The sequence below is a fragment of the Phytophthora cinnamomi genome (genome assembly GCF_018691715.1).
Source record: "Phytophthora cinnamomi strain GKB4 chromosome Unknown Contig2, whole genome shotgun sequence".
NCBI lineage: Eukaryota > Oomycota > Peronosporomycetes > Peronosporales > Peronosporaceae > Phytophthora > Phytophthora cinnamomi.
Window position 1 is genome coordinate 811,771 of NW_027150935.1, and position 60,948 is coordinate 872,718.

Below are 60,948 nucleotides of genomic sequence, written 5' to 3' on the forward strand. Positions count from 1 at the left end.
TTTTCATCTGTTCGTAGAGGCGACCGAGAACCTTGTTAGCCGCCGGCGTGTCACCGTTGAGTGGCGGCCGGTTGCCGGAGGTTTACTCGGTCACTTGAGTCGTCAGGACCGATGACCCTGAGTAGTCGGCGGCGTCCTCAAAGTCTTCCAAGTCGTCATACGCTGACCCTGGGCCATCCACATCATCCAGTTCGTCCGCGAGATTGCGCGTCACGGAGCGTGCGTCATCGCCAAGCTCCACCGCGATCTTTCGCGACAACGAACGCGTGCTGCGTCCCGCGGACAGCACTGCATCTTCCGGAGTCTCGTGTGTCACCACCGCTGGCGCGGGCGCCTTCTCCTCCAGGTAATCGTCGTAGTCTTCATCCATTTCTTCGTCCTTGGCGTCGGATCCAGTCATCGATTCGTCGAAGCTGACGATCCGCTCAGCAATCGTGTCGAAGTGCGGCGTGATCAGGGCCACCGTCGAGTCATCGCCACGCGTTCCGCCTGTCTTCATTGTGACACGAAGCGGCTCCAGAAAATGTGCCCAAGTCTCTGCTCAGTGACCCGGCCAGCGACAGGTCCGTAAGACATGCGACGGAAGAGCACAAGAGAAGAGCGAAGACACAAGCGAGAAAGAAGGCTCAAGCAAGTCCAGACAGAGAGCCGAAGAAGATTGCTCAAGATCGTCCAGACTCCCGCCATAGTGAAGTCAAGTCAAACTCCAGACTCATTGGTCTCCGGACCCCGGACGCAGGATTCCAGACACCAGGCTCCGGACGAAGATCTTCGATGGGCGACCGGTCGCGCCCTGTCCCAGCCTGATTTGTACCCAGAAAGGCCTTCCAAGTTTCAAGTATACTCCGAACAAGATGTTAACGACCGACCAAGACGACGGACCATGATATGTTATGCACCGACCAGATTCCTGCCTTATCCATGACCTGCTCGACATGCGACGTGATTACGCCACGCCCCGACTATAGTGAAACCAAGATAAAAGAGCTGATTCCAGAGAGAACAGTGGATACAGAAGCCTAAGAAAAGATAATCAGAGAGTTCAATTTGCCAAGAAGGGCGCAAGTGCTTCCCCGTCCCCAGGGACGAGGTGTGCTGTCAAGTAAGCGAGAGGAACAAGCCTCGACCGGAGGGATTAACCCTGCCGGCGGCCCTAAGCTACGAGACCTGCGTTTGGACGCGTCGTGACCGCGAATACCACCGTGGAACTCTCCCAAAGGCTAAGACCAAGTTAGGCGGTGATCGGGCGACGCGCGCTCCGAGGTGACCTGTCCTGTTTCATATTCCAGTTGTTGGTCCTTCGTTCGGAGGCCCCATTTCATATTAACTGCATTTCTAGGAGGTTGTGTGTAGTCACCCCTACATCCGATTGATTGACTACTGTGTGATAGGATTGTATATTGTCTGACCGGAGGTTGCTCTCCTTTTGGGAGTTGAACGTTTGGAAAGTCTTCCGCCTGGAGCTAATTATCTCCTTGCGGGAGCTGGTGCGCGTGAGTGAAGGGTGCTTTCGGACTCGACCGGTGGTCCGGAAGAAACTCCAGTAGACCGGTGTACGGGCCCACCGCTCAAGGGCCCCCCAAAGAATAAGTAGCTGTATATTTGTATATTTGCATATTAACCCTCTGATTTTGAAGGTTTGGCTGGAAGGATCTGCTTGTGATCTCAACCCCAGTCGTGGAGACCTACGTTTGAAGTAACGTAAGCGCTCTACACCCAAGACCTTATCATTGTGAAGACAACTCATCAGGTGAAGTTCGTTCTATCGAAGATAAACGACATCTACAGGGATTCACAAGGTCACACGCCACCTCCGTTTGGAGCTCCTAGTGCTGCTATCGGAGTCTGACCCCATTGGGAAAATCCGTATGGAGGAGTAATTCTCCGGACGGGCGGCCCCGTAGCATCCTTCTATACACCTGGGCGGCAAAAGGCGCTCACCCGCCTCGCCACAGCTGGTGCGCGTGCCCGGATTTGGTAGTCCGTGGAATTTCACCGAGTTGTTTTTATATTATATTGATTGAGATCTAGGGTGTTGACTGCTAACGATCTTCTAACCGTGGTTGATATGGCTGGAAGTGGAAGCAAGAAGAAGGAAGGGCGACGGCAGTCGGCGGAGTCTGAACCAAGCCGGCAGTCGCGCCGAGTCGCGAACTTGGGAGTCGAGCCGCATCGACCTCTGGAGGACGTCGAACGTGACGCCCGGAAGGCCAACGCGGCAAAACGCAAGGCTGCCAATGAAGGGAAGGAAGCGTCGGCTCCAAGCGAGACGGCTTCTGGACCCGCGGTTCCAGACGCGCACCAAGTGTCCAAGGACGGCGACCAGGAGACGGCTCTGGAAGATGCTGACACTTCCATGTCGGCGGACTCGAAGCTGGGTCCGGACGACGAGGACAAGTCCGCTCCGGACATGTCCGCCATGGCGTCTGCGGGAGGCGCCGATGTGGTTGAACCCCCGGTGGGTGGTCGAGTTTCGGACTCCCCCCAACCGGAACATGAGGTCGAGGCTTCGGACGTCGACGACGAAGTCCAATACGTTGGGACGAAGGAGCCTTTGGAGAGTCCGGCTGACGACGTCGAAGTTGTCGAAGTTGACTCCGAGCTGGACGACGAAGTGCAGCTGGTGAAGGTCGAACCGGCGGTCAAGAAGGAAGCCTACCTGTCTACGGTTCAGGAAGACCAAGTCCTCGAGGATACGGAAGTGTTTTCGCCGAAATCCTCCGCAACGGCTTCTGCCCGAACGCTGAATCAAGTCCGACCGACACCGGTGTCTCCATCGGAAGTTCAAATGAAAGCGTATGTGGCTGACCAAGTGCGACGATGGGAGAGGGACGTCTCTGAAAGAAGTGTTCCTCCGAACATCAAGTATGAATGGCCTCAAGTTCATTTGGATTCTACGGCTTACATGTCTGCTATCCTGACTACCTCTGAGTACTTACGGAAGCGGGCGTCGATGACCGTGGAGGCGGACGCTTGGATCGCCGAGATGGAGCTGACACGTCGGACGTTTGGGGCCACCCGAGACTGGACGGCTGCGACGATTCCGGTCGGACTCTTCTCCCCACGCGAGTGTGTTGCGGTCCTTCAGACGCAACTGTTCGAGTCCGGCTTCAGTTTTCTGAACTTGGTTCCTGGCTGGTTCCGGACACGAGCTAACAAGGCGCACCCGGACTTGGTCCGCCACGTCGTCGAAGAGATGATCCTGCTGCTGTCCATCGAGATGGCCGAGCTGAAGCAGCTGATGACCAAGGCATCCGAAGTCCAAGCGCAGACGACTCACCCCGAACGACCGCGTCCAGACTTGGCTGTGCCGGAGCTTGACGCGGAGATGACCGACGTCGAAGTCGAGTTGCTGGGACGCGGCTACATCCAGATGCTCAAGGTGTCTGGACTTCAGGCCCCGCGAAGTCCAAGGAGCCCCGCGGTGAGTGAGCGTGGACCCAAGCACGTCCAACGTGTGCCGGCGCTTACACCTCCGTCGTCCATCCCGACGCCTGAGTCCCCGCAGTTTGTGTCGTCGTCCGCTTTCCGAAGTCTGGAAGGCGCTCGACCTGGCAGTGTGGCGTCCAGTCTGGATGCCTCGGTCAAGTTGGAATCTCGAGCATCGTCAAGCCTCTTCGGGACGTCAGGTGGCTCGGACGAGTCGCTTGCTAGTGCCACGTCAGGATCGCGAACCTCGAGGGACAGCTCGTCCGGGTCTTCGGGACTGAGCTGAGGTCAGGACGCTGGATCGCACATGCCGGCCGTTCCGATGGCGATGACTGCCCAGATGCTTGGTGGTGTGGCTCCGGTCGAATCCGCGATGGCCATGTACGTCACCCAGGAAGCTCTCCCTCTTAACCCGGTGCGCGTGGATCAGGACGATGTCGTTATGTCGGAGTCCGAACGATCGCACGCCCGGGGACGGGGGTCGAAGGCATTCCGGCGTCGCTCCAAGCGTCGAAGTCCGTCGCCATCCGAAAGTTCCAGCAGCGACGATGATAGCCGCCGCCGCAGGTCCAGCCGACGCTCCCAGTCTGAACGTTCGTACCGCTCGGGACGATCACATGATTCAGCCAGTTCTGGAAGCACGCAAGTCGCCTTGAACGCCATGTTCCAGGTGCAGGAGGCGGTCGCCCGGATGAAGAGGCACCAGGACTCCGCGCTCGAGAAGCTGAACACCAAGCTGGACTTGCAAGTCGCTCGGAGGTTCGGACCCCCGGCTCGGGACCCACCTGCGAAGGTGGAGTCCACCCAGAGCCCGGCCGACGACACTTGGACACGCCGCGAGGCGGAGACCCGGGAAGCCGCTCGACTGGAAGACGCGCGTCTGGAACGTGAGCGAGCGAGCGCACTCCTGGCACAGAATCGTGCCCAGACGGAGGCATGTCAGGCCGAAGAAGCGCAGCGCGTGGCGGCCATGATGGAGTCATTGCAGCGCGAGCTAGAAGACATGCGCGCGGGGCGGGCCCAGGAGCGAGAGGCGGCCAAGAATGTCCAGAAGTTTCTGACTGGACAGTTGCGCGACCTTCGTGCAACATCCGCCCAGACGCCTCCGCGACCATTCGCATTCAGACCTGATTCGGCAACTCGGGACCCTCATGTGACAACGCAAAATCCAGTGGTGACCAGTCGTCAGGTCAGGCATCCAGAATCCAGTGGCGTAATCAGTGATGACGTAATCAGGGGAGATGTCACACGGACCTCGACGAACCTCGACGAATTCCTGGCGGCCCAGCTTCGGGCGACCCGCCAAGACCGACGCTGCACCGCCGCGCGTCAAGACCGAGAGCGCCCCCGACGCCTCCGCACGTGGACGCGCCGACGCGCGCCCTGAACGGAAGGCGCAGGCGGAGGGCGTCCCGCAGCGCAAGGCGCAAGCTGACTCGGCGAGACGGGCGAAGTCTGCGAGTGGCAAGTCGACAGAGCGAGGGGGAAGGGACGCCTCGTCCCGTGGAGAGAAATCGAAGAAACCCCCAAGCACCGTGGTGATCCGGATAGTTCCGATTCTGGCTCAAGCTCCGACGGGAGTTCTTCGGACTCCGACAGCTCCAATAGCTCGTCGTTTGAAGATGTCGCCCCGAACACACCGACTGTTGCAGGACCTGGAGGGACGCTGTTCACGTTCCGGCCGTATGTGAATGCCAACAGCCTGGAGGACTTCGACGAGAAGGCGTCGCCAGCGGTCCGGACAAGGTGGCTGGAGAGATTCCAAAGCATTGCGGCTCAGGGCGGATAGACGGACAAAGTTAAGATATACGAGATGAAGCTCAAGTTGTCCGCCGCCGTCCGGAACTGGCGCGCGAACCTTCGTCCGAAGGTGAGGCGAAAGTGGAAGAAGTTCCTGAAGGAGTTCCGTAAGATGTATTGCAAAGCAAAGACCTCAGACTCCAAACGCTACTACACGATGGTTCAGAGGAAGTCCGAAAGCCCGCTAGAGTTTTACTATCGCCTGAACAAGGTGGCAGATAAGGCGGGTATTGACTTCGACTCGTCGTCCAAGCAGCTGGAACGTCATCTGAAGGTATTCACGAAGAAGTTCTTGGACTTACGCCTTCGATCGACGTTGCAAGGCAACGCATCCGTAGACTACGTGACTTGGAGTACGTCCTAAAGCAGCATGAAGAGATGACCCAAGGCGACGACTACGATGCTCCTCAGGCCAAGCGGGATTTCCGGGCGGACAATGCTCCGCACGGACGGTTCCAGTCGAAGCGTGCCGGCCGCGCGTATGTGGTTCAGGACGAAGATGTTTCGGATGAAGATGAAGATGATCGGGAAGTGCGTTTCCAAGATGCGGTGAAGGAAGTTCCCGCCACTCCGTCGACGGCAAGTTCGGCTATTGGAAGTGCGCCAACCGGAGGTGATTCCAGGCGAGACGAAGATCGCGTGCAAGATATTTCAAGCACTGTCTTCCGGATTATGGAGAACTCAGGTTGGAGACCTCCTTCGGGCGGAGATTTCCGAACACCACCTCGGTCTCCTCGTTTCGACACTTCGAACCGCACCAAGTTCTGTGAGCGCTGCAATGACTTTGGACACTCTACGGAGAGCTACTGGACCGACCTCAAGTGTGATCGCTGCGGCCGGAAAGGGCATCCCGCCCGCCTGTGCAGAGTTCGACCCTGCCTATTCTGCAAGAAGTTTCATGAAGACCAATGTGAAGAGTGGAAGAAGTTCCAAGCTGTGAAGACTCTCGCTCGTCAAGGTACACTGGACCTTCCGTCCGCTATCCGGAATCAACTACTGGATGGGGACGTCGATTCTGGGGAACAACAGTTAAACTAACAAGCCCGCTGGATGGGGATCCAGAACGCGTCGGGCTCAAGACTACCCCGGAATTGTGTGTCCTAGTGTATATTGGACCAGAGTTGAGGAGCAAGCACCAAGATAACCATCAATGCATGACTGTCAATTCAGAGGAAAACGACAAGTACCTATCCGATTAACAGCGTTTGGAGCGGTCTCGGTTGGAAGAAGGTCGTCTGGGGGATAATAATTCGGACGACCCTCCCGAATTCCGACTGGGGCCCGGCCAAAGGTACGGATGGTGGAAAGAGCACAACCCTGAGGACACCAAGAAAGTGGCGATGGTGCACGGTGCTGTGAACAATTATCGAACGGATATCCTCCTGGACTCCGGAGCATCTGTTAGCATGGTGAGTTTGGACCTTGCGCGTAGGCTCAAACTCCGACTTAAGTTTTGCAAACAGCTCCGGGTGTCTGGACTGGGTGGTGTCCCGACGATTATCACGGCTACTACCGAGGTGAGGATTACCTTGGGACCTCGCGTGGTCTACATTATGGAACTATGGGTCGCGAACATTGGCGAAGGTGTGGATGTGCTTCTCGGTATGAACTTCATGTGCTCGGCTGGGGTTCGATTGTGCGCTCAGGAAGGGTTGGTCAAGCTGCCGGACGAAGAGACGGTACTGCTAGCTGGTCGGCCTGCGGACCACATGGGACGTGGTCTGGACTTGGCCATCACTTCCGAAAGGGAGTCTGTACTTGGCCCCGGGTGAGTCGGCCGTCGTTCGAATTGACTACGGTCAGAGCAATCCGCAACGCGAAGTCGTTTGGGCTGGTCGAGGTGACCGCTGGTGTACGCAGATTATCTATGCTGCGAAGTCCTGGCCAGTTGCTGTGAAGGTGGTCAATATTTCGGACAAGACAGTCTGGATCGACTCTCGAACGGCAGCGGCCCGGTTGAGGAGTTTGGAATTTTCCCGACGCCTGGAAGGTTTGTCCGTCCAGGATTACGGAGGTATCGAGAATGGCAAGTGATGATTTATGAAAGTACCAACTCGAGGGAGCTCAGAGAGCGTGAGGAACGGCTCGCTCGAGCGCATCAGAGTTCCGAACCGCCGTGTGTCCAGACTCCCGATTACCCATGGCCCACGAAGTTACTCACTCGGTCACCAGCTGATTCGGCGAAGGTGCACATGGTGCGCCTGCAGCCTAAACCCGGCGTGAAGGCGGAAGGGCGTTGCCCGGATCAGACTCCTCGCCTTTCGGAAACCGAGAGATCCGGAGCGTCCGAAAGAGAATACACGGTTCCTGAGGCTGCTCTAGGTGATGTAACCGGACCAGGCGAGAACGTTGGGAATGCGAGCTCGGTGTCTAAAGTTGCGAGGGGCCAGCTGGTAACGATCGAAGATCCTGATAGGAACCCGGATGAGGACTCTGGTTCGGACTCGGACGAGTTTTATGACGCGATCAGTTTTGACGATAAGTGTCTGACCAATTGTGTTCCAGAGGTCCCCGTCGAAGTCGAGTCGAAGGTTGAACGGAGTCCTGAACGATCGTCTATTCCGGTCCGAAGGCTCGAAGTGGAGTACGAACGGTGCATGCAGATGAGTGCGGAAGAGCTGAACTTGGAACCAGCCGTGTACATACACGAATGTAGTGAGTTACTGGGTCAGCTGCGCGACGAACTGGCCATGCTTCCGGAACTCCAAGAGCTGAGTCCAAGGTGTGATATCGAGAAGGCCGATGTTGGAGAATCTGGACGGACTACTTCGGCCGAGGAGGAGCAACTTCGAACGCACCTGAGGTATCACCACAAGATATTCTTGGGAGACGGGAATGCTGCCCCCGCGCCGGCTCGTGGAGTGTGGTGTGATCTAGATGTCGGTGATGCTAAACCAGTTGCTCAGCGTCCGAGGTCAATCGCCCCACACTTAGCGATCAAGGTCTACGAGTTGCTGAAGAAGCTTTTGGAGACAGGGCTGATAGAACACTCCGAATCGCCGTGGGCTTCCCCAATCGTCATCGTCCTGAAGAAGAACGGCGTGGACATCCGGATGTGTATCGACTACCGAGTGGTGAATGGATTCATTCAACTGTCCAATTATCCTCTGCCTTTGATCGACGATCTATTGATTGGCTTTGAGTGTGCAATGTGGTTTATGAGTCTGGACATGGCGAGTGGATTCTGGGCCATCCGGATGACTGAGCGTGCGAAGCTGATCTCGGCCTTCGTCTGTCCGTTCGGGCACTTCCAGTGGGTTCGGATGCCGTTTGGACTCAAGAATGCCCCTCTCGTCTACCAGGCAGTGATTAATAACTGCCTGTGGTGTTTCGTGAGATTGTCCCTGGAAGAAGAATTGGAGGTGGACCAAGATGTTCTGGACTTCCTGAGCTTGGACCCGTCCAGGAGTGACTCCGAAGGCCACGTGTTGGCATTGACGGATACAGCGACGGTGTTCCAGAGGAGCATCCCTTCTCCAGACAGCATGGGTCCGGTTTTGGGACGGAGCTCGTACATTGATGACATCGCACATGGCGCGCCCACCTGGGACAAGCTTTGTGAGGATTTGAATGCTCTTCTATTCCGCTTGAGCTACTGGAATATTTCTGTGAGTCTCCTTTTGGACGACGTGACAGTCAACGATGCGGAGTATCATGGATTCCTGAAAGGAGTCCAGATGGCACTCGACCGTCAGGTCGAAGACTTGGTGGTTGTGGGAGATTCTCGGATCGTGATTCAACAAGTCCAAGGTCTCATCAACTGTCACCAGCCGAACCTCCAGAAACACTTGGCTGAGTGTGAAGTTCTGAAGGACAAGTTCCGGACGTTGCGACTGGTCCATGTTAAGCGCGAGTACAACCAAGCTGCCGACTACCTGACATCGAAGACGCTGGCGCTCGGAGGGTCCTGGACTGTTTAGGATTCCGAAGAGCGGACACACCTGGAAAGAGTGTCGAAGATTGCAGAGAAGCTGGTGAAGCCAAAGGTGGTCCATCTGGACGGAGACCCACCTCCGCGTCCTGAGACTTCGGCCCGGATGGATATTGACGCAGTGGCTGCAGATTCACAGTCCGCGCCGCTCTCTCGTGCGGCAAGAGTTTTCGCCGTTGGCAAGGTCGAAGGCCAGGGACGCTGTACATCCGGATCCGGGAGTTGAGGGCATTGCTCCTCCTGGTGATGGGGAACCTCAGCAACCCATGGGTCCCCTCGAGTATCAGGCCGAACGGTGGAGACGTATCAGGAAGCACCAGGACCAAGATGCCTACTTGTCCGAAATCAAGTCGTTCCTGAAAGGGGATATCGACAGATTCTCGCCGAGAAGGCTCCGCAAGATTGCCAAGGTGGCGGACTTGTTTGCGTTAGATGCTCGGGATGTGGTATACCGTCTGGCCCGATCGACTCGAGACCGCCCTCGCGACTTTGTAGATAAGCCGAGACTGGTGATCCCGGAATCCCTGCGACCAGACATGCTGCACAACGCACACGAGGATTTCCAAGGGGGTCACCAAGGCATCACCCGGACGTACGAGATACTTCGTTCGGAATTCTACTGGCCAGGGATGTACGCTGATGTTGAGCGCTGTGTCAAGGAGTGTGTCGACTGTGCGAGTGGCAAGGGACGACCGCCCAACGAAGGACCGTCGCCCGGAAATATTGAGCCCAGACGTCCGTTCGGAGTTGTCTCGATGGACGTTGTCACTCACATGCCGGAGTCCGAACGTGGAAACACCTTTTTGCTGTTGTTCCAGGATGCGTTTTCCGGGTTCGGGATGTGCAAGCCCATGCGGTCGACTACTGCTCAAGACGTCGCAGAGGTCTACGAAGAATGTGTATTCCGGAGGTGCGGAGCGAGCTCCATGGTCCGACATGATCAGGCCCCCCGCTTCATGAGTGAGGTCTTCACACGGTTCAGCGAACTTCTGGGAAGCAAGCAGCGAACCACTCTTGCTTATCGTCCGCAAGCTAATGGTCAACAGGAGCGGTCCGTCCAGACTGTCGTCCGAAGTATCCGAGCGTACATTGCTGAGGCGGACCAAAGTGACTGGGACGACCACGCGGAGAGGTTCATGTTCGCTCTGAACACGTCGTTCGATGCCACGCGTCTGGATACACCCTTCTACCTAGTGCATGGTTGGGACGCTCAAGGGACGCTGTCTGCGATGTTGGGTCCGAAACCCTCTAGCGTTCCGGAGCGGACTGCCTATGAGTGGCGTCGGAAGCTTCAGCGGCAATATAGCTATGCGCAAGCATGTGCCGAGGATCTGCATAAGAAGGCGAAACGCCAGCGTTCTGAGACCCAGACGCAAAGGTGGAGAGAGCTGTCCGCACGACTGAAGTCTAGGTTCGAGAAGGGAGATTCGGTCTGTCTATACATTCCGAAAGTCCAGCCGGGTCTCAGCCGTAAACTTGCCCACATGTGGCATGGCCCCTTCCGGATTGAGGGGATGCACGACGACTTCCGAGTCAAGCTCAAGATTGATGACGCTGGTTACCGGGTTAATCCCTGGGTACATGTCAGTCGACTTAAGCCACGTGTCCTCTTCCCGAAGCGTCCAGTCGGAGAGGTCGAAGTGTCCGGAGACGATGATTTCGACGCGGCCTTACTTCCGGAGGACAGCTGGGAGCCAGACTCAGAGCGTGACGAGTATGAAGTGGAGAATATTCTGGACCTGAGGTGGTCCAAGCGGACACGAACGTCTAGACGCACTCGAGAGTACCTCGTTAAGTGGAAAGGGTACGACGACCCCGAATGGTTGCCCGTGTCTCAGCTCAGTTGGGGGGCATTGCTGTACGCGCTCAATCAAGGTGCACGTGCACGAGCCCGGTTCCAGACGATGCAGGCTGGGGACGATCATCCCAGAGCCTAGTACATGTCTGAACTGGATCGACTGCGTGGATGTGTCCCTCGACGGAATGTGCTTTGAATCGATAGATTTGCGATGTGAGTTCAGATATGATATTTCGGAGTTTCAAGTGGAGAACGAGTGGAGAGTTTTGGAAAGATGAAGCTTGGAGTTTGAGAGTTTGAAGTTTCAGGACTAAGATGACAAAAGGAGAAGAATGAGGAAAAGGAGAAGATGTATTCAAGATGAATTACGCAGAATGAGTGCGGACGCTACACCTGCGACTTGGTCCGGAGATTAATCTTCGATTGAGTCACGCTGTCCGGCTGGAATCAGAGTACGGCGAACATCTTCCGGCAGATGGGCGATGCGCTCATCGTCCGAAGAGCAGAACCCCCACTCCGTACGAGCCGGCTCGCGAGCATCCAGAAGCTCCATCTGTTCCTTCAGAGTGTAGCGGACGCCGGTTCCAGGCTTGGTGTGGTCCCGACTACCCGGACGGTGGTGTCTGGAGCCTCCCCTGGCGCGATGTCAAACGCCGCAGGCTGACTAGGCGTGGCGCCCTGCCCGGACGAAAACTGATGCTGCGCTTGGAGAACCTTCGCTTGCTCTGTGTCGAGCGTTTGAAGGCTCTTGAGGACCGCGGCACCTGACCCTTGTGGCTGATTCGCCGGGCTCGAGGCTCTTCTGCTGGGTGGAGGCGTGGGCGTCTTGTTCTTGGACCCGGAGGCCGGAGTCCCCCCTTTCGGGGCGGGCGGCTGCCACTCCGTCTCCTCCTCCTCCTCTTCCTCCGCCTCGCTCTCATCGCTTGAGCTACGAGAAGCGCTCGGACGAGGTCCATCGCCTACGCCTGGTGTGGCGGAGCCAGCCCCGGCCGGGGCGTTGCTCGCGGCGCTCGCTGCAGACGCGACCACCATTGTCTTGTTTGGCGGATGGGAAATTGCGATTTTGCTGCGTTTCGACGAAAGAAGTTTCCGATTGATGTTTTGCGACCCGATTGGCTGACGCGACATGGGACAAAGAAGGGAGGCCACTTCCGCGAGCTGGGCTACCTTGCCGCCATCCGGACCACTCCGACGTTTGGACATTTTCGTCCGCCTTGCTACGCGTGGTCTCATCGCAACCTATCAGTTCGGGAGTAAATTCCTCTATGAGAGATTGGGATGAGAGGGACGGTTGACACGAAGCGGCTCCAGAACATGTGCCCAAGTCTCTGCTCAGTGACCCGGCCAGCGACATGCCCGTAAGACACGCGACGGAAGAGCACAAGAGAAGAGCGAAGACACAAGCGAGAAAGAAGGCTCAAGCAAGTCCAGACAGAGAGCCGAAGAAGATTGCTCAAGATCGTCCAGACTCCCGCCATAGTGAAGTCAAGTCAAACTCCAGACTCATTGGTCTCCGGACCCCGGACGCAGGATTCCAGACTCCCGCCATAGTGAAGTCAAGTCAAACTCCAGACTCATTGGTCTCCGGACCCCGGACGCAGGATTCCAGACACCAGGCTCCGGACGAAGATCTTCGATGGGCGACCGGTCGCGCCCTGTCCCAGCCTGATTTGTACCCAGAAAGACCTTCCAAGTTTCAAGTATACTCCGAACAAGATGTTAACGACCGACCAAGACGACGGACCATGATATGTTATGCACCGACCAGATTCCTGCCTTATCCATGACCTGCTCGACATGCGACGTGATTACGCCACGCCCCGACTATAGTGAAACCAAGATAAAAGAGCTGATTCCAGAGAGAACAGTGGATACAGAAGCCTAAGAAAAGATAATCAGAGAGTTCAATTTGCCAAGAAGGGCGCAAGTGCTTCCCCGTCCCCAGGGACGAGGTGTGCTGTCAAGTAAGCGAGAGGAACAAGCCTCGACCGGAGGGATTAACCCTGCCGGCGGCCCTAAGCTACGAGACCTGCGTTTGGACGCGTCGTGACCGCGAATACCACCGTGGAACTCTCCCAAAGGCTAAGACCAAGTTAGGCGGTGATCGGGCGACGCGCGCTCCGAGGTGACCTGTCCTGTTTCATATTCCAGTTGTTGGTCCTTCGTTCGGAGGCCCCATTTCATATTAACTGCATTTCTAGGAGGTTGTGTGTAGTCACCCCTACATCCGATTGATTGACTACTGTGTGATAGGATTGTATATTGTCTGACCGGAGGTTGCTCTCCTTTTGGGAGTTGAACGTTTGGAAAGTCTTCCGCCTGGAGCTAATTATCTCCTTGCGGGAGCTGGTGCGCGTGAGTGAAGGGTGCTTTCGGACTCGACCGGTGGTCCGGAAGAAACTCCAGTAGACCGGTGTACGGGCCCACCGCTCAAGGGCCCCCCAAAGAATAAGTAGCTGTATATTTGTATATTTGCATATTAACCCTCTGATTTTGAAGGTTTGGCTGGAAGGATCTGCTTGTGATCTCAACCCCAGTCGTGGAGACCTACGTTTGAAGTAACGTAAGCGCTCTACACCCAAGACCTTATCATTGTGAAGACAACTCATCAGGTGAAGTTCGTTCTATCGAAGATAAACGACATCTACAGGGATTCACAAGGTCACACGCCACCTCCGTTTGGAGCTCCTAGTGCTGTTATCGGAGTCTGACCCCATTGGGAAAATCCGTAAGGAGGAGTAATTCTCCGGACGGGCGGCCCCGTGGCATCGTGCTATACACCTGGGCGGCAGAAGGCGCTCACCCGCCTCGCCACAATTGGAGTTGCTGGTACCGCTCAACGTGATCATTTCGCCATTTTCTTCTTTCTTCGTATTTTTTCTTCTTTTTCTTGTTCTTCTTCTTCTTCTTCTTTGTTGCTCGTAAAGTGGATCGACCTGCAGTAACACGAAACACAGAAGGTCACACCAATCCTGGGTCGCGGCACCAGTTGTCGTGTAGGAACACGCGCTAAATTATATAAGGCACACTTTCCCCACCACCAACACCCACCGAGTCACCGAAGACTCAATGGGCTTGTTAGGGTTAGAATCTGAAGGCCCAGGAACTTTCCCTTGCACCGGGTTGGTGTTTCCTCTGCGCACCGAGCTTCCGCTAGTCGACCGACGGAAGACTTAGCGTCACTAGCCACGAGCAAAGGCTAGCACGCTCTCACACACAAAATATACCTCGCAGGACCTCAGAGGGAAGGGTCCCGGCCTTTTACGGCATGATACGAGGGTGCCGGAGCTATACTCCGGCGGGAAGAAATAAATGGAGTGCGCTCTCGCTCCTCCAGTTCCTGGCGACGACCCGTCGCTACCAATACACCGGCCACTAACTCTTGGCCCTGCCAGGGATGAACACACGCTACACTAGCAGATGTGCCCACCGACAGTCATAATCCTACCTACCAGGTTTACCTTGAGCTGCAGGTCGTTCACCGCAGGCACCGGTGTCGCCCTTGCGTGGGAGGAAAAGCTGTTCTGTTATTGTTGCCCGAAGGCTTATCTTATCTTCCCTATCGATCAATACAAATATCAAGTATAAACGCGTCCGTTTTTGGACCGCCAGTTGTAACTCACGACTCTTCGGCGCTTTCCCTGCGACGTGGCGGCGTTACCGACGACTCAAACGGCCGCTGAAACGCCACCGACGACTCGGGACAGGCGCCGATGACTCATAAGTTCGGATCTTGCCAGTAGGTTCGCCCCGCACTTAGCGAGCTGCAACCGCCCGCTCTTGACTTGGGACCGTCAACGAGTCATCGTCACCGACCATTTTAGGCCAATCAGGGACCAGGGCGTTTGGTCCAATGACTGGCGATGGGTTGTGACTTGCCAGTTGGTGACGGCGCCTCGAGTCTTCTTCGCCCCTCGTCCCGCCTGTGGGTTTTGGCTTCGGCTTCATTTCCCGATACCACACCTGGCTAAAGCCGTGGCGGTGGACTCGTGCAACGCTGAGCACGGCGCGTCACCAGCGACACACGAGCCCGCCTCCGAGCAACTTCGAGGTGCCCGTGACCCCGGGAAAGGGCACGCTGCCCTTCAGCGACGAAGGCGAGTCAATGGATCCCGTCGTCAACGCAGTGAATGCTGACGCCACGGGCAAGGCTCAAGCCGCGGGTAAGGAACCGGACGACGACGTGGACATGGAAGAGCAGCCAGGCATGGACAGCAATCAAGAGATTGCTGAGACGACGAAGTCCTTCGCCGGCATGCTGACTGAGCTCGAGAAAAAGGTGCGAAGTTTGCATCCATTTCTGTTAGATGACGAAATGTATCTAACCACAAATTCTTGGGTACTTGACTCAGGGTGCGGGCACGGCCTAACCAGCGAGACAGCGCGGTCTGTGCGGAAGGAGCCCAACACCCAATACATGTTTACATTTGGACAGGGCTCTAAGCATTCAAATACACATATTGGTACAATAAAGTTGTATTTGCATGGTCGACTCTGGCACATGTAGAACAACAAGCACATCCAATCACGAGACGTGTTGTTCGATGCGACCAATGTAGTCACCATGGTCCGGCGAGCGTTCCGGCAGACTGATGAGGCCCTCACAATTGAATCTGCCGCGCGAGAGTTACTCGCAGCAGAGGGAGCCAATGCACTTGCGACCAAGTCTACGGGAGCAGTGGGAGCTGAAGAACCTGTGGAAGGGTCTACTGGTGCAGTGGGAGCTGAAGAACCTGCGCAGGCCAGTAACCCAGCAGTGGGAGCTAAGAAACGCCGACGTGCGGGACTCGTGGATACGCCACCAAGGCGCGAGCCCCGCCCACGTCGAAAGGCGAAGAAACCGAAGAGATACTCGGACTATCAGTGCTTCCAATCAATGTTAGAGCACAACGTTGCGCAAGACATTCTAGAGCACAGAGTGCCTACACCACGATCGCTCAAAGACGCGTTGAGTGGGCGTTATAGAGAGTAGTTGAAACAGCCTCTGGAAATTGAGTACGACTCCTTGGTCGAGAATGGGACGTGAAAACTCGTACGACTGCCACCTGGGCGTAAGGCGTTGCCATGGCATTGGGTACTAGTTGTAAAGTATAACGCTGACGGGACTGTCGAGCGGTTCAAAGCACGCCTCGTAGCAGAAGGCAACCACCAGGGGTTTGGGGTAGACTGTGACGCACCAGTGGCACGATTCGAGTCACTGCGCCTAGTGCTGGCGATTGGAACGATATTGGACTATCATATCCATCAGACGGATGTCCATACAGCGTTTCTGAACGGCACGATGGACGGAGAGCAAAAGATCTATATGAGGCAATCTCACGGATTTGCGAAGCGAGGCCATGAGTGTGGTGTAGGAAACATCAGTTTTGTTGAGCACCCAAGTGGAATAGTGTACCAAATCCGCCTAAAAGCGTAATTGACGGTACTACTCGGCTGGTTGGGTACACTGTACCAGATAGCCGAGTTCATTCACCAGGCTAGCGCGATCCAGGAGGCCCGCTAGGTTGGCTACGTGGACGATAGAGTACCAAGAGCCAAGGCCTAACCCGCGGCGACCGGAGGAAGTGCACGGAGTCCACAGCCGAGTCCAGGAAGGAGCTCAGCCAAGACCAAGGCAGGTTTCGGCTGCCGGACTCGGCTAGGGTGGTGTAGGAACGCGTGATTTCGTGGAACAAGATACCAAGACAGCCAAGAAAGTAGCACCGACGGTACTACTCGGCTGGATGGGTACACTATGTCAGTCCGCCAATCTCGCCGAGCTCGCAGGCTTCACGGGCGCATTGCGGTCGACTGACGAGGAATCAAGAGCACCGGAGACCAAGGACGGGTGGCGCCACGCAAGGGAAAGAGGCACGTACGGCGGCCGAGTGCGGGGAGCGCTGGGAGACGCTCAGCCGAGTTCAAGGCAGTCTCCAGGCCCTGAGCTCGGCTGAACAGTGCCACCGGCCGCCCAGACGACGCGGGGCATGGTCAGAAGCCGCACAAGAGGACCAAGCGTGAGCTCGGCGAGCCCAGCAGCGCTCACCCGAGTCGGCGAAACCTCCACGTCGAGCTCACCGGGTTATCCAGACAAGTTATCCGGCTCCGCCGAGTTCGAGGCGTTGTAGTGAGGTTGAAGGGTCGGCCGAGATCCGAAACCACTCCATTTTACTTGATATTTGTATAGGACCTTAGGAATAGTGGAGGCGCCCTTTCAGGGCGCCCAAAAGACTTAAGAACAAACAGAGCAGAATTTGCTAGGCCCACAACACGTGCACACTTTCCGTTAAGTCCCTGCACGGGGTCGGATTATGCCTGCCGTTGGTACCCGAGAGGCATAGCTTGTGGGGCACTCGACCGGCAGCGCCAAGAGATTAGGTCGGCCCGCGATTGGGCGTTGGGTGCTCGCCAAGTGCGAAGGAAAGGTCTCGCTAACTCAGCGAGCCGGTACGCTGGACCGCCCGGGTGCCGTTACTCTTCAAGTCGGGTTACTTCTGCCCCGGCGGCCTGTAAAAGCGCTAGCGCGCCGCCGTCCATCCTTTGGTGGAGGGCACAGGCGTTTGTGAACGGAGTCCGTTAGCTCGGCGGATATCCGGAAGAGTGGACCTTGGTTGGCTGGTGTCGGCGAGACGCGAGACACCCGCTGTCCCGGTTGGGCCGAACCGCGAGGGGACAACCCCTGCGCAGGCCAACAAACGCCGACCCAACTCGGCGATTGTTGTGGTTTGTGCTAAGGAATCCACATCTGACGGTATTTGTGTGTTCTGCAACAGCATATGAGCATTTGGTCCGTGACCTTCACAAGAGCATCTGTGGCCTGAAGCAAGCCCCACGCATCTGGTATCGAGTTTTACATACCTTTTGGACGTCGATGGGTTTTGCACGCTGCCACAAAGGGTTTTGCATCTACGTGCAAAACGTGGGAGAAGAACGGATCATAGTCGTGGTATATCTCGATGATCTGACTTCATGTCGCGAGATATGCGACTCATTAACATGCTGAAAGCCGAATTGTCAAACCGGTTCAATGGGCAACATTCATTATATCCTCAAGACGGAGGTGCACCGCAATAGAAATCAGCGTGTGATGATGATCTCACAGCGCACGTACATTGCAGAGCTGATTACAAAGTACAAACTGGGCGAATGTGCGCCAGTAATGACACCATAAGTGCCTGGCCTCGTACTCGAGCCGGAGACGAAACTAAGCACAGAGCAAATTGCTGCGCAGCCCTTTGACTACAGAGGTATTGTTGGCTCACTCCAATATTTGGTCCGTGGCACACGCCCGGATGTCGCGGACGCGGTTAGAGAATTAAGCAAATGTCTATCTTGCTACAACCGCACGCATTGAGATGCAGGCAGGCGAGTACTCAACTACTTGAAATGGGCGTCAACGTACGGTCTCTTTCTCGATGGAAAAACGAGAGACGTGACTTACGAGGTGTACACTGACGCGAGCTTCGCGTGTTAATAAGAAAAGAACGTAAATCCGTAACCGGGTATGTGATCCTAATGGCCGGAGCGAGTGTGTCATGGTGCAGTAGCAAACAGGGAGGCGTGTCACTCTCGACTGCTAAAGCTGAACTTATCGCACTAAGTGAGGGAGCCAAGGAAAGTGAGTGGTTGTGGTATTTGCTGGGGGAAATGGGATTTCCTCAAAAGGTACCAGTGCAGGTACGGTGTGACAGCAACGCTGCCATCAGCATTGTGAAAAACCCTGGAAATCACAAATCAAATAAGCACATTTAAATCCGCTATCTGTTTACGAGGGACCTTGTTGAACTCGGTCGCCTTAAGATAGCTTATTGCTCTACAACAGAGAGGACAGCGGATATTCTCACTAAAGCTCTTCCTACAAAACAATTCCTGAAATTAAGCGAGAAACTAGGCGTTCGCGAACTGAAATTGTCCCCTAGTACTTAGTGGGACTGTTGAATGAGGAGGCGCGCAGCGCGTGCCCCGCTCGTAGAGTGGCAGCAGGCAACGCCTGTCTGCCAGTCGAGTAATTGAATAATGAAAGAAAAACCTCGTTAAGTTGTTAATGTTTATATTAGCAAGTACGAGAGGAAAATGTTCAGATCGCCAGCTGCGATCTAGAGTACAGGCAAAGCGTTGCCTGCCATCCATAGTGCGATGACGACAAGAGGCCGAGGGGTGAGCTGTCGAGGACGCAGTCCGAAGACGAGCTCACTTCCTCTTTTGCCTCCAGGAACCGAGCACGGACCTAGAGTAGTAGGCATAGGAATAAGAGGCTAATAATAATATATTGTAGTGAGTTACCTACAGTATTTGGTTCATTTTAACATCATATCGTTTCGGTTTTCAGTGCGGTACAGTGCGGTACATTATTGTCACTGAACGTCTTTGGCTAACGACATATATATCCTTTCCGAACGGTGTCTCCGACCACCGTCCGCCTACTTCCGCTGTTAAGATGGGAAGGCCACGAACCCCGAAGAGTTCTCACCAGCGTTCTGCTCCATCCAGTGACCCACGTCACCAGTCGCATAAGCGTAAAGCGGATCCCATTCCGAGGCGGAGCCCAGCATTCGGGTAGGTTGTTGTTGCCTGCTGCGGCGTCAATCCATGGCTACATTAGATAGGAAATCGGCCATTTTGTTGAAGGCTCGAACATGGTGGCGCCACGATAGTATCGTGAGCCTATATGCTACTCATATCGGATTGACTTGAAAATTGTATGGCAGTCCAGTACTAAGATTAATCTAATACATATCAGTAGTACTAGACAATTATCACAATCGTTTTGACAAATCTCAGTGAAATGACTGATTTATGGAAATTCCTCGATACATCAGCAAGATAGGGGTGACACACCATCCGATGCGCATAAAACCTCTATAAAATAATGGATGCAGAACAAAATATGTATTATGAAGTTACTCGGCCCGATTTTTGATTGGTTCCCACAGTATCTTGCGGAGGGCGTCTTGAATCTACCGTTCATGTAGCGAGGGCCCACCGGAATATAGTTTGCCTTTCTGAAGCCGCTAATGATGGTGTCACTACCCACGATTTCCCACTCTACTAATAATGTGAGACAGCAGCATACGTCGCTCGCTGGCGATGCTAGCAAAATCGTGATCCATGTGTCACTCACGATACAGGTCCCTAAAAATTGTTTCCTCAGGAATTTTGCACAGCGTAGTTGCAACTGTATGTTGGTCGTGTTGTTGTGCGGGAAGGGTGTCATTGGCGGGGAAATTTCCCCACACCTACACGTTACTGTACCGTATTTGTCGGATCGAGTGAGACAAAAATATTGCTTGAAACCAAGTCAAAAACAAAAACTATTAGGTTTTATTAAAAAAAACTTATAAGGTTTATTTTTGACTTGGATTTTATTATAAACTTATAAGGTTTATTTTTGACTTGGATTTTATTATAAACTTATAAGGTTTATTTTTGACTTGGATTTTATTATAAACTTGTAAGGTTTTATTTTTGACTTGGTTTCAAGCAATATTTTTTGTCTCACTCGATCCGACAAATACGGTACAGTAACGGAGCGATTTTTTATGGGTCAACCGCTGCACATGTCAAAATTGGGTCAACACTTTTCTTTGGTCAACCATGGATCAACTTTGACCATATTTGATCCAGAGCAAACCATGTGATTGTATAACTTAGATACCTCTTATAATTTATAATTTATAATGTACAAGATATATTATGCTTTTCAAGAATATGTATTAGTAGCACTTGTTATGTCATGAAAATTTCAGTATGCTCATAGGGCGTGCGCCTAGATAGACAGGTGTCTATCAGGTAGCGTGGGTTCATACATCACATCTGTAGAGGAGCTCGATGCTTGCGGTAAGTGTCGTGTGGAAATCCTCCGTCAGATCTGAGGCATAACGAAGGATTTGGGTCGTCCGGCACGCTCTTCTTAGGAGGAGTGAGTCTCCTATAGATCAGGCTGATTAAAGGATTACGAGTAATAACCCACCGTGATAATTTGGTCATGAAGTCGTTTGACGGATGGTAAATGGGATCACTACCTGGCCACAAACGTTCTCGGTTGGCAAGAGCACTCTATTTTACCATTTTTATTGCACAATACTACTATACATTGATCAAGTCACTTTTTAGTGCGGTTAGTCCTACACTTTTTTGCTGATGTATTTTTGTGAACAATGCAAGTCTACCAAAATAAAAGAAATGTTTCGTATGCTAACTACTTAAAACGTTCGGGTCATAATATTCAGGTGACATGGACCAGGTTGAATCATTACCTGAATCAGATTCATCAGAGTCAGAGGCATTGACTTCCAAATCAGTCAGAATCAATTTCAAACTCTGAGTCAGATTCAAACCCTGGTGCACGCTGGGAGTCGGCATGGACTGGGGCACGGGCTCTACGGCTCGAAATGTCTCCCAGTAGACGAGCATTCTCGCGACTTTGCTGCTGGATCATTTTGATGAATTGGGTGATGTCGGGGTGAGCTCCAGAGAAAGCTGAATTAAGGGTGGGGTTGTAGCGTTCGAGTGGATTGTCTGTCCGATTTACGATATCCTTGCTCACACTGCTAATGTTCCACCACTCTGGGGCAAACTTGTGGATCCAGACTTTCTTGAAATATTTCCAATACTTCTTCCAGTTGGCCCTGGAGTAACTGATTCTCCTATCGCGGCAGTCGCGTTTAATCATCGACCGGCCGTCATGGACGCCTCGAAGGGTGATATCCATACGTCGAATGAGTGTCAACCTGTCCATGCAACCTTCCCGCATAGCCAAATCAACTTCAGGTTCTGAAATTTTCAACTTCAACATCTTTCGACGGAGGGCTTGCTTGAAGTGAAACTAACATCCGACGATTCTTGATTCTCGAAATCGGCTCTGAACGGCTTTAATCATGGCGAACTCAAAATCGCACACAACATGTGCAGGGACCATATTTTTCTTGACGAGATATAAATGTTGTGAAACAGCTGATCGTAGACTTGAGACGTTTTTCCAGTCGTGATGATGTACCAAACTGGTAAATAGAGCTCCAATATAGAGTCGTAAAGCATCACGATAACCAATTGGTAGAAGGGCACCGGCACACACCGATATGTTGCGTCGACAAAAATTGATCTCTGGCGCTGCTTCATGCGATCCATAAGCTGCAGATGAGTCCAGTCAATTGTCGATGTTGTACTTTGTCTTCGTAATAAGTCACAGGGAAGTCGAAGAACTTCAATCCAGCACTCTCTTTTACGTCACAAAGTGGTTGTCGCTCCAACCGACCAAAAAGCCGCCGGTCAAAGAGCTTCGCATGGGTCCGATATAGTCAACCCAAAACTTGCTTTTTGTCGCCCTACGCACTATTTCATTTTCAGTCCCGTAAAATTGGTCGCGCAGCATACGCCAGACTTCCGTCGGATCCAAACATCTCGGATACAGATTTTATCCGTAAGCAGCAACATCTCCTCCTTGCGATCGCTGATAGGTGAGTCGGGATTCGGCGAAAGCCAGTGACACAATCGTGCATGTGCTCACCGGTCTGTGTGGTACCAAGGGGACCCACAAAGAGCTTCGCCTTGCACTTGGTGCGTCGGTAGGCGCTGCAGCGATAGTGGTTGATGTCCGTTCAGACGTTGAAATGGTACCGAGCGTAGGAATAGTCTCCAAAATGGACAGTCCTCGTTTCCAATCCGGCGGCGGGGGGATCGGCTGAACTGGCGCGACTGGCAGAATAGGAATCATCGGTTGACGTCGGCGTTTCAACTTGGTTACAATCACTCTCTTCGACTTCCGAGCTTGATGATTGACCCCGCCGTATAACCGTTTCTGTGTCGCTGAACTCAGATCCTTCGGACAGGAGCGAGTTGGACATCGATTCATCAGAGGCGTATCCTGCGTTCATGGGGCTTGGTGATTAGGTGCGGTGCGGTTGTGTGATGGTGGTATTTTGAACTTGGTAGATTTCAAAATGACCGCTTAGGCGCTGTACGAATAACTCCAAGATTTCTGACCACCCACGTTACGAAACGACTTAGCGAGCGACCAGACTACTGGCAATCGCGATGGAGCAATGACGATAGTGCGAACGAAATAACAATTTTCAGCAACCCTACAATAGTGGGGTAGATATTAAGTCACAACAACGCACAAAAATCCAGCGAATTCACAACAGTCTAGTTATCCCACAACACTCTAACATATAGTTAACGGCCACGCAAACGCACGACGATGTGGTGAAGTGATTTCGCGCCCGTCGTCGAGGCTGCCTACAGCCGAAGGTTGAGTATTTCGCCGATGTTCCAACGTCGGCGAGCTAAGCCTGTGCGGTGAAGCGATCTCTGAGTCTACATCAAGGCACTTAATTCGGTGACCAGAGCCAGTCCGGTCCAAGTTTGTACACGGGACACTGACCCGGGTAGTTTCGCCAAAGAGGTCGGCGAGCTAAAGGGTCGGTCAGCGAAGTGACTTATTTTTAGTATGGGAGAGGCCGTAACAGCCCATTTTCATTAGATATTTGTATAGGGACACTAGGGGGGGGGCGTTGAGCCCCTCAAAGCAAACATAAATACAGAGTGGAGTTTTCGGGGTCCAACACAAGCGGCACGCCGCGACTCTTCGAGGTACGACCGTCCCCGTAGGACGAGATCATGCCCACCGCTGAGATCGGCTTACCGAAGTGACGGAAGTGATCTCGGCCACCCGGCAAGTCCAAGAAGCGTGTGTGAGTGTGTGGAGGTTTCTGGACATCTGCCCCCAGGGCAAGAAGCTCGTCGAACATACGAGCGCGGGTTTTCGGCCCGCCAGCGAATTAAGGTCGGTGCGGCTTTGCACCGACGGCCCGTCAAGGCGAAAGCCGCCGTCCATCCTTTGGTGGAGGGCACGGGTTCAAGGAGGAGAAGGAGAAGAAGGAGAAGAAGAGGTGGACGAAGTAAGGGGAGCGTGCCGTGTGCTCGTGGCACGGCTCCTGGAAGGGCTTGGCAGGTGTCTGGGAAGGAGCCACTACACCACTGTAAACGGACTGGGCGATCTTCGGATCACCCGACAAGCCTACGCTCGACGATCGTAGGTGTTGTTGGTGTGGGAGTGGGAAGCTAACGATTTTGGCACGTCTGATACACCACAACGATATGAGAAACCGCAGGTCTGCAACGTTTGTACAGCTAGTAGAATACCCTCTTCCTGGTGATAAAATTTGATCCAATTTTGACCATAACAAAAGGTTGCCCCCTTTTGACCACTTTTGATCCATAAAAAGTGTTGACCCAATTTTGACCTGCGCAGCGGTTGACCCATAAAAAAGGTTATCAGAAGTCTCTGCCTGATCTAACCGATAGGGCTGCTGTGCTGCCAAGCAGAAGTGGTCTTGCGGTGGATTTCATTAATGGTCATAAATCCTTGGTTTCTTTGTGGCTATCCGTGCACTCAACAGCCTCTTTTGGATCAAGAACGCTGTCTAGCTAGCTCATGGGTGTCTAACATAACTTCCTGTCGAGTAGTAATGTCAAGAATACGGTACTGAGGATCCACCATACTCATTTCGATCCGGCTCTTCATTTTGCTATCCGAGTTTGCGTCTTAATGCTGGCGTGAAAGTGGAAGGCGGGCGAGCCTCACAGTTCTTCATGAATTAATGGAGCTACAAAGTCCGATTTTCATCAGACGCTGCTAACAGGCATGCACGCAGAAAACTTCACTCCTTACGAGATGTATTTTTCGTATTCGCCAACATTTCAAAGGGGTTGGTAGTATCAACCTGGTACTTCCACTTAAAGAATACAAACACGAGCTCACAACATTTATTTAACGAAGTGGTGGATGGATAAAAGCAGGGGGGGATCTAACAACGTTAGTTGGATCAACACCTTACTTTCTTAAATCGCGTATTATTGTGTGTGGGCTACCCATCGGCGATGGGTCATCGCACAACACTGTGCTCGTGAAACATGTGTGGGAACCGTGTTTAGTGGTGGTGCCATTCCCAATGCATTCTTTGCTCTGTACGCCATTCGCTTCGCTAGACGAGCATCTTCTTGACGTCGCAGCCACTGGTCACTCTTTTCTTTACGACGAGCGTCAACTACGCGTTTTGCCCGACGAATTGGTGCCTGGGACCGCCAGAATGTCTGGATTTTTCGGGCACAGCGCTCCTGACGGGCTCGCAGAGTCCTAGCACGCATTTTATCCAGGTCTCTGCGGTCTCGAGCTTCCTGCTCTTCTTGTAGGCGCTGGGTGCGCTGGCGTCTGCCCAACGTTTGAAGAGGAACGGGGCGTAGTTCCCCGCAACTTTCCTTTGGGTGAACTTGAAGAGCACAGCGCCCACAAACTCGACGAGGTGGGTCACCACAAGCTTCACATTCCCATTGAACGGCGTCGGCTGCTCCAGCGATTGAGAAGTTCGTGGATGGCTGCTGGTGCGAGGTCTCACTTTTATCCTCCTTGTCCCGGGGAATACACGACGTACAGAGTTCCAGCAAAGGCTCCGTGCGGTGGGTTTTCAGGCCGCCGCGGCGATGTAAGAAGCCAAAGCATACATCGCAGAAGAGCGACTCACTGGTGTTGCCTTCGTCCTCACCGCTGGCGGATTTCTCAGCAGGGTTCTTCTCGCTCTGCTTTTCCATCGTGGCTGAACTTGCTTTGGGTGAAGGAGGCAGCTTCGGTTTTGGCTTGGTGCCAGGTTTTCGGATACAATCAAGGCAGCGACGCGATGCGAGCTGGAATTTGCATAGCCCACATAGCATGAGTCGCTCAAGCTCGTGCTCTCGTTTAACAGAAGGCTGGGTTCATTATCTTCTTCGTTAGTGTCCGTTTCAGGCTCTCCATTGCTATGAGGTGACCCAAGATGTTCCTCGTTGCCTTTTTCATTGGCCTCACGAATGGGCTTGGATTTGTGGTACTCCTCAAAGCATTGAACGCAGAAGAACTCGTCGCAGTCGTAGCACACCCACTCTGCACAGCGATCGCAGTCCTTCCGTCCATTGCATGGGGCTTTCAGTGTTTGCTCTGGGGGAGGGAACGGCACGGGCTCGCCTTGAACGTCTTCAGCTCCTAACCTTCGTGGCTTATGCCATGTCGAGTAACCCGACCGTGGGTTCCTCCAGTACGGCAGACCCCACGTTGGGTCCAGGAACTTCTCTTACGTCGCTTGCATTCGGCGCCGTAGCTCCCAACGTGCGAGCAATCGTCGAGCTTGTGTTTGCACTACTACTGCGGCGCGAGAAAGCTCCTGAGTCCTTAGATTAAGTCGTATTTCAACCAGAGCTGCTGCGCCTTGCAACTTGTTGTGCCGCCGTGTAAAAATCTTTTGAAGACGCGCAGCATGGCGAGATAGCTCGTCCGAAACGTACACTTCGAATTGGCTCGACAAAGGCTGCATTGTCGGGTGATAAAGCAGCGAAAACCACAGCAACGCCAATACACGTGCTTCGGTACCACCATAACGACCCCAGTACGGAGAGGCGCTGTGAGAGTGTTGCGTTAGCGAGATCTCGCCCAGTAGCCCGAGCACGCGCACAAATGCTGCGAAGCCGAGGGCTCCCTTTGCTCCACCCGTGGCTCTAGCTACTGCCACATCCACATCTACCGACGAAAATGTTTCGACAGCAGTCACTCCTTTAGCTCCTTCGGAGGAGGTTTCAGGTTTCTGAGAGTTGGAGATGATGAGGTTGGTCCTGCTTCAACGGTAGGGGTTTGCTGAATTTGATGGGCAACTGGTTTCCCTCGCTTAGCGAATGATCGAAAGAACGCCACGGCCTTAGCGCGCTCCAGTTTGGTTTGGAGAAGAATCTTACCATCCAGTTCACGCCATACAAACGGCATTTTCCAACCACTGGCGATCAAAAACGCCATTTGGAGAATCGGGAACGACACGACAGTAGCGTGATACTTGCTACTGTTGGCAGCGGCAGCCTTTTGCTTTGTCGGTGATGGTCTAGCTTTCGAAGAAGACCGTGGCCTGCAGGTAGGTCAGATAGAAACGGCTGCAACGCATCTTCAAGGCTTGCACCGAACGACTGCACTACGAATCCGTCAGCCATGTGCTGTCTGCAAAACAACAGGCTCTGGTCGCAAAAGGTAGAAATCTCTTCACGCTTCCAGACAATCCGCAGGAATTTCGCCATTCGCGACGGCAACAAACAACGAATACGATACCACTGCTGCACTCTCATAGAAGCTGTTAACCGTTTATGTTTTTCCACACCCAAACCTCAGCAAGTTCTAATTGAGAGTGTGCGAATGAGGCTTGGTAGTCGAGTGAGTAGTTGGAAGGAAATCCGAAAGTGAGCTCGATTTAGGTTAGTGTCTTTGCCAGCTAGATGTCCCTACTGTATGCTATGTTCCCTAGTAGGTGAGGCTTGCAGATGTGGTCCAAACGATCTCGGCTGCGGTCCAAACGAAGTTGCCAGTCGTAAGACTGATCCGCCTAGCCATGGCTGCGGCTCAAAACGGTTGACTCAACACATGCAAATCATAGGCACCCAAATTGAAGTTGTCGTCCAATCACATTCCAGTATCAGAAATAGTCCAGCTAATCAGGTTGCGAGATCCTCCCGTCTTCAACCACAGACCCCCCGGTGGCATGTGCCAGCACATACAGGCCGTCTGCCTCGCGGTAGGGATCCAGTCGATCAGACGGTGAAGTGCAACCTCAACAGTTCTTGTATCCTCTTTTGTTTAAACCATCGAGCAATTTGTCGGGCAGCGTGTTGACGCTTTTGAGCACGTTTCCATTTCCACCGGAGAACGAAGCGCAATAGAAGACGCTCAGCACGGCGAAGTCGAGCCAATTGTCTGCCTTGAATGCCTCGAACACGTCGCTGAATCTCCGTCGCTGCTTTACGTCTTCGTACTGCGCGAACCTCCACTTTCTGCGCCGCAGCCTTCCAAGCTCCAATCTGGACTCGTTGTCTTTCACGGTAACGTCGGTAACACCGTTGCAAAAGCGTTGCTGCTTCGACTTGAGGGTTTTGAGACCTTCGGTTGTTGATACCCTTCCCTTGTATGGGTTTCAGTAGTGCCATTAGTCGGGCTGGTGGAGGGTTTACCCCGAGGTTTGGTGTGAAGTGATACGCTTTACCAGTACGGCGAACGGGTGAAGTCACTGCAGCTGGCAACCCACCGGCACCGTTGAACGACTGAGCAGAATTAATTCGACGAGCTTTATCTGCCAGGCGAGTCCGCCTCGCGAGTTTCTTGCGTCTTGCTTCAGCCGTAAGAAACTTGCGCTGCTGGACCCACCGCCGTAAGTGCTTTTGAATTAGTACAGCGACAGCCTGTGAGCGCTTGTGCTCGCGTTGTACCAATGCAAGCCATTGAGTGACGTGTTTCGCCCTAGCGACCTCACGTCGAGCCTCCACACCGAACCAACTGCAGACAGCCCGAGCAATACACTTCGCTGCGCGCTGACGTCGTAGTTGGTTGTGTAAGCGGTGCCATCGCCTCCGCATCGCGTAGGGAAATATCGCTTGATGGGCGATCAAGTAGCCTGCACCGCGTCTTTCGATCATCCAGACAGCGCGTGTTCGTTTGGACATACTGCGAAGCAGTGCGAGCTGCACGCGTTCTTCTTGGCGTTGACGTTGTCGAGTTTCTAGCAATTTGCGTCGAGTCCGATGCCCTCGATACAACTTCTGTAAGCTCACGGCAGCGAACAGCTTCCGTGCGTTTGCGAGCGCCGTCACCAGCGACTGACTGCGCCATTGACGTGTTCGAAATGCTTGTTGAAGAAGGCTAGCAGCAGCCTGCCGCGTCTCGCGATACTTCATAGTACGGTTGCGGAGAAAGTGGCGTCATGCCATCTGCAGTTTTACAGCCTGACTCGAGCGATACTTGATGCGGAAAGCCAAAAGCTGACGCTTTTGAGTTTGCAGAGCGTCGAGTTCTCTCCGCAGACGTCGTGCTTCTAGGCGCCCTCGATGTCCGCGGTAAACACGCACAATTTGTGCCATAGCTCGACGCTGGGCTTGCAGCCGTAGTTCCAGCGTGAGCACCCACCAGCGACGAAAGTAGAGTTTATAGAAGCGATGCTGAAAGCGGACCAACACGTTCCGCGCAGCTTCCAGAGCCCGATCGCTAGCGAGGTTTCGCTCAAATAGGAACTTGGACGGCAGGATTTTCTCGGCGCGACTTATCTCCTCGCGAAGCTCGGCATCCGCACGTGCCACTGCCTTCTCGGACCGTCGCAGCTCCTTCCCTCTGGCTGCCAGAGCTGTCTGCATCAGCACATTAGTCTCCGCTATGTTTGCAGCGAATTCCTCTGCAATATTCTTGCCGTTGTTATTGACAACGATGCCAGCGCGCTCAGGTGACGACGGAGCAACAGGTTCCAATCGCGTATCCACCACCGATACAGTTTGCCTTGTACTCGCTGCTTGTTTTTGCGACAGCGACCTCGTAGCACCTTCGTCACCATCTTTCTTCTCGTCGTCGGCGCTCTGATCGGATTTCTGCTTCGCATTAGCTTTCGCCCTGGCCTTCCGAAGCGCCAGAATCTCTCGATAGAGCTCCTTCACGTCCGATTCTGGAGACACCTGCTGTGGCTGAGCTCGAGGCTGCGGCAGGACCTGTCGGACAAGCACACCGTCTACTGACTCGATACGTTGGCCAGTCTCGATGGCCCACAGTGCCGCTTGCAACTACGCCAACTTGTCCATCGTGGCAAACGTTGGCGGTTGTGTCCTTTCAAGAAACATGTAGCCATATCGATTTTGACTCAATGTGAAGAGATTTCTGAATTTGAATTGTTACCACTACAATTCACGTACACTAAGGCGGCTACTTGCCTCTGCTTCTAGCTGCCTCGTCATTTCTCCTTCCTGTGGAGAAGTTTATTTGGCCCCCGTCGCGGGGCGTAGTATTGATCCTACTGCTGCTGCAGACCACCCTTGCCGTTGACGAGGTGAATGTCGTTCATCGAATACTGGCACACGGGATTCTTCGGCCCGTTGCCCAAGATGAGAGGATGGTCACCCTTCTGCACACCGCGCGACCAGCCGCACTCGGTGTAGTTCTCCGCGCCGGGTTTGACGTAGATGTTGCGCAAGACAGCCTCGTCGTTGTAGTTTTCGTTCATCATCACGATACTCACGTTTGGGTCCACGCGCTGCGCCTTGATGATCTCGAGGTCGGCATACACGTTGCGGATGTTCAGGAAGCGCTGAGCGGGGTTGTTCTTGCACGACCCGCACGAGCGATATAACTTGCCGAAATCTTGGGCGAAGAACCCGTCGATAATGACCGTACCGAGACCATTGTGTTGGATCACCTTGTCGTCCGCGTAGCGAGCACCACCGCCAAGAACTCTCGTTACGCTGGCAGCGTTGCCACCCTTGACGCTCAGGGCGTCTTCGCACACATCATCCCACCACACGTTCTCGATCGTGCAATCATTGTAGTCGCAGTGGACGCCCTCCATTTGGTTCACACCGATAATAGCGTTTTTCAACGTAGCACCTGCTTCGAGCAGGAACACGGCTGTGGAGTTTCCACTCTCCTCCTGACCGTGACACGTGAGGTTAAAGCGGTCGAACGTCTGCATTTTCCCGTCGAACACTTCGCCAGCCTTGATGGTGTAGACATCGTCAAAGGTAACACTGCCTTGGCTTACAGGCCAAGTTCCATCGGGCACAGGAAGACTAAACACCATTGTGGCCGAGAGAAGGAGGGTCGCCACGGAAGACAGTGCTTGAAGCATCGGGAGGGTGGTTGGTTCGTTGGGAGACGGCAAAATTGAAAATGAACCGGTAGTAGGGAGGTGCCGAAAGCGAGGACATGTCGTTCAACGATCGATTGTGTGGCCGTCTTGTGTGCCATCATCTCGGACGCCATCCAAAGTACACAGCTGTCTCTTGACTTTGGTTACTTCATTACCTACGGAATCGATAAATAGGCTCCAAACTTCTCTCGTACAATGCTCAACAAAGGGGGTCAAGTGGAAGCAGCCAAGAGAGGGAAATATGGTAAATCCCTGGATAGCTCTGAATAGGAAGAGCCCCTTGGATAGTCTATTCAATGTTCGTGCACCTGGACGCCACGCTCCCCGCAACTCGATTGTTGCCAATACATTATGCAGCAGCTGCACAGGAACCGATACATCGTTGACATGCGGTAGCAGCCATCGGATCGCTGCGTTAGCGGCTGCTATTCGGGTGGGTGCAATTCCAGCGGCTGGTGCAACACTACTAGTTGATTAAACATAGTCAATCCGGATTAAAATGATCTCGTATACATGTATTTAACTTCTTACGAACGGGCGGTCTGCACGCTAACACAGGCTATCATGGATGCCTGGTCATGACAATTTCACCGTACGGCTTCCAAATTCTTTTATGTGAGGTGTATTGATTCCAACCCTAGTGAAAACTTGCAAGTCGTTGTGACGCTTTACGTCAAGGACACGCGGGATGCGTAAGCCACGATGAATCGCCACCTGTCGGTTATTTGTGGGCTTGCGTGGCGAGTACAGATCGACAAGCATGCGTCGGTGCAATAGATACGCGTAGTCGACATATAGGTGCATGTACGTGTTTATCTGTAAGGGTAAGTTACGCTAAATCAATTCAAGTCTCAAGGGATACTCGTGACTGGAGTAAACTTTATTCACAACAGCCGATTGCCCTGACTGAGCACCCGCCACCGAAGATTCTGCCGGCTCTAACTGGTAGGGCTGATATGCTGCCAAGCAGAAATGGTCTTGCGGTGGATTCCATTAATGGTCATAAATCCTTGGTTTCTTTGTGGCTATCCGTGCACTCAACAGCCTCTTTTGGATCAAGAACGCTGTCTAGCTAGCTCATGGGTGTCTAACATAACTTCCTGTCGAGTAGTAATGTCAAGAATACGGTACTGAGGATCCACCATACTCATTTCGATCCGGCTCTTCATTTTGCTATCCGAGTTTGCGTCTTAATGCTGGCGTGAAAGTGGAAGGCGGGCGAGCCTCACAGTTCTTCATGAATTAATGGAGCTACAAAGTCCGATTTTCATCAGACGCTGCTAACAGGCATGCACGCAGAAAACTTCACTCCTTACGAGATGTATTTTTCGTATTCGCCAACATTTCAAAGGGGTTGGTAGTATCAACCTGGTACTTCCACTTAAAGAATACAAACACGAGCTCACAACATTTATTTAACGAAGTGGTGGATGGATAAAAGCAGGGGGGATCTAACAACGTTAGTTGGATCAACACCTTACTTTCTTAAATCGCGTATTATTGTGTGTGGGCTACCCATCGGCGATGGGTCATCGCACAACACTGTGCTCGTGAAACATATGTGTGGGAACCGTGTTTAGTGGTGATGCCATTCCTAATGCATTTTTGCTCTGTACGCCATTCGCTTCGCTAGACGAGCATCTTCTAGACTGGCCACCCTTCTCTTTACGACGAGCGTCAACTACGCGTTTAGCCCGACGAATTGGTGCCTGGGACCGCCAGAATGTCTGGATTTTTCGGGCACAGCGCTCCTGACGGGCTCGCAGAGTCCTAGCACGCATTTATCCAGGTCTCCGCGGTCCCGAGCTTCCTGCTCTTCTTGTAGACGCTGGGTGCACTGGCGCCTGCCCAACGTTTGAAGAGGAACGGGGCGTAGTTCCCCGCAACTTTCCTTTGGGTGAACTTGAAGAGCACAGCGCCCACAAACTCGACGAGGTGGGTCGCCACAAGCTTCACATTCCCCTTGCACGGCGTCGGCAGCTCCAGCGATTCAGAAGTTCGTGGATGGCTGCTGATGCGAGGTCTCACTTTTATCCTCCTTGTCCTCGGGAATACACGACGTACAGAGTTCCAGCAAAGGCTCCGTGCGGTGGGTTTTCAGGCCGCCGCGGCGATGTAAGAAGCCAAAGCATACATCGCAGAAGAGCGACTCACTGGTGTTGCCTTCGTCCTCACCGCTGGCGGATTTCTCAGCAGGGTTCTTCTCGTTCTGCTTTTCCATCGTGGCTGAACTTGCTTTGGGTGAAGGAGGCAGCTTCGGTTTTGGCTTGGTGCCAGGTTTTCGGATACAATCAAGGCAGCGACGCGATGCGAGCTGGAATTTGCATAGCCCACATAGCATGAGTCGCTCAAGCTCGTGCTCTCGTTTAACAGAAGGCTGGGTTCATTATCTTCTTCGTTAGTGTCCGTTTCAGGCTCTCCATTGCTATGAGGTGACCCAAGATGTTCCTCGTTGCCTTTTTCATTGGCCTCACGAATGGGCTTGGATTTGTGGTACTCCTCAAAGCATTGAACGCAGAAGAACTCGTCGCAGTCGTAGCACACCCACTCTGCACAGCGATCGCAGTCCTTCCGTCCATTGCATGGGGCTTTCAGTGTTTGCTCTGGGGAAGGGAACGGCACGGGCTCGCCTTGAACGTCTTCAGCTCCTAACCTTCGTGGCTTATGCCATGTCGAGTAACCCGACCGTGGGTTCATCCAGTACGGCAGACCCCACGTTGGGTCCAGGAACTTCTCGTACGTCGCTTGCATTCGGCGCCGTAGCTCCCAACGTGCGAGCAATCTTCGAGCTTGTGTTTGCACTACTACTGCGGGGCGAGAAAGCTCCCGAGTCTTCAGATTAAGTCGTATTTCAACCAGAGCCGCTGCGCCTTGTGTCGCGTTGGGCCCGAAGAGTGTTTGTAGTTGAAGTGGGTGCGAGTGTTGGTCCTGTCGAGAAGCGCGGTAGTTGTGGTCGATGTGCGGGGTAGACGGTTTATTTAATACTTAATTGCTACTGCTAGCCTAACATGCATGCCTCGCTGTGCTCCTACGCGAGAACAGGGTTCTCTTTGCGTATTTCTGGGGTTTTCCTTGACTATGTGCTACCCTGCGTCTTTTTGTTTTGTTTTCATTTCTTTTCTACTAAATGCATGTTCCATGTTTCTTTTTCATGTTTTTCCTACAAAATGCATGTTCACTGTGACGGCTGACCCTCTCGGGTAGCTGCCACAGGAACTTCAAGCCTCTGGCCGCGAGCAAGCAAGCCAGAGCCTTTGCGCCGCATCGCTCTGGCTTGCTTGCTCAGCAGGCCAGAGGTGGACCTGACATCTCCCCCTGGTTGACCTCGCGTTGGCGGAGTCGATACTCATCCAGGAGTTGACGCCAATGCGAAACGGGCTTGATCTGCGCTTCGCTTTCCCAGGTTGCCTCATGTTCCGGCAACCCTATGCCACTTCACGAGCCATTGACGTTGGCGACATCTAGTTCATTTCTTGAGCAGCTTCTCCACAATGTAGAATTCTTCTCCAGTGTCCTTGTCCAAGATTAGAGGTACAGCCTTCGGAATCGGTCGATTCGGAAAATCCTCACGGTTCGTTTGGTAATGGGGCAGTAACTCCACGTTGAATGTCGGATTAAGACGTTTCATCGTGCGCGGAAGTATCAACTTCGCCACGTTGTCGTTCACCATAAGTTCAATCACGAACGGTCCAACCTTCTTAGCCGCTAATTTTGCTTTCTTCAATTCCGTGTTCTTGTTTATGGTTTTCAGCGGTAAGTTCTTCGTGTCGAGCAGCACTAAGTCACCTCTTTTAAAGCCAACTTGTCTGCGCTTGCGATCGTAGTAGTCCTTTTGTCTTGCTTGAGCTTCTTCGAAATTCTTCTGAGCACGTTCTACGACCTCCTGTCGCTCCTTCGCGAAGTTCTTCGCGAACTCCGCGAGCGTCACATCATTCTCCGATTGCAGCAGGTCTTTCACCTCCTCTGCCACAATGTTTGACACCTTACGTCCTGTGTCAAGTTCGAATGGCGCGAACTTCGTAGACGCGTTGACGAGGGTCGAATGCGCATATTCGATAGTCCCTAGGTGCTTAACCCAATCGCCACCGTGATACGAGATCATACATCTCAATGCATCTTCGAGCACGAAGTTCTGGCGCTCTGTCTGGCCATCTGCCTGAGCTCGGTGCGCAGTTGTCATGCTGAGTTTGATACCCATCAACTTCATCAATGACTTCCAAAAGTCCGAGATGAACTTCGAGTCGTGATCGCTGATGATAACCTTCGGCAATCCGTGATGCCGAACAACTGCATCAAAGAACACTTTAGCCGTGGCCTTCGCGTCAGCTGTCGAATACGTTGGTGCATACTTCGCTCGCTTGGACAACTTGTCCACTGCAACTAGTATTGCATCAAAGCCTTCCGACACTGGCAAACCCGTGATGAAATCCATTGACACCACTTCCCAGCATTCCTTTGGCACTGGTATCGGCATCAGTAGTCCATGTTTCTTCTGGCTGCTGGACTTCCATCGTGCACAAGTCTCACATGTGCGATCGTATTCCCTTACGTCGCGACGTCGCGGTCCATTGTCGGCCAGTAGTACCATTGCGCTGCTTTCAGGTACGTACGTCGACTTGCAGGATGCGCGGACGTCTTTCCATCATGAAATTCGATCATGACATTTGTGCGAAGCTCTTTTACCTTCGGCACACAAAGTCGGTAGACCGTTTCGCCTTTCGTCTGTTTGAAAAACAGAAGCGCTTGACGAACTTCTCCTTTCCTGCTCCATTAGACCACTGTTGCTTGAAAGCAGGGTCTGATTCGTGTCCTTCCTGAAACGCTCTTTTCGTCTCAGGGGCCAAGTGCGGACTTACAAAATGATAGTCGACGCTGTTGACTTGCTGCTGTGCTACGCCAATCGGGCGACCCTCCCCCCGTAAGTCGACATCGTCGAGTAAGAAGTGAGTATCATCCGTTGACAAGTTGCGCAACACTGCAGACTTAATACGGTGGTCATGAACTGGAGCGGCATTCTTCGCGCATTCGTCGTCGCAGTCATGAACCGTATACGTCACATCCGGAAGAGTTTCTTCTTTCTCCTCTTCGTCTTCCAGCCCATCCGGTGGAGGCCGTGAGAGCGCATCCGCTACAACGTTCATCTTACCTCGCACATGATGCAAAGTAAACGTGTACTGCGAAAAGTGCGGCAAAAAGCGAGCCATCTTTGGTGACACTCGTGGGTGATGCAACATCCACGAACCCGCTGCGTTATCCGTGTAGACGTCGAATGGGCGTCCATGCAGATAGTGTCTCCACTTCTCCGTAGCCACTTTGATAGCTAGTAGCTCCTTCTCATGCGTAGGCCATCCACGCTCATGTTTATCCAACTTCTTCGAATAGAAGGCAATCGGATGATCTGCTCCGTCATACTTCTGTGACAGAACTCCACCAATACAGTGTCCTGACGCGTCCGTCGTCACGATAAACGGTCGCTCAAAGTCCGGCAACTTCAGCGTAGGCGCTTGCTGAAGTGCGAGCTTGAGATGCAAATACGCGTCCTCCACAGGCTTCGTCCAATTCCATGGGACATCTCCCTTCGTCAAATCCCTCAACGGACGAGCAATCTCGGCAAAATCACAGATAAATCTGCGATAATATCCTGCCAAACCCAAGAAACTCAGCAACTCCTTTCGATTCGTCGGAGTCGGGTACTTGGCTATCGCTTCCGTTTTACGCGGATCAACGCTTACTCCTGCCTGCGAGACAACATGTCCTAGGAAAGCCACTTCGGACTGACCAAACGGACACTTTGCCATGTGCGCAAAAAGCTTCTCGCGACGCAGTACCATACAAACTGCACGCAGATGCTCCACATGCTCTTCCATACTCTTCGAGAAGACGCAGATGTCATCGAGATACACGACGACAAATTCGTACTTGTCGAACAGCTTGTGCATGAGCCTGGACCATGTCCCTGGCATTCCAGCCACTCCCATGGGCGCTACACACCACTGATACGTTTCCTTGTGTGTTCGAAACGCAGTGTACGGACGACTTGACCTCACCACCAGCATTTCATGATATCCCTGCGCAAGGTCGATCAACGTGTAGATGACACAACCTACCATCTTATCGAACAACTCCTCGATTAATGGCAACGGGATCTTGGCAATGACAGTAACGCTGTTGAGATATCGGTTGTCGAACACCCAACGCAACGGAATCTTCAAATTGCCGCTACACACCCATTCAGCCCTTTTCGGCATTTGACCTGTGACTGGGTCCTTCTTCAGGATAGCGAAGATGTTCGAAACCCACGGCGAGTTCGACACTTCAATCCATCCTTTCTTCAACTTGTCTTTCACAAATTCTTCGAAAGCATCCTGTTCCATCTTCGACATGCGAAACGGTGCACGAGAGCTTGGTTGAGCCCCCTTCTTCAACGTCACTTCAAAGTTGACTTCACGCATCGGAGGCAATCCGTCTGGTAATTGCTCCGGAAACACATCCTTGAGCTCCTTACCGACTACGTTGAAGATCGGTACTGGGATTCATTCCACTTCGGGCACAAGTTGTATCTTCACCCGAAACACCTGCTCATACTCGCCTTCCATCAAGTTGTGCGAGAACGACGGTGCATCGACGTCGATGAATTGCATCCGGTCAGGTATGACAACCTCCTCCTTTTGCCAATCCACTTGAGGGTTGTAGTCCTTAAACCACGGTTTCCCCAAAATGACGCCGTGCGACTCCGGCAACTTCCATTCCACGAACTCGAGCGCTGGAAAGAAGTACCCATCCATACTCACTGGCGCTTCCACGTGTTTGACATCCGTCGCCGGCGTTAACGTGCCATCAAAGCGCTGAGCTTGAAGCCGTCTTGACAGAAGCACATTACTAGCCAAACCTGGCATAATCATGTTCGTGCTTGCACCCGTGTCCAACAGAATTCGGACATCTCTGCCATTGATGCGACCCTTCTTGATGAAAAGGTTACTCGTACGTTCGGACATCACTGCGGTCGCCTTTAAGGTCTCCGTTGTACTTGTTGGTTGCGATCCTTGCTGAACCAACTTCACTGGCTGCTTCTCATGCAACTCAGCTTCCTGCTCTGGCGGCGATCCGCACACACCAGACTCCAATTCCGGTTGCATCGCATGCAAACTCGGTTCTTCAACTGGCTGTAGTCCACACGAGCCAGCATCTTCCGTCATTTCTGACGCTGCAGTGACGGTCTCTTCCACTTGTATACGTGCCCTCTTCATGAATGCCTGTAACTCATCCCCTCTTTCCTGGATGTCAGCCACAATCATAGTCACGCGATCCATGACGACAGTATCCACCTGTTCGTCATCGTCGAGGACCATGTTCATCCTTGGCTTACGCCCTTGATTACTGCCCGAGTTGTTGTACTTCGGCGCATTCCGCTTAGCCATTTGCGTCTGCTGCGGCTATATCGGACATTGGCGAGCCCGATGGGCGCTACTCCCGCACCGGAAACACAGGTTTCGGCGCATACATTCCTCCTTCGACGGTACCCTTACGTTGTCGATCTCCATCGGCACTGGTCCATCGTTGTTGCTCTTCGATCATCTGTTGTCGTACGATCGGTACCTCGGTCTGTCGCGTGCTCCTTCCGAGCGTCCACGATGCGCGTGAGACCGGTCAAAGTCGAGTGCTATGGTAATAGCGTCGGTCAACGTTGCACTCCTGCGATACTGGACTTCCTCCCGAATACTTGACGGCAGACTACGCAAGAAGTACATGATCTTGTCCAGTTCGCTCATCTCCTTGACTTGAGTAATCAAGTGCCTGAACTTGCTGATATAATCGGGCAAGCCTTGACACTGACGCTCCTTCAAGTCATTCATCTGGTCCCGAAGACGTTCTTGCAGATCCGGAGGCACGAACTCTTCCTCCAGCTTCAAAAAGAAGTCTTCCACACTCTTCGCATCGTCCTTCTTGACGATGTACCACTGCACGGCTCCATACTTCAGCGATCCCGCTAACACAGCCAAAATGCGTCCACTCAACTTACTATCCTTCCAGTCTACGCCCTTAGCTAAAAAGTACTGCTCCACCTGCTCCTGGTATAGTTGGAACGATTCCGTGAGCGTCCCCCCGTAGTTGGGCATTTTTATCCCATCCAGCTTTAGTTGCGACAGCTGCCTTGACTTGCGCAGCTCATCGATCAATTCTGTCTGCTTCTCCATGGCCGCCAACATACTATGCATTAGTTGGGCCGGATCCGCCATCTTGAACACGCGAAAACTTCGTACTTTGTGTGTTCACCCTTGAAACTTGATACTGGTGGGAGCAATCTACTTTTAGGGGCACTGACTAAAAGAAAGTAAAAGAGAAAACCTGTTAAAGAAAATAGCCTACGCTACTTCCTAAAATTGGCCGAGTTATGCGCTGTGGGAGGTCTTGGACTTTTTCGATGCCTTTGAAGAGGTCGATGACATGTGAGAGGTCGATGACGCGTGAGAGGTCGAGCGGTGACGGTTGTCGTCCTGGTCTTCGCTTCGCCAAAATTTTGCTGTGCCGGGCTACCAAGAACAAAAACTGACTAACCGGCTTCGAGACTTATAGTGCTCGACTTAAGTGCGGTGCAGTCTTTTGAGAACAGTAGCTACTTTGGCAAATGGGCTGTCACCGGGGCCAGATGCAAAACAAATTTGCACCACTGCTGCCCTCCAGTTAGTTGCCACGGTCAGCGTACAATAGTAGGTTGCCCTATTAATGTACCAAAGTCTCCCCAACAGCTGGGTTGGTCACGCTGACGTGACACTTACACCTCAAGCTGAAAAAGCTTCCACTTGAGTGCCGTGCAGCAGCGAGCCTTCCCCCCGCAAGTGCTACCAGATGTCGCGTTGGGCCCGAAGGGTGTTTGTCGTTGAAGTGGGTGCGAGTGTTGGTCCTGTCGAGAAGCGCGATAGTTGTGGTCGATGTGCGGGGTAGATGGTTTATTTAATACTTAATTGCTACTGCTAGCCTAACATGCATGCCTCGCTGTGCTCCTACGCGAGAACAGGGTTCTCTTTGCGTATTTCTGGGGTTTTCCTTGACTATGTGCTACCCTGCGTCTTTTTGTTTTGTTTTCATTTCTTTTCTACTAAATGCATGTTCCATGTTTCTTTTTCATGTTTTTCCTACAAAATGCATGTTCACTGTGACAGCTGACCCTCTCGGGTAGCTGCCACAGGAACTTCAAGCCTCTGGCCGCGAGCAAGCAAGCCACAGCCTTTGCGCCGCATCGCTCTGGCTTGCTTGCTCAGCAGGCCAGAGGTGGGCCTGACACCTTGCAACTTGTTGTGCCGCCGTGTAAAAATCTTTTGAAGACGCGCAGCATGGCGAGATAGCTCGTCCGAAACGTACACTTCGAATTGGCTCGACATAGGCTGCATTGTCGGGTGACAAAGCAGCGAAACCCACAGCAACGCCAATACATGTGCCCCGGTACCACCATTTCCGTTGCTGCGACTCACTTGTTTAGGGGGGCAAATGCATATATTCGCTGGCCAGCCTCGCTGGAGGGCGTGGTGAGCGGCCCCCAAGGAAATGGCGAACGCGTCCTCAGGCGTGGGCTGTTTGCTGGTCATTTGCAACCATTCGCTGTGAGAGTGTTCGTGTCGACTCCGCTGCTTGTACAGGATATTGCTCGAACCAGTTTGAGATCCAGCGACCCAGTAGCTTGATGTATAGTTGGCTGGCTTCGCCTGCCAATAGTGCAGTGGCTCCTCCGATTCTGATGGAATGCGTTGAATAATTGGCTGTGAGAACACCGGCGCCTGTCGCTGTTTCCTTGAGTGCTGCTGCGACGTCGGCCGAGCTGGTGTCGCCGCACAGGTATTCTCCACTGTCTCCGATTTCCGCTTGGGCGCGCAGGATGTGTGTTAGCGCTGCTAGTAGGCAGATAACTGAGTCACCGGAGGCATGCATTGTGCGCCAGGATCCGCGGCCGTATTGATCGCACTTCGATCCTTCTAGCTCAATCGTGACGGACGTCGCCGATGACCGTGACGCTCGGCTGCCGCGTTGGTCGGAGAGAAAGCCGTTCTCTTGCTTTAAACAGTAGAAGTGCCGCGTGGAACCAATCTTCAGATACTCGGACCTCCGCAGTAAAAAGAAGAAGCCCGATCAGGACGGTGCCCCACAAAAGACGTTGTCGCGGCTGCTGAAAGTCGATTTTTCGGTGAAGTAGGCGTAAGAACGCCGTCGTGATGGGTTGAAGCTTGTGTACGTGAGGTGGTAATCGTTTGATGCCTTGCACCAGAAGCGTGAATTCCGGTGAGGCGGATAGGTCGATACCCATGAAGCGTCGGTGGTACCAACGAACGCTGCAAGTTTCAGCTTGATGGTGCCGTACGTGTTGCCTCGGTTTGTCCGGTTCCAGCCGTGCCTCCAGCAGTATATTGCGAAGCACCGTAACTTCTTATTACTTGGTCGGCCGGGCTGAGAGAGCCGTGGAGACCAGCCGAGTTTCTGCGAGAATTCACACCATTGCTGCCAGTTGGTGCTATACTTGCGACCGGTAGTGTCTGCAATAGCTCTCCCGCGAAGCATTGCTCCCAGGCGTTCCAGAGATTGTCGAATAGGGGCTGAATTTTGACCTGTGTCCATGAATGCGATAAGTTAGTCCAAGTATTGTACAGAGGATGGTCTGCGGTCCACGCCCTTGGGCCCGAGTCCGCCATGGCATTCAGTTCCCCCGCTATGTGTTGCGCCGAGCACGCTAATGAGTACTTGAACTCCGCCAGGGAGGTTAAGCGGTTATACATCCGTGCTGTTGGATGGCGACTGGATCGTTTCGCCAACCACGCTACCGCACTTGTGTTCAATGTGCATGCAGACGTGAATACGGTCTCGTCCGGTTGGGGCCCACGATCTCCCCCAATGAACTACTGCAAGGACGGCGCTCATGAGCTCTCTCACGTTGATCGAGTTGTCCGTTTTTGAGACTGAAAACCTGGCACGCTCGGCGTCACTGAATTCAACGCGGATGAATTGTTGTAGCTGGGGCTCGAGTGCGCAGACTCCAGTGTCCGACGCGTCCATGAACACGTAGCAGGACGGTGGTTGGATCCGGCTAAGCTGCTCGACTGGTATGGAGTTGAATCGGTGTGTCCCTGAGAGAACAGCAAGGAACCACCTCAGATCGTCGTATACGTCCTCCGACACGCTTCTGTGCTCATGCGGACTACGGAATATCGTTGTGTGCGTCTGGATATTTTGATAAAATGCTCGAGCTGGAGGACAACATGTCGCCACGTGGCGAAGACTTCCGATCTGCTTGTTCAGCGATGATAATGTACATGTTGAAGCTTGCAGTACTTCGTTGATACGGTCCTGGGCCTTGCATAAGTTTTCGAGGGGGGTGGATACGGTGCCCTTGCTTGTGTCCCATAACAAGCCTAGTGCTTTTGTTTGTGTCGCCCACGTCGTAAATTTGTCTTCATTCAGCGCTTTGGGGCCTAAGACGGTGGCCCTAGCTCTCCGCAACGCTAGATTTGCTTCCGTGCATCTTGATCCCGTGTCGATTTCGACACAGGTGTGGTCGTCGCACCATACAGTACCAGCGAATGGGCTGGTGTCAAGTGGGGAGTAAACCGACTGGGGGCGCTGGCACATGTACAGCCTGTTGATCAGTGCGCCGGCTACCGAACAGAATGCAGGTGATCCACACCAGCCAAACCCACACGATAAGTCAATGCCCACGTAGTTGTCAAACCTGATTGCAAATATGTGGACGTGTTCGGCGTTCATCGGTATGTGTCGGAAGGCCCCGGATACATCTGCTAGCATCATAAGTATTGGATGGCCGGGAAAGCGGACTCGTAGTTCCCAGATACGCCGTGCTATATCACGGGGTGGATTGTACGAAATGCTGGGAAAATGCAACGGTCTGTGAAGTCGTTGACAGAAGCTCCGCGTGGATATGAGTAGTCATTTATCACTCGGACATCGATTGTGGTTCCGGGCTTGCTCACCACCCCAATTGGGCTGATGAATATGTTACTCCATTGGTCCAGTAAATCCGCCGCAACCACGAGATAGCGTCCATTTCTGTGACCTTTAACGATATGTCGTCGTACGCTGCACAGATGATCATTGACTGAAGAGCGGTTGGGGGGTTGATTAATCTGCGTAGTCGGCTTCTTTGACAACCACCGAGGTTTGACACCTTCCCGTACAATGTTGTTCCATAGTGTAGTCGACTCGCGGAGGACTGGATCGGAGGGTACAGAGAGCTCGAAGAGTTCCTTGTTACGCCGGGTGTCATCTACAGTTTCGCCCCGGTAGGCCTGCACGAATCTAGCAAGCGGCCACTGTAGGACTCGAGCAAGCTTGGAGTTCGCACGAATTCGGTTCCCGTCAAGCGTTGTGCTGGGGAACTGTACTTCGTCAGGAAGGCGAATCATGTGACTCAAAACCAGATCGCGATATTGTTTTCTGCGGATCGCTGTCAGCTGTCTGCTCACGGCGAGCTGAGCAGTAGTAAATCTGTTGTGAGCATGTAGTTCTTGCTGATTGAATGATATGTATTCTGTGGAGTTGTGCATGTCACGGTGTCCGACGACGAAATCACGTGATTCCGACCTGGGGGGTGACAGTGAGTGGTGGCGTGGGTGCTGCCACGAGAGTATAATCTTTGTGTTCGCTCCCGGGTGGCTGTTCCGACGTCACCGGACCTAGTTGGTGTCAGAGATCCTGAAATTCTGGAGCCTGGCCGAGGAAATGTTTATCAATCCAAGTTTTTGCGTCAGCAGGTAGGGCCATCGGTTTGAAGTGAGCTCTATGAGGGTCGAAACACTGGCCAGGTGATGGTCCGGAACAGCCTTTCTTGAGAGGAATCGCATGCACATAACTTTGTTGCCTCGCTTTGGTAGCATGGCCAGGAGGTCTCTAGGCACAGACGACGGTTTTGATGGACGAGTGTCTCGTTGACTCTATCGACCAGCTGCTGCAGGGCGGTTTGGCATCGCTGTGATCAGCGCGGCAACCCGGCGGTCCCGTTGCGCCTGGTAAAGCTCCATCAGGAGATCGTCGTTTCGCGAGAACTCTTGGCTTATGAGTGCTGCCGTTTGCAGGTTTGTGGCGATAATTTCGCTCCGAAATTTTCCGAGTTTGGAGTTGATCCACAACACGAGTATGTTGCATGTCGCGGCGTCGGGTCGTGTGAAGGCGGCATATGTCTCCACGAAGTCCGCCCCAGCCTTGACGAAGTTGTAGACAGTCGAATTGTAAAAGAACTTCGCGAAGTGAAGCAAAGTGTTGAAGGCGTCTAGGATCTCCGCGATGTTGGCTGGCGGTATTCCTGGCTGTAGAGCATTTGATCGCCCAAAGTTGGTCATGTTGACGGCATTGGTCGCTTTCCCCATTTCGAACTGCTCGAAATATCGTCGGAAGTGCATCAACGAGAGACCTCGGACGCCAAAAAAACTAATGTCGTACGCTCCGCGCAGTATCGGTGGCGTGCCGAGGAACTTGGTGTTGCGGCTCCGTTGGGCAGATTCAAGGATGGCCTGAGCATTCTTACCTACAAGCGAAGGATTAACGACAGCGTTGTGGACTTGGCGCTCAATTTGGGATGGCCGGAACGCAGCGTTGTCGCGGCGTGGTTCCAATACTGGAACGTCGACGTCGTCGGGGGGTAGTAGGTCCTGAAAGTCGTCGTCTGTGTACCGGGCGCGCTTGCGTAATGGACGGTTGTGTAGACGCACCATGTCGATATCGGCCTGTTCCGTCGACGTGTGCTCGTCTTTCTCTTCATCATCTGTATCACTAAAGGTTAATTCAATATCGTTAGTAGCTTGCTGCTTGCCAGTGTGGCCGCTCGTGGTGGCCTTAACAGTCGACGAATCCGTAAATTGCGCCTTAAAGACAGCACCCGGGCTATTCCCACGTCCCATGAGTTCGCAATCGACGATGTGTAGTCGTCGGACATACGTGATCTCCAGTGTGTCTGGTCGAATCAAAGGCACACGTTGGTCGGGTTCGAAGGGGATGTTGAGCATCGATGAGGTCACGCTGGCGGGTAGGCCGGATCTACTTTTGCCGCACGCGATGATGACTTGGTTCTGTTTGTCCAGTAGCTCTAATGCGTTGAGAACGCTACAATTCACAGATGCACCGGTTTGCAAGGCGTAGTTGAGTCGATCGACTGCAATCACTGTAGGTGTACTGAGGAGTCGAATGTGCAGTGTGTGCCCGTCTTGGTGTACGTTGAGCTGTGCCTGGGATCCCTCCATCGAGTAACCGGTAACCATAAGCCCATTTATCACAAGACACGCCTGTCGTTTGGATGAACGCGATAGGCTGGTCGACGTAGGATCCTGGCCATAGCTCTGATTCCGTGGGTTCGACAATGCGGTGACGAAGCACTGATACTTTGACCTCGAGCTCCGGCTCGCTGTCACCCGCATCTGGGTCCACCTTCTTGACAATTGCGCTTGAACTTTGGACTTGGATGACTGACAGGTAGGTAAATCATTCCAGGACCGATACGTGGGGAGGACCCACGAAGGCAGGGGCACCAGGAATGACGTTGGACGTTGTCATAGTGGCGAAAAGCAGGGCTGAGGTGTTGTCGCGAGGAGTTTGGATCAGTGGCACTTATCGAACTTATCGAACTGAGGAGAATTGGAGAATGGTAGACCTACTTAGCTGTGTGTGGAGCTCCTTTACGGCTATTGAGTTCTGGTCGGGCGGAGATAGAAGTGGTTACAAAACTCCTTCGTCTTCCCAGGAAACCTGAACATCCTGCGAATGTTCCCCATAACGACCCCAGTACGGAGAGGCGCTCTGAGAGTGCTGCGTTAGCGAGATCTCGCCCAGTAGCCCGAGCACGCGCACAAATGCTACGAAGCCGAGGGCTCCCTTTGCTCCACCCGTGGCTCTAGCTACTGCCACATCCACATCTACCGACGAAAATGTTTCGACAGCAGTCACTCCTTTAGCTCCCTTCGGAGGAGGTTTCAGTTTTCTGCGAGTTGGAGATGATGAGGTTGGTCCTGCTTCAACGGTAGGGGGTTGCTGAATTTGATGGGCAACTGGTTTCCCTCGCTTAGCGAATGATCGAAAGAACGCCACGGCCTTAGCGCGCTCCAGTTTGGTTTGGAGAAGAATCTTACCATCCAGTTCACGCCATACAAACGGCATTTTCCAACCACTGGCGATCAAAAACGCCATTTGGAGAATCGGGAACGACACGACAGTAGCGTGATACTTGCTACTGTTGGCAGCGGCAGCCTTTTGCTTTGTCGGTGATGGTCTAGCTTTCGAAGAAGACCGTGGCCTGCAGGTAGGTCAGATAGAAACGGCTGCAACGCATCTTCAAGGCTTGCACCGAACGACTGCACTACGAATCCGTCAGCCATGTGCTGTCTGCAAAACAACAGGCTCTGGTCGCAAAAGGTAGAAATCTCTTCACGCTTCCAGACAATCCGCAGGAATTTCGCCATTCGCGACGGCAACAAACAACGAATACGATACCACTGCTGCACTCTCATAGAAGCTGTTAACCGTTTATGTTTTTCCACACCCAAACCTCAGCAAGTTCTAATTGAGAGTGTGCGAATGAGGCTTGGTAGTCGAGTGAGTAGTTGGAAGGAAATCCGAAAGTGAGCTCGATTTAGGTTAGTGTCTTTGCCAGCTAGATGTCCCTACTGTATGCTATGTTCCCTAGTAGGTGAGGCTTGCAGATGTGGTCCAAACGATCTCGGCTGCGGTCCAAACGAAGTTGCCAGTCGTAAGACTGATCCGCCTAGCCATGGCTGCGGCTCAAAACGGTTGACTCAACACATGCAAATCATAGGCACCCAAATTGAAGTTGTCGTCCAATCACATTCCAGTATCAGAAATAGTCCAGCTAACCAGGTCGCGAGATCCTCCCATCTTCAACCACAGACCCCCCGGTGGCATGTGCCAGCACATACAGGCCGTCTGCCTCGCGGTAGGGATCCAGTCGATCAGACGGTGAAGTGCAACCTCAACAGTTCTTGTATCTTCTTTTGTTTAAACCATCGAGCAATTTGTCGGGCAGCGTGTTGACGCTTTTGAGTACGTTTCCATTTCCACCGGAGAACGAAGCGCAATAGAAGACGCTCAGCACGGCGAAGTCGAGCCAATTGTCTGCCTTGAATGCCTCGAACACGTCGCTGAATCTCCGTCGCTGCTTTACGTCTTCGTACTGCGCGAACCTCCACTTTCTGCGCCGCAGCCTTCCAAGCTCGAATCTGGACTCGTTGTCTTTCACGGTAACGTCGGTAACACCGTTGCAAAAGCGTTGCTGCTTCGACTTGAGGGTTTTGAGACCTTCGGTTGTTGATACCCTTCCCTTGCATGGGTTTCAGTAGTGCCATTAGTCGGGCTGGTGGAGGGTTTACCCCGAGGTTTGGTGTGAAGTGATACGCTTTACCAGTATGGCGAACGGGTGAAGTCACTGCAGCTGGCAACCCACCGGCACCGTTGAACGACTGAGCAGAATTAATTCGACGAGCTTTATCTGCCAGGCGAGTCCGCCTCGCGAGTTTCTTGCGTCTTGCTTCAGCCGTAAGAAACTTGCGCTGCTGGACCCACCGCCGTAAGTGCTTTTGAATTAGTACAGCGACAGCCTGTGAGCGCTTGTGCTCGCGTTGTACCAATGCAAGCCATTGTGTGACGTGTTTCGCCCTAGCGACCTCACGTCGAGCCTCCACACCGAACCAGCTGCAGACAGCCCGAGCAATACACTTCGCTGCGCGCTGACGTCGTAGCTGGTTGTGTAGGCGGTGCCATCGCCTCCGCATAGCGTAGGGAAATATCGCTTGATGGGCGATCAAGTAGCCTGCACCGCGTCTTTCGATCATCCAGACAGCGCGTGTTCGTTTGGACATACTGCGAAGCAGTGCGAGCTGCACGCGTTCTTCTTGGCGTTGACGTTGTCGAGTTTCTAGCAATTTGCGTCGAGTCCGATGCCCTCGATACAACTTCTGTAAGCTCACGGCAGCGAACAGCTTCCGTGCGTTTGCGAGCGCCGTCACCAGCGACTGACTGCGCCATTGACGTGTTCGAAATGCTTGTTGAAGAAGGCTAGCAGCAGCCTGCCGCGTCTCGCGATACTTCATAGTACGGTTGCGGAGAAAGTGGCGTCATGCCATCTGCAGTTTTACAGCCTGACTCGAGCGATACTTGATGCGGAAAGCCAAAAGCTGACGCTTTTGAGTTTGCAGAGCGTCGAGTTCTCTCCGCAGACGTCGTGCTTCTAGGCGCCCTCGATGTCCGCGGTAAACACGCACAATTTGTGCCATAGCTCGACGCTGGGCTTGCAGCCGTAGTTCCAGCGTGAGCACCCACCAGCGACGAAAGTAGAGTTTATAGAAGCGATGCTGAAAGCGGACCAACACGTTCCGCGCAGCTTCCAGAGCCCGATCGCTAGCGAGGTTTCGCTCAAATAGGAACTTGGACGGCAGGATTTTCTCGGCGCGACTTATCTCCTCGCGAAGCTCGGCATCCGCACGTGCCACTGCCTTCTCGGACCGTCGCAGCTCCTTCCCTCTGGCTGCCAGAGCTGTCTGCATCAGCACATTAGTCTCCGCTATGTTTGCAGCGAATTCCTCTGCAATATTCTTGCCGTTGTTATTGACAACGATGCCAGCGCGCTCAGGTGACGACGGAGCAACAGGTTCCAATCGCGTATCCACCACCGATACAGTTTGCCTTGTACTCGCTGCTTGTTTTTGCGACAGCGACCTCGTAGCACCTTCGTCACCATCTTTCTTCTCGTCGTCGGCGCTCTGATCGGATTTCTGCTTCGCATTAGCTTTCGCCCTGGCCTTCCGAAGCGCCAGAATCTCTCGATAGAGCTCCTTCACGTCCGGTTCTGGAGACACCTGCTGTGGCTGAGCTCGAGGCTGCGGCAGGACCTGTCGGACAAGCACACCGTCTACTGACTCGATACGTTGGCCAGTCTCGATGGCCCGCAGTGCCGCTTGCAACTGCATCAACTTGTCCATCGTGGAATGCCTTCGCGATTGTGTCCTTTCAAGATACATGTAGCCATGTCGATTTTGAGTCAAGTTGACGTGATTGACTTGTTACCACCAGGATTTGGTAGTATGGATAGTCAGAATTTGGGTTAATAAAGATACCATTACTACTAACCGACTCTAAAGGAAGTCATGAAAGGCCGGAGTCGTTACCAAGTTGTGCGCGTGCCCTTGATAGACAAAGCATATTGATGATATCCACAATCGCTTATCAAATCAATTATTCGCACACGCACCGTCGCGGATCAGTCATCGCGCAGCATGACCCGAAATTTGATCTTGAGTCACCGGAGCTTTTCGCCAGGTTTTTTACCGCTTGGTAGTGTCGTGTAGGAACACGCGCTATATTATATATTGGCACACTTCCCACCAACAACACCCACCAAGTCACCGAAGACTCAATGGGCTTGTTAGGGTTAGAACCTGAAGGCCCAGGAACTTTCCCTTGCACCGGGTTGGTGTTCCTCCGTGCAGCGAACTTCCGCTAGTCGACCGACGGAAGACTCAGCGTCACTAGCCACGAGCAAAGGCTAGCACGCTCTCACACACAAAATATACCTCGCAGGCCCTCAGAAGGAAGGGTCCCGGCCTTTTACGGCGTGATACGAGGGTGCCGGAGCTATACTCCGACGGGAAGAAATAAATGGAGTGCGCTCTCGCTCCTCCAGTTCCTGGCGACGACTCGTCACTACCAATACACCGGCCACTAACTCTTGGCCCTGCCAGGATGAACACACGCTACACTAGTAGATGTGCCCACCGACAGTCATAATCCTACCTACCAGGTTTACCTTGAGCTGCAGGTCGTTCACTGCAGGCACCGGTGTCGCCCTTGCGTGGTTGGGAGGAAAAGCTGTTCTGTTATTGTTACCCGAAGGCTTATCTTGTCTTCTCTTAAGTTTCCTATCGATCAATACAAATATCAAGTATAAACGCGTCCGTTTTGGACCGTCAGTTGTAACTCACGACTCTTCGGCGCTTTCTCTGCGACGTGGCGGCGTTACCGACGACTCAAACGGCCGCTGAAACGCCACCGACGACTGGGGACAGGCGCCGATGACTCATAAGTTCGGATCTTGCCAGTAGGTTCGCGCCGTACTTAGCGAGCTGCAACCGCCCACGCTTGACTTGGGACCATCGACGAGTCATCGTCACCGACCAATTTAGACCAATCAGCGACCGGGTCGTTTGGTCCAATGACTGGCGTTGGGTTGTGACTTGCCAGTTGGCGCCGGCGCCTCGAGTCTTCTTCGCCCCTTGTCTCGGCTTTGGGTTTTGGCTTCGGCTTCATGTCCCGATACCTCAACTGCCCCACCGCGACTCGAGCCGCGTGGTGGTGAGCGTCGGGGCGCTCCTGCGCCATGGTCGGTACCTTGCGCGCTGCCCAATCCGCCGTGAACTCGGCGCTCAGGGCTCTCGGTGTGTCTCAGTCTTCGCTCCAAGTAAACCGTCTTCTCTTGTTCTCTCGCCGTCTTCACTGCTAACCGGGATCTTGGTATCTTGGTTAGTCTTCGCCTGGTCGAGAAAGCGCGCTTGGTGCTGGTAGTTCGCCTGCAGCTCCTGCTACCTCGCAGTCGGCGGTGTCCGAGGATGAGTGCGTTGCTGAGTCGACGGCCAGTTCGGCCACGGTGAGTTTCCTGCCGTCTTCTCGCTTTCTGTCAGCTTCACGTGAGGTGTTGATGCTTGGCGGCTTTGTACGCCGGCTTCCCAAGTTGTCCTGTCATCTCCGGGGTTGAGTTCACTCGCTGGCGGCGATACGCCGAGCCAAGCTCCGCTGGAAGCTTCCGCTGAGTCGTCCGCGTCACTGGCCACCTCTCTTGCTGCTCCTTCGGTACGTCTCGTTGACTGGCACCTTGATCTTGAGCTGCTGTCGCTTACCTTCGAGGTTATTACCTTCGTCTCTTGTCTTGCAGGACACTTCTCTGGTTGATGTGCCCGGTGGTAATGCTGCCGGCGACTCGGTTACGATCCAGTCGTCGCAGCTAGTTGCTCGGCGTTCTACTTCGAGTACTGAAGCTGGCTGTTCCACCACCGACGACTCGCTGATCACGGTGTCGCGTGAAGCTCTCGAACAGATCGTCATGGAAGCCAGTGCTGAGGCGTCGGAGCGCGTGATCGGGGTGTTGGGCCCTCGGCTGGATCTCATCGGCCGTCTTAATGTCACCCTGCACCAGGGTCCCAACATTCGTGGAGACCGCCACGTGGGCTCTCGCTTGGCTGCTGCTCGCTCGCTGGAAGACGTAGTGGCGGCGGCTCAGCCCAACATGGGAGTCCATGATGACATCAACTTGGACTTGGCTGTGATGCGAGGCCAGTTGCATTCCGCTGAAGCTGCGCGTGCTGCCGCCGAAAACTCGGCGATGAAGGAATCGTTCAAGCACGAGAACACCATGGTGTTCTTCGTGCAAGCGCGCGCGGAGCTCGAGCACTCCAAGAGGGAGGTCAAGCGTTTGCGAGCCTTGGAGGCTCACTACCTCCAGGAGATGAAGGGTCTTCGTGGAGCCGTGGATGCGCACACCGAGACGGCCGCCCGCTTGGAGAACCGCGTTAGAGCTGACGACGAGTGCAAGCGTCTGGCTCTCCAGCTCACTCGCGACCAGACGGCGTTCAAGGCTGCCGTGGCGTCGTCGACCGCACAAAGCAAGCGTCTTCATGATCTCCTGGCCCGCTTGGATGCCGTCGATGACTCGTCGTCGACTCGCCTCCAGCGCCGAAATGAAGACCTTCAAGAGCAGGCGAAGCGGCTAACACGCGTCAACCGGACTCCTCGGGCGCACGTCAAGTTTGAAGACATGGACCCAGACGTCCTTGTGCTGATCTCCGAAGGTTCGTACTGGTTGTTGAGTTGCTGCATGTGGTGGCTTGTGTTCTGACTCTGGGCGATGACTCATGTCTTACAGGTTTGTCGACTGGCGACTGGCGACTTGAACCGGAACCTGCTGGACATTAGCCACGCGACTCGGCGAGTCCTCAAGGACATGGTGGCTAATGCCGATCCGTCTCGCACCGAGGATGCCACTGCCGTTGACTTGGCCCACGCTGCCTTCCTGGAATCGGATTCTCACGTTGAGTTGTCGTCGGAGGAGCAGTCGGCTGAGGGGAACAAGACAACGCCTGGAACTCGTGCTGCCGACGTCGAAGCAGACCGGGCTTCACGCGCCGCGCAGGTTGGTTGCTCACGCAAGCGCTCCTCGCAAGAGGAGGCCGGTTCCCGTCATCTGCGCGGTCGGTCAAGCTCTGCTTCCCGTTCGGTGTCACAGAAGCGTCTTCGCTCGTCGTCAAACCGCCACAGTCCTTCCGCCACTCGTCCGGGCAAGAGACCTCGCCGCCCCGCCGAAGACTCAGCTTCTCCTACTCGTGGATCCCGTATATCTTCTTCTCGTGGCTCTCGTACGTCTTCTTCTCGTCGAGGTGGTAGCCGTGAGTCTTCGGTGGCGGCTCCTGGTGGTTCTCGGGCTTCTGTTCAAGATGGTGAGCACTTGGAAGCGGAGGTGGAGGTTGTCGAGTCTTCCGGAAGTGCTCCTGCGGCTGCAGGATCACCGTCCACGTCGGCGGTGCAAGCCTCAAGCGCTTCTGTGACTTCATCGTCCAAGGGCAAGTCGAATCTGAAAACCAAGGGGCGATGGGCTCATTCCCAGCCGTCTGCCGGTCCGCCAGCTCGCGCCGTCTTCTCCGGGGCCGCTGCCAAGTCTTCGTCGGACAGGTCACCTGTCGTTCCTACGTGAAAGCCTTATCGTGTGGTGGAGTCATCGGATGAAGATGCTGTCTCGTCAAGCACTCTTTCTCCTCCCTCCGAGCAAGTTCACGTCGACTCTGGCGCTTCTCTCGAGTGGTTTTCAGACACTGGTTCGGAGGCAGAGAACTTGGTTGTTGGATCAGTGATTGAGTTGCCGGAGGTCGTTCCCGAATCCTCTTCTCTCTTGGAGCTTCCAGGTTCCGGGTCGTCGGGAGCTGTCCAGGGTGTTGGTGTAGAGCCTAAGAAGGCGCCTCCTGCTCCACCAAAGACTCAAACGAGTCACCGTCGACAACGTCGTCGTCCTTCCGTTCCACGCCAGCCTGCGTCTTCCGGAAGCAGTCGAGTCGTCGCCACTTTGTCGTCCACCCCTGGGTCGGATCCGAGCTCCCAGCGTCCTCTTGCGGTGCCGTCGCCGCCGCGGGGCCAGTTACCCCTCGTCCGGTTCTCCAAGCAAGTGGCCAAGTAGGCTGTGCCTTACATCGAGCCGCCTTTTACTCGTCCTGGGGCTCTCAAGTGCTGGACCCAGGTGCTGAATGCTCGGTTGCCTGCACCGGTGCCTCGGGATCTCCGAATTCTTTCCAGCCCTGAAGGCATCGCGGCATTCGCGGATTGCAAGAACCCCAATCATCCGTGGCAGAAGCTTCGCCGGCGACTCCCGTCTCAAGCGTGTCTTTTTGACACTTCATATTTTGGTCCAAGGTGTCCCAGCGGGCTTCGCCGATGACTCGGGTGATGGGATATTGGAGCAATTTCCGTGGGAGTGGCGACTCGAACAACGCCGACCTTGGTTTCTCGCTTTGGGAGCGCGATCACTGGATCCTTCCGAAGGCCGTGGAGACTACGTTCTCCGCAATTGCTGCTGACTTGGATATGATGGACTTGGACTGCCGCGCGGAAGACTCGGACGAGGAAGGACTTGGATACTTTGAAGGCTGCCTGGTCGAGGTACGTGGTCGAGCGCAACAAACGTAGCGACCGTCTCCGCGCCAAGGTGGTCCCGCACATCTGGAAGTGGGCAGCAGCCAGGATCCTGGCTTCTCGGAGGTGACGCCCGAGTTCATGCTCGAGCCGACCATGCCCGGGTATTCTCTGGAGTACTTGCCTTGGGAGCCCAAGACTGTCGACTGGTTGAGTGAGGTCGCGGCCCTGGACGCTGCGGAGCCTTGGCGGAACGGCTGGATAAATGTGCCGGAACAGCACCCCTACAACACCACGTTCTGTCCGTGCAACCCGTCGGCTCCGCTCTTTGTCCCGGCTGGTTCTTCACGCGCCGACGTTGGTCGTCGAGTCGTTCAAAGTTCGTCGCTGCAACCGGGTGAGCTGAGCCCATAGTGGGTGGCTGAGTTTGGTGATGCAAGCGTTCCTGCTACGTCCGAGTCTTCGCTTGATGCTGCGTCTGCTCCGGAAGGACAAGCTTCGGATGTTGCGGGTAGCTCAGACGACTCGGGTCTGCTTGGTGTCTTGGCTCGGGCAGCTGTTGCTTCCGATCCTGAGTGGGTTGAAGTTGAGTTCAAGCGAGTCGTCGGCATCGTCTTCTTGTCCATTTGGCTTTCATTTCCAGTCTCGTTTGAGTTGTCGTTGATTTAGCTGTCTGTCTTGATAGCGTTTTTATTTTTAAATGCAAAAGATAATGCCGCAGTAGCTGTTTTTGTCTGTGGTCTTGGACTGCGTTGCCCCAAGTACAGGTCGTCATGGCGGTGACTCATAGCCACCTAGACTTCGTCAGCGACTTGAACCATCTGCAGGCGCTGTTCACTTCTTTTTCGCCGCAGGTAATCATAGAGGAGCCCGCCGCAAGAAAGGTTAGCGGCTGGCTCCCACGTTGGTTCATCGTAGCCGACCCATTTGACTCTAAACTCGCGCACTGCTCTCTCGGTTCCCGTGGACAACGGCCCACGGTTGTCGAGGATGGCTTCAACTTCATATTCTCCTGCCACGTGATCCGGCTCCCAGCTGTCTTCAGGGAGCAGCTCTTCGTCAAAGTCTAGCTGCGTGTCGTCGACAATTCCGGGCGCGAGACGAGTCTTCGGTCGATCTCCAAACTCATCAACCAGCTTTAGTCGGGAGATATGGACGACTGGGTAGAATCGGTATCCACTGCGGTCCGGCAACTCGAGTTCGAAGGCATAGTCTTCGATCTTCTTTTTTATCCGGAAGGGTCCATGCCATCGATGTGCCAGTTTCTTGGTAAGGCCGGGCTTGCCTCTCTCCATGTATAACCAGACCCTGCTGCCGACATCGAACGGGACCGGCAGCATTGATTTTCGGCCTGCAATCGGCTCAATTCCGCCAGTCTTCGGTGGATCCACCCTGTCCCGAGAGACATGTCCCCCCCCCGTCCCACAAACGGTTGGTTTGGGGCACTCGCCGACGACTCGCGAGTCGTCGGTGGCACATGCGTACTTGGTTTGAGCGACATGTGACCTGGGACGGGGTTGTCTTGTCCCGTAGACGGTTGGTCTTGTGCCGCCGCCGACGACTCGTGATCCCGAGTCTTCGCCAGTATTGTCTTCTCTTTCCTGCTTAGTTTGGCGTTGTGTTCCCGGGCTCTGCGAGTCTTCTCGGTGGCTTGGTATTCCTTGGCCATTTCCATAGCAATCTGCTGTTGTCTGTTGACTTCGCGGCGCCACGCCAGTGCGTCTGACTGCTTTGGCGTGCCGTGTCGGAGCGAGGATGACATGGCTTTCAGCGTTGACTGGGCATCCCACCCGTGCACCAAGTAGAATGGTGTTTCCTTCCGAGTCGTGCCTTGTGAGTTGTTGATGGCGAAGACCACGCGCTCCACGATCTCGTCCCAGTTTTGTTGGAGCGGGTCTTCGGAGTATACCTTGACGGATTGCATTACAGTTTTGTCTGACCGTTCTTGCTGTCCGTTGGCTTGCGGCCGGTAACACAGCGTTGCTCGGGACCTTGGCTGCATCACTTCAGCAAACGCTTGGAACACTTCGCTCATGAACCGTGGGTCGCGGTCATGGCGGATGAGTGATGGCGCACCGAATCGTCGGTATATGCATTCCTCGAATGCTTGTGCCATATTGAGTGCGCTCGTATCCGCCATGTCTTTCGCAATGATGAAACCCGTAAAAGAACATTGGAAGAGCAGCAGGGCTGTGTTGCCCTCCGAGCCTTGGCAGTGTTACCACAAAGTCCATAGACACTATCTGGAAAGGCCGTTCCGCCAGCACGTTGCCAGGAGAGTATCCTTTCAGTTGGGGGCGGCTTTTGCTGGTGCTGCAGTCGGGGCACGACTTCACGTGCTTGTCCACGTCGGTGTAGAGTCGGAACCAGTAGTAATCTCGCTTGACTCGCTGGTAAGTTCTCACGACACCTTGATGGCCACCTTCCAGCGAGTCATGACAGTGCTGGAGTACTTCTTGAATCATCGTGGTGGGTACCACCAGACGCAGCGAGATATCCTCTTGCGACTCAGCGTCGCGCCGACGACTCGTTCCCATGTAGTGTAGCAAATTGTCCTCCGACAACACGAACTTATCTGCGATTTTCCATGCATCTCTGGCGGCTCGGTATCCAATTTTCTCGACAATTCCACATAACAAGGTCTTCAGGTTAGCCCATCGTAATTCTTCGTCTTGTGCAGCAGCTATGCGCCGTTGTCTCTCCTCATGGACTTCCACGGGATCAATGTCTTGTGAGCTGGTGGAGCTTGAGTCGTTTCTGGAGGTTGAATCTCGGGAGGTTTCCGGTTAGGGCGAGTCTTCGGCGGTGGCTTCGGCTTGTCGTGAGTGAATCGGACATGTTTTTTCTTGCTCTTGGTCTGCGCTCGAGTCATCGCCAGTACCATTCCAGGCTCTGGACGTACGAAATCAGCAAATGTTTTGCGTTTCACGATTGAGACACCGTTCAGAATTTGAATAGAGCCTCCTGGAACCAGGTTTTGTGCTTCTGATCCTTGCGGTGGCGACTCGTAGATCACTTCTTGTATCCGATTAAGTTTGGCCAACTCTGCTTTCCGGTTTTCACTCAGAATGACCTTGGAAACGTTTGACGCCAAGGCTGCTGTTGCCAACGAGTCAGCGACAGCATTGTATTCGCGTACATCGTGCAGGTACTTGACTGACCGCAACCGTGCCATGATCTCCTTGTGATAATTTAGCTATGTCATCAGTGATTCCTTCCGGCAGGCTATCACCCCTAGGGATTGCTGGATCGCGAATCTAGAGTCTCCCACGGCCACTAAGTCTTCGGCATCGTGTTCGATCGCGGCGAGAACACCGTTGTTCATGCCGGTGTACTCGGCGATGTTGACCGTGGCCTTCTCGAGGTAAGCGTTCGCTGCAATAACTATTTTCCACTCCGGAAAGCTCCACACGATCCATGAACAACTGCCGTAACCACCGTACTTCTCAGTCTTCGCTGACCCATCGAAAGAGACCACGAAGCCTGTATGAGCCGTCGGTAGGCGTGCGTAAAGCAAGTTTGGGTCCATGCGAGTCGTCGGTGAGCCTTTAGTCGGCGAGGCAACCAGTTCCAGTGAGTCATCGAGATCCACGAAGTTAGTCACCGCCGACTAGAGCAACTGGGTGAAGGCACAGTCCTTCTCCTTGACTCGTTGGACGATCAGGTGCCACGGGGAGAGCAATACCGCGAATTGTACAGCTCTCCCAAAGAGCGACTTCGACTTGGTAATCCACTCCAATGTGGAGAAGCGAGTGTAGACTCGTATTGTCCGTCCCGCCAACTGGGTTTAGCAAGTCTTCAGTAGTAGCAACAGCGTTAGCACCTCTTTCTCCGCCGCATGATAGTTCATCTCGGCATCCTTTAATACACGTCCGCAGAAGCGAACAGGGTGCAACTTGTCATCATCCAGCTGTAGCAGCGTGGAGCTCAATGCCCACTCGTTTGCGAACAGCATGACGTGCACTTCCTTGGTGCGGTCGAAGTGGCGGAGTATCGGCGCTGCCGCAACCTTGTCTTGGAGAGCTTGGAAACTCCGGTGGGCAACTGTGAGGTCACCCTCCGGTGCGAAACCATCTTCCTTCAGCTGGTACAGCGCCGCGCCGTAGACAGCGAAGTCTTGGATGAAGCGGCTGTAATAATTCAGCGCACCTAGGAAAGACTGCATTCCCTTCTTCGTTCGTGGGAAAGACGGCTTGGTGATCGCGTCCAGCTTCTTCGGGTCGGGCCGAATGCCGTCTTTTGACACTTCATGGAACAGGAAGTCGACGCTTCAATCAGATTCTCTTGCTGGTCTTCCGACAACTCGGGATTCGTGACGTTCGCGGCCGAGTAGTCGAGCGTTGTCGGCACTGTTTCCGATAAATCGGGGAGGAATGCTAATTCATGCGCGTAGTCCTCCAGTTCGATGGCTGCCGCCGGGTGCTCAGTCGTCTCGTCGTCTCTGTCGGCGGTACCTTCAGTGACCAGTACGCGCATTACTGCTATGAACGTCTGGTCGAGAGTGGCCGAAATGTCTCCGGCGCCCTCGGCTGGATGCAATTTGAGTCATCGGTGGATGCCCCAGCGGATTGTACTCCAGTCCTTAGTCTTCGTCGCGGCTTACCTTCGACTCGGAGGTTTCTAGTCCTGATACAGCTGCCTCTGGAGGCATGGCTTCATCGTCAGTCGTCGTCACCCTTGTCGAGTCGCCGGCAGTAACGTCGAGTCGTCGGTGGTGTTCCTCCGCCATCCATTCTGAGTCATCCGTCACCGACAAGTCGTCGGCACTGTCACGTTTACTGTTGGCGAGTGGTTTCTCACCCGAGTCTTCGTCAGCTCGCTCCAGGATACCTTTAGGCGTCGGGTAACTCGGTCGTTCCACCGCTGGGGGCTGCTTGGCCAACCATTGTTGGTAGAGTTCAGCCTCCCACTTGAGTAGTGTCTTGTCCCGTGCGGCAGCGTATGGAAGCACCTGCCACTCCTTGTACTTTGTGGAATCCAGCCGCACGTAGCCTTCAGGCTTCGGTAGCGACCCAATCGGAACCCAGATTATCACCGGGAAGCGCATAGGGCAACTCGCTAGCTGATAAGTGGCGTTGGTGAGTCGAATCCTGACCGGACGTCCCCTGTAGAACTTGGTGATAGTCGGGATGAACGTCTCAGTTCGGCGAATCCACGTGAGTCGCCGGCTCGTGTTGTCGCCGCTGTAGCTTGAACTCGTCCCATTCGTGGCCCGGTATTCGCATTGGTTCCGTCGGACCGTACGCAACGTGGCTTCCTTCGGCCTCATCCAACATGTTTTGAGTCTTTATCAGCGGGATCATTACCTCGTAAGCTTGGCCGTCGCGTTGAGGAGGTCCAGACGGATACCGGCCGGGATCATAAAGTCGGTGCCAAGCACCTCTTCTACTCCGGCGCAGTGATCCATTATCCAGACCTCGAAGAAATAAACGCGCTCCCATCCAAGGGTGACTTTCACCTTCGCTCGGCGAGTCGTCATCATCTTGCCCTCGGTGATCCCTTGGACATCCACGCAACGTCCATGCCCCACTACTTCGCGGAGTCTCAGTCGCCTGGCAAGTTTCTCAGAGATGACACAGACGTTTGCCCCAGTGTCCAGCAATATCCTCGTGCGCGAGTCGTTCACGGCTCCGTTCACCAGTGTTCGCATCCTTACGCGCTTGTCAGATTTCTGCACCGACCACCATCCCTTCCGTTCTCCGGCTAAGAGTCGTACTTCCGGAGCGAGTCGTCGGCGCGAGTCTTCTTGCACTGCACTTGTCAGCCAGCCTTCGGCAGTATCTCCAATCTCTTCCTTATCGTCTTCTTCACATAATACCCCTCCACCGAGGCAGTCGCCTCTCTCCTTTTCCAGTTCCGTCGTTTCATGTCGTTATCTTGTTCAGTCTTCGTCCATTCGCACTCGCCCGCAAATGCAAAGACGCACTCTGCTTCAAGTGCGGGCTCGGCTAACTGTGACAGCCCGATTGGGACCAACCCAGCCATAGTTGGCGGGCTGCCTAGTTTAAATGGTCCGAAAACAGTAGTTCTTGGAGCTCTGGTGTGAGGTCTTTCTTGTCCACCTTGGACTTGATGATCTTGGTGATTTCTTGGAATACTTCACATTTTCCGGCGTCGTGCACTTGTTTGCACAGCTTGCACCGGCGCCGGCAGTAGTGCGCTGAGTGATAGAGGCCTCCGCAGGCTGCGCACGACCCATACTGGCGAGGTTTCTCGTCGCGGTAGCCGCGGTTCTGGAACCGATTGTCCCGGCCTTGGCTGCGGCCCGCTGGGTCACCCCTAGGTTGTCGGTTGTCAGACCGGGCGTACGTGCCTTCAGCGGCGACTCGGCGTTCGTTGTCGTTGGCTGCTGCAAGGTAGTGGTCGCTTCCATCTGACGAATAGCTATCACCCCAGTCTTCGCCGCAGCTCTGTAAGTCGTCGCTGCCGTGTTCATTTCCATCTTCGCTGTTGCTGTCGCCATTATATCTATGGCGTTGTTGCGGTAGCTCGCTCCGAGTGTCCCGCGTGTCCCGTCCATGAAGTTCGGTTACGATGTCGGCGACAGATGCTTCGGCTAGGCTCACGCGAGGCATGATGCGTGAGTCTTCGCGACGACGCTCATAATCTCGTTCGCGTCGGTCGCAGCGGTTGTAAGCACCTCGCGAATCGTCGCGTCGACGAGTGTCTTCCGAGCGCTCGTGGCGGCGCGAGTCATCGCGACGTCTGTCATCACGTCGTCGGGAGGCATCCCGAGCTCGAGAGTGAGGCAGCGACGACTCGCGGGACGAACTACGCTCGTCAATCTTCAGTATCTCTTGGATCATCTCTTCCAACTCATGTATGTCTGAGATGCGCAGGTGGCACAGGCGCCGTTCGAGTTATCGGTCACCGCAAGTCTCGAGGTACCGCTTGACGTGGTCGCGTGCGGCCGTTGCTCTCAAACCGAATTCCGGCGTTCCTGGCGTAGCCATTGAGCCGGTTTAGGTAGTCGCAAACATGTTCCTTGTCTTCGCGCTTGGCTGAGTAGTAGCGAGTCTCCGCTGACTGGCTGAACTGGGAGCAGTAGTATTTGACCTCACTTAGGAGGCTCCACGTTCGCTTGGTCTTCTTGGGCAGTTGTCGGTACCAATGCAGAGCGCCGTCCTGAAGACTCAGCTCGAAAGGCATGCACCATTCATTGGGCGATGCTCGCGTCCCTTTCATCTCGTAGACAAAGGCGCGAAGCCATTGCATCGAGTTCTCGCTCTTGTTTCTGGTGCCCGAGAACGCCTTGATCTGCCCCAGTGGGCGATGAGTTGCCACCTCGATCCTCGGAGTCGCGTTAAGCAGCTCGGATTCGGTCGCCTCACGGATTTGACGCAGGTATTCGCCCATCTGCGCCCCTCCATCACCGGTAAAGCCCGCTTCTTCGTCCGACGAGTCGTCGGTGGGCCCGCTGCGGCGGATCCTGCTCCGTCCTGAGCTGCTTTTCGTGCTCTTGGCCGGTTTTGAGCCATCGGTGGTGCGTCCAGCGCGGTCTGAGTAGCCCGTAGTTGGTGGAGTCACCATGTGGGAGTCTTGAAAGTACGGGGATCGCTCTCCTGACGCGCTAAACACCCCTCCGGTGGGTTTTCGGCTGGGGTTTTCGCGGATTGCCCTCTTCGGAGTCGTCGGCAGCGGCACGCTAGCCGGGTCGACCACTT

The 60,948-nt window shown here is 53.9% G+C and overlaps 7 protein-coding genes across 7 annotated transcripts; 2 read left to right on the forward strand and 5 right to left on the reverse strand.

Moving 5' to 3' along the window:
* Window positions 1–28,694: 28,694 nt before the first annotated feature.
* IUM83_12285 (uncharacterized protein) lies at window positions 28,695–29,465 on the reverse strand (the record flags this gene model as incomplete). The annotated part of the gene is made up of 1 exon (XM_067936903.1): window positions 28,695–29,465. One exon carries the CDS (start codon window positions 29,463–29,465, stop codon window positions 28,695–28,697), a length of 771 nt encoding a protein of 256 aa, XP_067800253.1.
* Window positions 29,466–29,767: 302 nt separating this feature from the next.
* IUM83_12286 (Polysaccharide lyase) lies at window positions 29,768–32,840 on the reverse strand (the record flags this gene model as incomplete). The annotated part of the gene is made up of 2 exons (XM_067936904.1): window positions 29,768–30,249; window positions 32,684–32,840. 2 exons carry the CDS (start codon window positions 32,838–32,840, stop codon window positions 29,768–29,770), a joined length of 639 nt encoding a protein of 212 aa, XP_067800172.1.
* A 10,711-nt stretch (window positions 32,841–43,551) lies between these two features.
* IUM83_12287 (uncharacterized protein) lies at window positions 43,552–44,619 on the reverse strand (the record flags this gene model as incomplete). Its single annotated transcript, XM_067936905.1, has 1 exon — window positions 43,552–44,619. The coding sequence occupies one exon, from the start codon at window positions 44,617–44,619 to the stop codon at window positions 43,552–43,554; it is 1,068 nt and encodes a 355-aa protein (XP_067800171.1).
* A 3,114-nt stretch (window positions 44,620–47,733) lies between these two features.
* On the reverse strand, window positions 47,734–48,597 carry IUM83_12288 (uncharacterized protein; the record flags this gene model as incomplete). Its single annotated transcript, XM_067936906.1, has 1 exon — window positions 47,734–48,597. The coding sequence occupies one exon, from the start codon at window positions 48,595–48,597 to the stop codon at window positions 47,734–47,736; it is 864 nt and encodes a 287-aa protein (XP_067800252.1).
* A 1,807-nt stretch (window positions 48,598–50,404) lies between these two features.
* Window positions 50,405–51,580, forward strand: IUM83_12289 (uncharacterized protein; the record flags this gene model as incomplete). Its single annotated transcript, XM_067936907.1, has 3 exons — window positions 50,405–50,461; window positions 50,544–51,456; window positions 51,531–51,580. The coding sequence occupies 3 exons, from the start codon at window positions 50,405–50,407 to the stop codon at window positions 51,578–51,580; spliced, it is 1,020 nt and encodes a 339-aa protein (XP_067800251.1).
* A 401-nt stretch (window positions 51,581–51,981) lies between these two features.
* IUM83_12290 (uncharacterized protein) lies at window positions 51,982–52,215 on the reverse strand (the record flags this gene model as incomplete). Its single annotated transcript, XM_067936908.1, has 1 exon — window positions 51,982–52,215. The coding sequence occupies one exon, from the start codon at window positions 52,213–52,215 to the stop codon at window positions 51,982–51,984; it is 234 nt and encodes a 77-aa protein (XP_067800224.1).
* Window positions 52,216–53,086: 871 nt separating this feature from the next.
* IUM83_12291 (Gag Polyprotein) lies at window positions 53,087–53,698 on the forward strand (the record flags this gene model as incomplete). Its single annotated transcript, XM_067936909.1, has 2 exons — window positions 53,087–53,311; window positions 53,393–53,698. The coding sequence occupies 2 exons, from the start codon at window positions 53,087–53,089 to the stop codon at window positions 53,696–53,698; spliced, it is 531 nt and encodes a 176-aa protein (XP_067800225.1).
* Window positions 53,699–60,948: the final 7,250 nt, after the last annotated feature.